Source organism: Cibotium barometz, chromosome 33 (genome assembly GCF_041138505.1).
Source record: "Cibotium barometz isolate CiBa-2024 chromosome 33, ASM4113850v1, whole genome shotgun sequence".
Classification (NCBI taxonomy): domain Eukaryota; kingdom Viridiplantae; phylum Streptophyta; class Polypodiopsida; order Cyatheales; family Cibotiaceae; genus Cibotium; species Cibotium barometz.
In genome coordinates, this window is record NC_141078.1 from 4,486,763 (window position 1) to 4,558,851 (window position 72,089).

At 42.9% G+C, this 72,089-nt stretch overlaps 1 protein-coding gene across 1 annotated transcript; it reads right to left on the reverse strand.

Moving 5' to 3' along the window:
* Nucleotides 1–6,901: 6,901 nt before the first annotated feature.
* Nucleotides 6,902–51,861, reverse strand: LOC147619211 (peroxisome biogenesis protein 3-1-like). The gene is made up of 7 exons (XM_086772844.1): nucleotides 51,604–51,861; nucleotides 50,216–50,389; nucleotides 49,875–50,074; nucleotides 49,636–49,766; nucleotides 8,047–8,174; nucleotides 7,702–7,953; nucleotides 6,902–7,615 (listed from the first exon to the last, which is right to left on the reverse strand). The coding sequence occupies exons 1-7, from the start codon at nucleotides 51,618–51,620 to the stop codon at nucleotides 7,372–7,374; spliced, it is 1,146 nt and encodes a 381-aa protein (XP_086628970.1). The 5' UTR covers nucleotides 51,621–51,861; the 3' UTR covers nucleotides 6,902–7,371.
* Nucleotides 51,862–72,089: the final 20,228 nt, after the last annotated feature.

Genomic DNA, 72,089 nt, shown 5'->3' on the forward strand with positions numbered 1-72,089 from the left:
AAAAAGGAATGAGAAGGGTACATTCGCTAGACACGTGGACTAATTTACAAATTCTAGGACATGATTGATGGAATCAAGTGATTTATGGAGAAAAGAGTACATTCCCTAGACATGTGGACTAATTTTATAAATTCTAGGACATGATGATTGATGAAATCAAAGGATTTATGGAGAAAATCAATGGTACATTACCTAGACATGTGGATTGATCGATAAATTCTATGATATGATTGATGGAATCAAGGGATTTATGAAAATAATCATAGAGTAAGATGTTTATCTTACAACTACAAAAATGATGTATTAATACTCATGCTAGTGGGATATTTTCATGAAAAGATTGATGTCTTTTGACTCCATTGTTTTTTAAAACTCTTTTTACTCAACCTTCAATTATTCCCTCTTTGATTAAAGTTCAAACTTGGTATTATAGCTAGGATGAGGTGTTGAGATACCGAGCTCAATTAGTGCAGATATGAACGATAGAATTGGATGGTAGCTCTGCACTTATGCTGCCACCACTGGCATGGTTTTTGGTGAGATTATGGTTGATATGCCACTAGTGGTTTACACGTTATATGATAGCCACTTTGGTTTACTAGAGTTATGGCATAGTTGTATGACAACTACTTTGGTTTACTCTAGTTATGCCAGAGCTCATATAGTCCACCGATTCATGCTATGGACCTTATATGTTTTAGTAGAAGAGTGCTTTCCCTTATAGTATGTACTCTTATCTTTATGGACATTGTGTGTTTTAAGGAGAACATTGTTTTTATAATTGGATGCATATGTGTAAAGTTCAAAAAGGGCCTTAGAGCATATGAAACTTGTATGGTGTATGGGTTTAAAGGTTAATTCATGTTCATCAAATTGCAAATGGTTAAAGAAAAATGTCTCACAAAGATAAAAAGGGACATAAAGGATATATTCCATAGATATGTGGATTAGTTGATAAATTCTAGGTCATGTGTAATGAAATCAAGGGATTTATAGAGAAAATCAAGGGTACATTCCCTATACATGTGGACTAGTTTATAAATTATAGGATATGATTGGGGATTTATGGGAAAAATCATAGAGGAAAACATAAATCTCAATGTTTATGTTACAACCATAAAAAAGATATATTAACATTCACGTTAGGGGGAGATTTTGATGAAGAGATTGATGTATTCTGAGTCCGTAGCTTTTTAAAGCTCTTTTTACTCATCCTTTAATTATCCACATGGCCCATGAGTTAGTGTTTCTTAAATCATCCTTAGATTCAAGTTTAAACTTGGTATCACAACTAGGATGAGGTGTAGATATAGATTATACACCTATAGATGAGGTGTTAAGATATCAATTAGTGTAGATATAGATTATACACCTAGATAAAAGCTGTACACTTACGTCACATAATACATGGGTATCCATGGGACAATATCCTTGGGACAATTGACAATCACCCTTCAACACATTAAATTGATAGGTGCTAATGGGGACAACCTACATCACCCTTAAACACATTAAAGTGATAGGTGCTAACGGGCACAACCTACATCACCCTTAAACACATTAAAGTGATAGGTGCTAACGGGCATAACCTACAATCACCCTTAAACACATTAAAGTGATAGGTGTTAATGGGGACTACATGGAAATATGGGGTTATTTCATTATTCTCATTGAGGGGATTGACATAGAATGGGAGTTCCAAGTTACTCCTGACCTTGAAAGAAATCATCTTGGGTGGCATATGGATAAGTAGTTCTCAGTACTCTTATCAATGCAAAATGTTACCTTAGAACATCGAGTAAGTATATTCACAATGCTCTTACGAAAGAGGAGCCTTTGCCTCAAATGAAACCTTCACCACCTAAACCTATGGAGCTTGAAACCTCAATACCTGAACTTGACCCTTAGGCTATTACAAACCTTCTAAGATTTTATGTAAACCTTTGGAAATATTAACGCAATTCAAGCCCAACTTTATCCATGGCAATTACTAGTAGCTTAAATCTACTGTGAGGGTGGCAATCCAATTTGGTTACCTCGCTAACCAAGGCAACACTAATAACATAAATCTCAAAATCCGAGAAATGCTCACAACGTAAATCTCAAAGGCCTAGAAAGCAGAATACTCATCCGACCTCTTTCACATTACAAACACAAAAGAGTCCAACAAAATTCTTTGAACTCATTAGTTATGGGTTCCCAAGAAATTATTGTAAGCATGGGGATTCTATCAAGGTAATGAAAATTTGTGGATCCCAAATAAATCCACAAGATCCCCTCAACTTACAAAAGGAGGAAACCTTGACAACACCTTCTTGTAGGTTCATAAAAAATGGGTGCCACTCATTGCGCACAAGGGTAGTAGCCATCAAGGAAAGAATAGTCTCGCTATTAGCTTCTATACCAAGAAGAAGCACACCCACGTCTCGAATGGTGTGGTTGGCCAAAGCAACACCAAGTAGACCATAAGAACCCTCTCCCAAAAACAGAGAAACCATAAAAACCTACTTGCACTATGAACAACAAGGTTATGCAACAGGTCAACTCATCAAATGCATCAACATCTACAAAGCTACAAGGAGAGCTTCAGAATCAACATTTATCACTACCACAACAAAGTCATTTGAATGCTTAATGGCACAACTTAAACTATTTGCCAACTCACTTTGGGAGTCACTAGAGATCCTTCAATAGACAAAAAATCCCCACCCGTTCACTAACTTCATCATTCACTACTTAGCCTCCTCTATTCCTTCTTCGAGAGGAACAATGATCACTGAATATTCATGCAACAATATAAGCATCAATAAAAATAACTTCTCAAATCACCCTAGAACAAAGTCTTGCAATTGACATCTAGAAGGGGGCAATGTTAACCCATTTTAGTGTTAACAATAGTCGCCACTATAATTCTACATAAAATAGAATTAAAAGTGTAAGCACAATAGGTTGGCCTTAATGACACCCATTCAAGCCTCCGTAAGCACAATAGAATGGCCTTAATGACACCCATTCAAGCCTCAGTAGGAACATATCTCTTCAATAATAATCTCCCTCCAGGTACATATTTTAATGGGGAAGCCATGGTGGGCAAAGCTTGGTCAATGGTATGACCCATCACCTATATTCCCCTTGAAAAAGTGTAAGCACAATGGGTGTCCTTAATGACACCCATTCAAGCCTCAGTAGGAACGGATCCCTTCAATAATAATCTCTTTAGCATAAATTTCCACAATTATCTTAAGAAGGTTAACATACTTTTTACTAACCTCGCAAGTCAAAATAATTCTTTCATGCCTCTCCAATGAATTTGACTTTAATAGCTACATCAAGAGTCTACTTAACTCACTTAATACACTTCATTATATATGTGCTAATAAAGAGCACACCGTATATATTTAGACATAAAAGATAAAAGCACATGGAATGAAGAATGCAGGGACAAGTCCACTTCAAGATTTGACAAAGTCTTGTCTAATAGAGAAGCTACATTTGCACCGCTTTAATGTATCAAATGATGAACTCACATTTATTCTCTCATTCTATTGATTGCGTTGACGTTCAGACCTCCAATCCCTTCTCCTCCATTGCTAACAAGCCTTCTTAGATTCACCGCTAACTTGAAATAATTGATGTAACCTACTTGTGATTGGCAAAAAAAAAATCACTTGCAAAAATCCCCACCCGTTCACTAACTTCATCATTCACTACTTAGCCTCCCCTATTCCTTCGAGAGGAACAATGATCACTGAATATTCATGCAACAATATAAGCATCAATAAAAATAACTTCTCAAATCACCCTAGAACAAAGTCTTCTACTCATGAGAACGTGCAATTGACATGTAGAAGGGGGCAATGTTAACCCATTTTAGTGTTAACAATAGTCGCCACTATAATTCTACATAAAATAGAATTAAAAGTGTAAGCACAATAGGTTGGCCTTAATGACACCCATTCAAGCCTCAGTAGAAACAGATCTCTTCAATAATAATCTCCCTCCAGGTACATATTTTAATGGGGAAGCCATGGTGGGCAAAGCTTGGTCAATGGTATGACCCATCACCTATATTCCCCTTGAAAAAGTGTAAGCACAATAGGTGTCCTTAATGACACCCATTCAAGCCTCAGTAGGAACGGATCCCTTCAATAATAATCTCTTTAGCATAAATTTCCACAATTATCTTAAGAAGGTTAACATATTTTTACTAACCTCGCAAGTCAAAATAATTCTTTCATGCCTCTCCAATGAATTTGACTTCAATAGCTACATCAAGAGTCTACTTAACTCAATACACTTCATTATATATGTGCTAATAAAGAGCACACCGTATATATTTATACATAAAAGATAAAAGCACATGGAATGAAGAATGCAGGGACAAGTCCACTTCAAGATTTGACAAAGTCTTGTCTAATAGAGAAGCTACATTTGCATCACTTTAATGTATCAAATGATGAACTCAGATTTATTCTATCATTCTGTTGATTGCGTTGACGTTCAGACCTCCAATCCCTTCTCCTCCATTGCTAATAAGCCTTCTTAGATTCACCGCTAACTTGAAATAATTAATGTAACCTACTTGTGATTGGCCAAAAAAAAAAATCACTTGCAAAAATCCCCACCCGTTCACTAACTTCATCATTCACTACTTAGCCTCCCCTATTCCTTCGAGAGGAACAATGATCACTGAATATTCATGCAACAATATAAGCATCAATAAAAATAACTTCTCAAATCACCCCCTAGAATAAAGTCTTCTACTCAATCACGAGGACGTGCAATCGACATCAAGAAAGGGGGAATGTTAACCCATTTCAGTGTTAACAATAGTCGCCACTATAATTCTACATAAAATAGACAAAGACATCAAAATCATGTATGATCAATCTATGAATCAATATAGTCACATCTACAACTTAGACAGGTGCTTGAAAATGGTTCAATGGAACATTTATGGCGATTCTCTCCAAAATGATGTGGCAACAAGATATAATAGATTCCCTTTAAATATATTTCATGTAAGAATTATGAGATTAAGTATTTTATAAGTAATAGGGTGACACTTATGGCCTTGTATATAAGTTATTTTCTCTTATAACACACCATACTCTCCCATTGTGCATTTGAGTCTTGCTCTTGCCAATTCTCTTCTCTAATGCATGCTAGTGAGTGTGTATGAGTGATTTGAGGTGAAAGGAGGAACAAGGATCCATAGTCCAAAGTGATGGTGTAATGCTCACGGGAGAGATAATGACGGAAATAGGTATACCCATTGAGATGTGGAGCTCTTGAAGCAGAGTATGCTTGAACTTGGCCATTGAAAAGATCCCCATAATGGTTGTAGCTTCCTAAGGTAATCTCTTGTGAATGTGTTTCTAGGGAGAGGCAGAAGTAGGCAATAACATTTTTGGCGCTAGGAGACACATAGAAAAATGATTCATGACTTACGATCGAAAGCTTACTGTAAAAAGAAAAGGTGCTCAATTTTTCATGCTCTATCTAACCATGATGTGACATCTATCCCTACTTAGGCATTTTGCTAGAGGGAAGACACCAAAAAAATGGGAGAGACCATGATGGAAACGGCTACACAAGAAGGTGTGGAGCTCTTGAAGCAGTGTGCTCGAACTCAGCCATTGAAAAGATCCCCATAATGATTGTAGCTTGCTAAGGTAATCTCTTGTGAATGTGTTTCTAGGAGTGACGAAAGCGGGCAATAACATTTAAGTGGTTAGAATGAGCATACAATTGAGCGTCTTTGCTTTTAAGTGCTCCTCTCTCTATGCTCTTGTTTGTAAGCTATAACCTTTTTGGTGCCTCCCAATCTATTTTCCCAAGTGAAAATACCTAGTGAGTATAGATTTGGCATCATGGTTAAAAAGAGCATGAAAATTTGAGCATCTTTGCCTTTTATATTAAGTATCTTTGCTTTTTAGAGCTCCTCAAAGTTATGTACTTTTTTTTATTTTGTTTTGTGTGCTTCCCAACCTATTTTCTTCAACGAAAATACCTAGGGGAGAAGAAAAGAGGGGGAGGGGGAAGGTGGGTGTGTGTTAGATTTGACATCATAAAAAGTTGAGCATCTTTGCTTTTTATAGCTTCTCAACTTGAGCTACTGTTTAAAATTTATGATCGTTTTTTTGATGTCTCCCAACCTATTTTCCTCAACGAAAATACATTATGGTTGGGAAGATTTCAACTTTGAGGTTAGTGTTTATTGGGTGTAAAGTGTATCAACTACATTGAGCATGGAAAAATGGTGGTTTTTGCATTGGTCAAGCTTCATTTTGAGCCTCTTCTTTCAGAGAAAACAAGCTCTCAAATAAGAGAAAACTGTTTTTTTCTCCTCTCTTCCCTAAGGCTAGGACGAAAAATCCTTAGATCCGAGGCTCTCACCAAACTAAACTATATTGGAAGGATATATAGCTCACCACAATAGCAGAATAGCCCATCTCCATTTGTAAATTAGCAACAAAGTAGCCCATAGAGCTAGTTTTTCAAGCATGCCAACACTTCACTTGAGTCAACAAAAATCTCCTCCTAGAAAGGCCATAGTTAAAGTGGCTTGAGTTTGTGGCTCACTAGATTCACAATGTTAGAAACAAACTTTTTTTCTAACCAGTGAAAAAAAGGGTGAACTGGTTTTTATTAGAAAAATGCATATTTATTACTTTTTTTTTTCAAATTAGCTGAAAATTTGAAAGAACAACATCAATACCCACACACACACACATGCATGCCAACCGGGAGCTAGTGCAATGGAAAAGTTAGAAATCGAGAGTCCTGAGATTAAACGGTTACTAAAATTTCAAAATTTTTCAATCTTTAAATGCAAGGCTAAGCAACATGGGTAAGAAGAGGCATGCTTCCTCTTTGTGAGTTCCAAAACCCTATATTCTGATGTCAGCTTGCCTGTCAATTCTAAATTAAATTGTAAAGCTCAGAGTCAATCCCAAATCACTCACAGTATCCAGGATGACACAGTAAAGTTGAAATAATCCATGGAATGCCACTACAAGAGAGATCAAATGTATTATGATCAGTCCAATTCACACTCTTAAGAAAAAAACTATCACATGGAATGCCACTACAAGAGAGATCAAATGTATTATGATCAGTCCAATTCACTCTCTTAAGAAAGAAAGGAGCCCTTCACGGCAGAGAGAGCTCATGCAAAGCCAATGGCTGATACTCTTCCACTGTGTGCCTTGAGAGCTTGCTTCAGCTACAACGTAAATCATAAGTGAGGTTTAAACTGGACACTTCTTCTAAAAGAAGTCACAAGAGAGGAGCTGTATAATGCTGAAGAGGGTTTGGTCCCTCTTTCAGATGAATATCAAACTGTATAGATGTAGCAACTTGCTGCTATCACCCAGAAGAGTAGACTGTGGCACAAAACGATTGCACCTCCTGTTGGTTGGTGATTAATTGAATGAACCTATTTTCATCGGGCTGCTCAAGCAGCGAGGCCCCAATGCCTGCTACCAAAGGAAGCAGCTTTGCAAGAGGCACTCTAGCTTCGTCCCCACCTTCATACTGGGATTCAAACTCCTCCATCGCCCCATCCAATACCGTGGCAAATGATGCTGCCAACACTTCTTTGAACTCTTGGCTGGAAAACAAAGGACATAAAACCACAAATTTCATGGAAGTACTGCTGTGCTTCTGCACAATGCAACACTATACAACAGCCTTTACCTGTCCAAGATATCTCTGGTTTCATCCAGTAATCGTTCCACCAGTTCTGCTTCATCATGTAAGCCCACATCTTCTTCACCATATTTAGCCATGTCACTGGCTGACAAAGCAGCCGCACGCTCATCAGGCAGCAGTTTTCTCTTTGGAACCATGTAAGCCACCCAGTTCACCTTGCTGCACTCTGAATTCCTACAAAAACTCTCGAAAATTGCTCGCAAATCTGCTACGCTACATGGCTCCTTCAGCGACTTGCTGCAAAATTTAGAGCCGAAAATCACACTAAAAGACCAAAATTTTTGGATTTTAACATTTGCACATATCCAAAACAAAGCAGCTGTCCTTTACCTTGCAAGAGCACTCACCACTGCTACCTTCGCATCTGATATGAGCATCTCTATACCTTCATTAGGTAGAAACTCAGCAAATGCAATATATTTCTGCTGACAAACCTTCGACAATGCCCTTCTTTGGTCCTGCAAACATGCTTTTATTCAAATCAGACCATAAAACTTCATATATATAGGACAAAGAAAGTCGACACAAGCATGAATGCATGCAGCTTGCTACTATTAAGAAACGTGTCATTGCAAGCAGCATAATGCAGCTTGCTACTATTAAGGGTGCATTCCACGTGATTATAGGGTTCCTTGGCAGAATAGCCTGTCTACTCGGAACTCTCCGGTGTAACCATTGTCATGCAATTGTCTGTAGCAAGACACTTGCCTTCGCCTTCTAGCTGCTCCTGCTGATGCCTGTGGACCTGATCCTTGGCTGGAAGTCATATGCCTAAATGAGGAAGTGGATGGGCCTAGTTATGGGGCTAAATGATCTCCTTCTGCTGGTTGGCCTGCTCGAACAGACAAACGGGCTGCCTGACCTGACCTGCCTCCTAGCCGCACTATCCAACATCCCCATATGGGCCTAAACCTGCCCGGAACAGTTGTAGCTTGCGTTCTGGTAAATCTAGGCCAATGTCTAATGCCTGGAGCTTGGTCTAATGAGCTGCAGACATCTGTACACACCCAACTCCCTATGGGTTACAAAACTATGCAGGGCACACGCACGGAAAACCACCTGGACATAACCAAGCCGACCGTGATGGCCAGTGGCTGACTTGTCCTGTAACATGCAGAAGCTTTGTAAGTACAAAGGGGGTGCACTGGGTCATCTTTATGTTCCAGACAGGATCTGGAGCTTCCCCCCGCCTGCGCATCTGACTCTACCCCCCATTCCTCCTTCGTGCTGGCCCTGCCTCCCTCCTGTGTTTTCGCCAGCCATTGTCCTCTAATCCCTTCTTGTGCCCCTCTGAGCCCTTTGTTGCCTGCCTTCGCTGCCTGCTGTGTGACCCGCGCCTCCAGCCCTCCTGCCTGCAACACATCTTTCCCCCCTTTTGCCTCTTGTGTGCCCTCGCCTCCTCCTCGCCTCTCTCTCCAACCCCCCGCCTTCGCCTTCATCCACTGCCTTCCTCGCCTCCCCCCCCCCCCCCCCCCCCCCCCCCCCCCCCCCCCCCCCCCCGCTTTCGTGCTCCTCTCCGCCTTCTTCCTTCACACCGCTATGCCCCTTGTGCTTCCTCCTCTTCTGCCTCATTGCTTCCCCTTTGTTGTCCACCAGTCCCACATCCTGCCCACCCTCATGTTCTTCGCCAGCCTGCTCCTGTTGTCCTGATCCTCCCGAGCCTTATTCTCTTCAGCCCCTTCGTCAGGTGTTTTCAGCTTTTGGGCAGTTTTTCTTTGGCACATGTTGGTGTCTTCTGGTCTTCTCACCTCCAGGAGGACTCCATGGCAGCCGCTCCGTCATCCCCGACCAAGGTCACCGTCCCTTGCCTTTCCTTTTCTGAAGTGGACCTCCAGCTCCTTGCTTCAATAGTCACCTCCTTTGAGGCCTCCATTCTGGGTAGAGCCACCCGGTGCGCAGACAGCTTGGGGATCTTTTGCAGGCTAGCCTCATCGGTGAGCTTGGCAAGATCACTGATATTCATCCTTTGGGGCGTGGATACTACCAGGTGGAGTTTGATTCGCCAACAGCATCAGATAGAGTCATGCAATTGAGCCCCATCACACTACGTACAGCCCATGCCTTCTTTGCAAGGTGGCATCATGGCTTCGACCCAGCATCCGACCCCCTGGCTGGCGTCTCAAGCTTTCCCGTCACAGTCTGCTTTCCTAGCCTTGGGAAGGAATATCTTCCACTCCTCCCGGTGATAGGTGGTGTTATTGGGAGAGTCATGGAATCCCCCCCCAGCTGCCGCCTCGGTTCTTGGTTGGACGACAGGGATTCCAATGCAGGAGAGGCACGAGTGGAAGGCCTCCGGTTCTAGGCAGAACCACCGTCGGACTTCCAGAGTAGAGTGACGCCGTCTGGCAAGCCGCACAAGGATGCGGTTTTGTCAAAGAACAGTTATGAACACTTATCACAACACCCCCCCCCCCAACAAAGTCCCACCGGGGAACTCAGATTACCTCGCCGTGATCTGCCTCCAAGTTTCTAGGTTCCCTCGGACCCATCAGAGTCCCCGGCAGCCCTGGCCTTGCACCCCCCCCCTCCGCCTCCCCCGACTTCTGCTCTAGCTTCCCCCCCTTCGGCTCCTTCCGTCCCTCCCCCCTCGCCTTCATTAGATCCTCCTCCCCCCGCCTCGCCAGAGCAGGCCGTGCTTGACCCGAAGAGGAGGCAGCAGGCTAGTTCAGTTCGCCGCTTGATCCACCATTTCTCAAATCCTGTAGCGTTGACCATCGCTGCCTCCCCATAGCGTGCTCTCCCTCCCAAGTCCCCCCCCCCTCCCCCCAGCGCCAAGTTTTGGGGAAGCCTGTAGATTACAGCTTCTTCCGATGCCTCCCTGGCTGTCGAGGGAGCGGGTATCTTCGAGGAGACGGTGACCCCCATCCGTATCTACATGGTTTTGCATCACTCTAGGCCCTCCACCCCAGAGAGTGGCACGATGATATTTTCCTTCCCTTTGAGTGCAACGCTGAGGACGGAATGGAGCATAGAGTCTGTGTATGCCGCCATCCACGCACAAGCAATAAAGCTTTCACACCATTTGCATGATCTGCTTATCACCGACGTGCTCACTCACTTCTGGCCATTGGCACGGATGGAGGTGGGTGGCTCTGGCCACAAGGACTCGGGAGGGGAATTGGTATCTTCCAGTCTGGAGGTGCTACTCTTTGTATTTCTCCACATTTCGGTGGCAGTACCTCTCCCGTCCTCCTACAAATACCTTCATTGTGACAGATAGAGCCCAGAGTATGCATATTCCAGGGCCAGGACAGAGTGGCTGTACATGGAGGCATGATTTGTGCCCACCTAGCAAGGCTTTGCCAATATTGATTACTCTCCATCCAAACCCATGCCCAAGACTCTTCAAGTGGAGGGCAGTTCTGATAGTTCCACCTCCCACTGCTCTTAGTTATGTGGATTGTCTCACGGAACATTCAGGGTTTGGGAGGACCGTAGTGTTTACAAAGGCGCGGGATCCTCAAAGAGGAGCTTCACAGAGCCCTAGTTGGCAAACCCATTGACATTCTCTTCCTCCAGGAGCATCATCTATTGGAGGGCCATACACACCGCTGCAGGAAGATTCTTCAAGGCAGGAGTCACGACTCACCTTTTGGTCCCATGCTTTTGACCCCTCCGGGACCCAAGGTGGGATATGCATTTCCGTCAGCAAGAACAGTTCTTACCCATAGTGATCAATTTAGGCACCATTGTCTGGGAGACTTCAGTGGGTGATTATCACAATTGGAGAGGACAATGGGCTTCATGAACCTCTATGCACCAAACGCCACAGCATGCAGAGTCTTTGCGCTTCTCGCGATCCGACAGGACGAGTGCACGCCCCAACCTTTCCAGATTAGACCGGTTTTATGTGGATGAGTGGGCTTGTGGACAAGGTGGCACGGTTGGTATTCTGGCAAGCACTACTTTCTCTGATCATGCACCCAACATTCTCTCCCTAGAAGACCCATGTAGGCAGGACATACATTTGAGCACCCAAATCCCAGACTGCCTCATTCAGGATTCCGAGATTTGCAACAAGATTGAGGAGATTTGGGAGAGTCTGGATTTCCATCCTAGTTCAGCCACAGTTGGACGCAGGCCTTGGAGAGATCAACAGGCTGTTACAGGAGACCGCACAAAGCAGACTGGCTGGCTTCAGAGAGCAAGAGAGAGTATCCGTCGGAGCCTTGCCTCCTTTCCGCGGCTCGGAAGAGTACCCCGCATAGCCCATGGATTGAGGCCCAGTTGGCTGCAGCCTGTAGAGAGCTTAGCTCCATTGAGGAGCGGAGAGTGGAGTACAGATACCATGCTAGAGTCTCCTTTTGGACCTAGGCGGGCGACATGGTCACCAGAGATTTCAAGCCCACACAAGCGAAGGGATGGTATCTGCAGGTTGTGAGGCCAGGATGGATCCGTAGTTGCGCCACTCCCAGTCTCTCCTCACGGGTGCCCCCCTATTCTCTCAAGTTCTCGATGTGCGTGAGCGGTCTGGTGGCACACGAGAGAGGTGGTCCCCCCCGCTCTCTAGACTTTCCTGTTGACATCCTTTACTTCAGAGGAGCTTGCAGAGGCTCTGATGGCAATCCCCAAGGGAAAATGCCCAAGAGAAGATGGGCTTCTGGTTTCCTTATTTCTTCCACATCGGGATCTCATGGAAGGCGGTTTCCATGCTGCCTTCAATGAGATTGTGACCACGGGCTCCATGCCGGAGAGGCTGTCAGAGGGATTGATTCATTTGATTCCCAAGGAGGCTGGTGACAAATTGGAGATTTAACAATGGAGGCCCATCACCCTCCTAGGGACCGCCTACAAAAATCCTAGCCAAAGCCATCAACTTGGCGATTGCAACCTTTCCTCCCCGATTTGATTCGTGGCACACGATCAGGTTTCGTCCGGGATTGTAGCATTCTGGACAACATCTTCACTTTTTGGGAGGCGACTGCTTTGGCCAGGTTGAGGCAGCAAGATCTTATAGTTCTCCTTTTGGATTTTGAGAAAGCCTATGACACAGTGGACTAGGGCTTTCTAGAGGGCACGATATACCAGATGGGATTTCCAAAGGAGTGGGCCAAGGTGTTTCTGGGCTCTATTCGGCTTCGTACAGCTAGGCTCTCATTCACGGAGCCAAAGGTGACACATTTCCGCTTTCTTGCTCAGGCGGGTAGGGTTGTCCACTAGCATCTTATCTATTCTTGTTTGTTGCAAGGGCTGTGTCTTCCCATCTCCACACAGGAAGAGTTGCTTGACTCGAGTTTTTGCCCATGACAGAGTAGCATACTTACCCGGAGAGGAGGGGAATCTCCAAAGATTCACTAAGATGATTGAGATCATTTGCCGTGCATCCGCAGCACAAATTAACCGGCACAAGTCGTGTGGATTCTGGGTTGGCTCATCACTTGCCCCCCCGACTTGCAGGCCAGTTGAGGCTTTTCAGTGGATTCTCGAGTGGCACTCCAATTCGTTACCTTGGATGCCAAGTGGTATCAATAACCCCGAACAACACCCCCCCCCCCCCCCCCCCCCCCCCGAAGTAGCAGCTTGCCCCTCTTCTTCTGAGCATTCGGAAGAAGCTGCTACACTGGAGTTCAGCCAGGCTTTCTGTCATGTGCATCATAGATGCCATGGACATTTTCAGGGCTAAATCCAGAAGAGGCAGCCAGATAAAGAGTATGAACTAGTTAGAATCACAAAATGGAGCACAGAGTGCTATTGGCAGTGTGGACTTGGAGCAAGGCTTGGAGAGCAAAGGAAAAGGCCTGTCGGCTGCACACAGATGATGTGAGATGAAGCCAAGAGCCTGTCGGCTGCACCAGAAGAGGTCAGCTGCAGCAGGCGTTTCAGTCTATGGTGTGGCGCAGCCCGACCAGCACCACATAGGGGAGTCCAAGCATCAGTCGGCCAGCTCCTCCAATTATCCAAGTGACTATAAATAGCAAGGATGCTCTTCATTAGTAACCATTCATTCCACTAGGGAGTGGATCAAGTTCTAGGACAGATTTTGGTGTGTTACCACCTTTTATGTAAGGCAGCCTATGGCTGTAGATTAGGGTACCTTTTTGTACCATATGAATATACTGAATTTCCAGCATTTCTCTCTCTCTCTACTCTCTCTCTATATCTGCGTTTTGCATCAGATGTTTTCCAAGAGTGTTTAGGGCTGAAAGAAGACTCCCAGAGCTTCCGCGTGTTACATTGGTATCAGAGCGTCAGGCTCAGCAAAGCTAAACACTGATTCAGTCCCAGATGATGATGTACAGGTCCAAGGTACAGGAAAGTACACGGATTCAAAGCCCAAGGCAAGGAACACAGATCGGGAAGAACTCCCAGGAGGTTTGTTGGTGGTGTTCCACAGTGCCAGAGGGGATGGCAGTCCTGTGAGCCAGATAGGTTCTCGGGCAACGGTCCCAAGGGAGGTTTATCCTCCAAGGGTGATGTGAGAGTGCCAGACTCATTTCTCAGGAAGGAAGACCAAGACGGTGTTCAGAGTCAGGGCAGGAATGGATTGTGGACTAGAGGAAAACAAATGCATAGATCTTCGTCAGAGACAGAGTGGTTTGGAGAACAAGCCGGGTTTTCAGAGAAAAAGGGTTGCCAGGGATGGATGATGACAGAGGGACTTCGGGAAAAGATTGGGATGATGACAGTCATCCAAGAGCAGGTTGGAATCCCGTCATCAAGTTTAGCAGAGGGGGATATCATGTGCATCATAGATGCCATGGACATTTTCAGGGCTAAATCCAGAAGAGGCAGCCAGATAAAGAGTATGAACCAGTTAGAATCACAAAATGGAGCACAGAGTGCTATTGGCAGTGTGGACTTGGAACAAGGCTTGGAGAGCAAAGGAAAAGGCCTGTCGGCTGCACACAGATGATGTGAGATGAAGCCAAGAGCCTGTCGGCTGCACCAGAAGAGGTCAGCTGCAGCAGGCGTTTCAGTCTATGGTGTGGCGCAGCCCGACCAGCACCACATAGGGGAGTCCAAGCATCAGTCGGCCAGCTCCTCCAATTATCCAAGTGACTATAAATAGCAAGGATACTCTTCATTAGTAACCATTCATTCCACTGGGGAGTGGATCAAGTTCTAGGACAGATTTTGGTGTGTTACCACCTTTTATGTAAGGCAGCCTATGGCTGTAGATTAGGGTACCTTTTTGTACCATATGAATATACTAAATTTCCAGCATTTCTCTCTCTCTCTCTCTACTCTCTCTCTATATATGCGTTTTGCATCGGATGTTTTCCAAGAGTGTTTAGGGCTGAAAGAAGACTCCCAGAGCTTCCGCGTGTTACATTGGTATCAGAGCGTCAGGCTCAGCAAAGCTAAACACTGATTCAGTCCCAGATGATGATGTATAGGTCCAAGGTACAGGAAAGTACACGGATTCAAAGCCCAAGGCAAGGAACACAGATCGGGAAGAACTCCCAGGAGGTTTGTTGGTGGTGTTCCACAGTGCCAGAGGGGATGGCAGTCCTATGAGCCAGATAGGTTCTCGGGCAACGGTCCCAAGGGAGGTTTATCCTCCAAGGGTGATGTGAAAGTGCCAGACTCATTTCTCAGGAAAGAAGACCAAGACGGTGTTCAGAGTCAGGGCAGGAATGGATTGTGGACTAGAGGAAAACAGATGCATAGATCTTCGTCAGAGACAGAGTGGTTTGGAGAACAGGCCGGGTTTTCAGAGAGAAAGGGTTGCCAGGGATGGATGATGACAGAGGGACTTCGGGAAAAGATTGGGATGATGACAGTCATCCAAGAGCAGGTTGGAATCCCGTCATCAAGTTTAGCAGAGGGGGATGTCATGTGCATCATAGATGCCATGGACATTTTCAGGGCTAAATCCAGAAGAGGCAGCCAGATAAAGAGTATGAACCAGTTAGAATCACAAAATGGAGCACAAAGTGCTATTGGCAGTGTGGACTTGGAACAAGGCTTGGAGAGCAAAGGAAAAGGCCTGTCGGCTGCACACAGATGATGTGAGATGAAGCCAAGAGCGTGTCGGGCTGCACCAGAAGAGGTCAGCTGCAGCAACAGGCGTTTCAGTCTATGGTGTGGCGCAGCCCGACCAACACCACATAGGGGAGTCCAAGCATCAGTCGGCCAGCTCCTCCAATTATCCAAGTGACTATAAATAGCAAGGATGCTCTTCATTAGTAACCATTCATTCCACTGGAGAGTGGATCAAGTTCTAGGACAGATTTTGGTGTGTTACCACCTTTTATGTAAGGCAGCCTATGGCTGTAGATTAGGGTACCTTTTTGTACCATATGAATATACTAAATTTCCAGCATTTCTCTCTCTCTCTACTCTCTCTCTATATCTGCGTTTTACATCAGATGTTTTCCAAGAGTGTTTAGGGCTGAAAGAAGACTCCCAGAGCTTCCGCGTGTTACATTGGTATCAGAGCGTCAGGCTCAGCAAAGCTAAACACTGATTCAGTCCCAGATGATGATGTACAGGTCCAAGGTACAGGAAAGTACACGGATTCAAAGCCCAAGGCAAGGAACACAGATCGGGAAGAACTCCCAGGAGGTTTGTTGGTGGTGTTCCACAGTGCCAGAGGGGATGGCAGTCCTGTGAGCCAGATAGGTTCTCGGGCAATGGTCCCAAGGGAGGTTTATCCTCCAAGGGTGATGTGAGAGTGCCAGACTCATTTCTCAGGAAAGAAGACCAAGACGGTGTTCAGAGTCAGGGCAGGAATGGATTGTGGACTAGAGGAAAACAGATGCATAGATCTTCGTCAGAGACAAAGTGGTTTGGAGAACAGGCCGGGTTTTCAGAGAAAAAGGGTTGCCAGGGATGGATGATGACAGAGGGACTTCGGGAAAAGATTGGGATGATGACAGTCATCCAAGAGCAGGTTGGAATCCCGTCATCAAGTTTAGCAGAGGGGGCTGTCATGTGCATCATAGATGCCATGGACATTTTCAGGGCTAAATCCAGAAGAGGCAGCCAGATAAAGAGTATGAACCAGTTGAAACCGGCCTCTGATAGAAAACCAGAGTGCGGTAGATTAGCAATCACCCGTCCACTTGTAGTCTAGATGATAAAACAAAGCACAGATTGGAGCTAGAGTGCCCAAATCTGAAAACACAGCGACACCTGTTGGCCCCAAAGCTTGGCGCCCCTTGGGGTATTTCTTTATTCAATTAAAATAATATGAATGGCTGAGTACAACACAAAGACCAGCCAAGAGTTTACACCTGTAAGTCCAATCTGACGGCCCACAAATCCTTCTCAGCACAGAGGATCTATGCACACAGATCTGTGTCTTCAAACAACACACTGTGCCTCCCTCTGATCAGCCAAGATCACTAAGCAGGCCAGCCATGGGCATACATCTGGCATAACTCAAGTGCATGATACATCTTCTCAGCTCAAACATACATGTGCTGTCCAATCTCTGTCTCAACCCTTGTCAATCTGCCATACCCCTCCTCTCACAAGGGGCCAAATAACACATATCTGCAACAGACATCAAGCAGTAGAAAGAGAGATAGATGAACAGAAACAGAGCTTACCAAGTTCAGCTCGTGAAACAACACTGGAGAAAGCAACAGCACCAATTTGTACTTGCAGGCACTTGTATTCACAACCCTGCTTCACACATGTGCTTGTTCTTGCCTGTATCCTCCTCCTGATGTTCACTCTTATGCTGTCCTTGAAAATACAGATCTGAAAATCAGCACTGTACCCGGGATACGTGCCAGGAGTTGTACTTGCATAAACAGCCTGCTGTCCACTCCTGTACCAACCTGAATCAGAGTATTCAGGTCTGTCCAGCCACCTGACAAGCGCCGCCTGCAGCTTCAGAACTCAGAAAAGCGTGCGTCAGCCCTGTCCGTACACTGTACGGCTGTCGTACAGGGCTGTACGGGCTGTGTACTTGCTGGTACAGCCTGTACTGGCCTGTGCGCAGAGAATTCCAGCAGCAGTTCCTGTGCGCAGCCAGCAACAGAGGAGAAAGAGAGAGAGTGCTTGCACAGTTCTGGCCGTACAGTGCTGTACAGCTGATCTACACTCAGAAAATCAGCAGCAGTACACAGCAAAACAGCAGCCGCCTCCCTTCTCCTGTGCTTTTCCACGCTAGAATACATGCGCATGAAGGAACTCCCACTTTTGCTACACGACTCCCAAAAAGGGAAGAGAGAGAGAGAGGAGAGAGAAACACTCCTCCCCAAATTAATCCCTAGGGCCCCAAACTTTAATAAGTTCCTAGGGCCACTAAGGCCTAGGGGCAAACTCCAATAAACATTAAAACTTAATGTTTCTAGTTCCCCCCTTCACACCTAGGGATGTCCACACATCTTAAACTCTGTCCGGGCACCCCCCATGTGAATCATAAAATATTCTGACTCTGCAACCACCATGCCCACACTTGTACTGTTCCATTTTCACAGGGCCATGACACCAGTTAGAATCACAAAATGGAGCACAGAGTGCTATTGGCAGTGTGGACTTGGAACAAGGCTTGGAGAGCAAAGGAAAAGGCCTGTCGGCTGCACACAGATGATGTGAGATGAAGCCAAGAGCCTGTCGGCTGCACCAGAAGAGGTCAGCTGCAGGCGTTTCAGTCTATGGTGTGGCGCAGCCCGACCAGCACATAGGGGAGTCCAAGCATCAGTCGGCCAGCTCCTCCAATTATCCAAGTGACTATAAATAGCAAGGATGCTCTTCATTAGTAACCATTCATTCCACTGGAGAGTGGATCAAGTTCTAGGACAGATTTTGGTGTGTTACCACCTTTTATGTAAGGCAGCCTATGGCTGTAGATTAGGGTACCTTTTTGTACCATATGAATATACTAAATTTCCAGCATTTCTCTCTCTCTCTCTACTCTCTCTCTATATCTGCGTTTTGCATCAGATGTTTTCCAAGAGTGTTTAGGGCTGAAAGAAGACTCCCAGAGCTTCCGCGTGTTACATTGGTATCAGAGCGTCAGGCTCAGCAAAGCTAAACACTGATTCAGTCCCAGATGATGATGTACAGGTCCAAGGTACAGGAAAGTACACGGATTCAAAGCCCAAGGCAAGGAACACAGATCGGGAAGAACTCCCAGGAGGTTTGTTGGTGGTGTTCCACAGTGCCAGAGGGGATGGCAGTCATGGGAGCCAGATAGGTTCTCGAGCAATGGTCCCAAGGGAGGTTTATCCTCCAAGGGTGATGTGAGAGTGCCAGACTCATTTCTTAGGAAAGAAGACCAAGACGGTGTTCAAAGTCAGGGCAGGAATGGATTGTGGACTAGAGGAAAACAGATGCATAGATCTTCGTCAGAGACAGAGTGGTTTGGAGAACAGGCCGGGTTTTCAGAGAAAAAGGGTTGCCAGGGATGAATGATGACAGAGGGACTTCGGGAAAAGATTGGGATGATGACAGTCATCCAAGAGCAGGTTGGAATCCCGTCATCAAGTTTAGCAGAGGGGGATGTCATGTGCATCATAGATGCCATAGACATTTTCAGGGCTAAATCCAGAAGAGGCAGTCAGATAAAGAGTATGAACCAGTTAGAATCACAAAATGGAGCACAGAGTGCTATTGGCAGTGTGGAGTTGGAGCAAGGCTTGGAGAGCAAAGGAAAAGGCCTGTCGGCTGCACACAGATGATGTGAGATGAAGCCAAGAGCCTGTCGGCTGCACCAGAAGAGGTCAGCTGCAGCAGGCGTTTCAGTCTATGGTGTGGCGCAGCCCGACCAGCACCACATAGGGGAGTCCAAGCATCAGTCGGCCAGCTCCTCCAATTATCCAAGTGACTATAAATAGCAAGGATGCTCTTCATTAGTAACCATTCATTCCACTAGGGAGTGGATCAAGTTCTAGGACAGATTTTGGTGTGTTACCACCTTTTATGTAAGGCAGCCTATGGCTGTAGATTAGGGTACCTTTTTGTACCATATGAATATACTGAATTTCCAGCATTTCTCTCTCTCTCTACTCTCTCTCTATATCTGCGTTTTGCATCAAATGTTTTCCAAGAGTGTTTAGGGCTGAAAGAAGACTCCCAGAGCTTCCGCGTGTTATACTTTCCTTAGCTGGCCTGGTCGTGGTGGCGAACTAGGTTCTCCTTGCCACCATGTGATACAACCCCTCTTGCTGGACCTTCTCCCGGGCTTGTATTGGTCAAGTTTAGCGGTTGATCCACAACTTTCTTTGGGCTAATAGTAGCGATGGGAGGCTTGCCCAGGCCAAGGTGGCCTAGAGAGTGATCAACAAGGGGGGCCTAAGCATCATTGACCCCTCTATTCAGAACCACACCCTTTTGGGCAAGTTGATAGTTCATGGACTACTTCCGGGTGGTGAGCCCTAGAAGGACTTCCTCCTTGCCAGGATCTCCGCCCGCACCCCAGTTTTTGGAGGTCCTTGGCCCCAGAGTAAAAGATGGATTTTCACAGAGATGCAAGCTCATGGCTTTAGCCCTACATTTGAGGATAGATTTGCAGCTAGCCTCCTACGTGCTTGGGATCACCTCAGGCCGGCCCTTCACTAGTCCTCTCCTGTTGCAACTGACGAGCACCTCCGCCAACCTTTGATATGGAACCCCCTAGTCCGTTTGCCCAATGGTCATATGTTGGGGGCCCATATGAACGTTTTGTAGGGAGCTTTGAGTATGGGTCTAGCTCGGTCACTTGAAAATTGGCTTATTTTCTGACAGCTGTCCCCTAAGGCCCAGGAGAGGAGCCTCACTGGGATATGGGGTAGGGACAGACTCAGCTTCGACATCGACTCTTCCACCCCCCCCAGAGTGGCTAACTCTGATCCCAGACCTGTCACCCCCGCAATCGTTGGGAGTGTTCATCAGACATGACATTCCGTTGGCCGTCCATGTCGTTGATGAGATCTCCATCTCACTCACCTTCACTATAGGCCCACATGGCAGACTTTGTCATAGCAGAGCCCATGTTGGAGGATTTTAGGGGATGCACCTTGCAGAGGGTGATTGGTTTCCATGTGCATGGGTCGCACATAGACCCACCGCCAGACAAGGTGGCCAGAGAGGGATTCTCGTGGTTATGGCTATGGGAGGGCCGCCCTCTCATGCGACTGCAGTGGGATCCGGTGGAGTGGGCATGGCACGATCCCTTTGATAGAGAGGAGGCTTCCAATACCCCTTTCTTTGATTACACCGCACGGCTAGGCCGCACAATTTAGATGCCCGCCATTGAGGGCACTCAAGCAGCAGCAAGGCACTGGCAGTCTCAAGGCTTCCCTCCTCTCAGATTTCTAGAAGAGGCTGTGGGATAGTTTTAGGCCGCGAAAGATCTCTCTTTTTCTGTGGCACTTGGCACACTGGAGCTTGGCGGTTGGCACTTGGCTGGCCCCATCGGAGGTAGGCTAGCAGTTCGTTCGAAGCGTGGCAACCTTCACGAGTCCCAACGACATTGCCTTTGGGATTGCCCGAAGGCTCAATAGGTTTGGCAGAGGATTCTCCACATTTTCACTACGGACTGGGCCCCCTCCCGCACAGTTACTTGGGGCACAGTTGCTTGGGCCACTGAGGTTAAGGCAACCATGGCATATGAGGAGGATGGCGGGGGCCTTGCCTCGCAGGTCTCTCATCTTCGTATCTCTGCAATTCCAGTTCCAGCTCCCTCCACTGATCATTGAACTCTTGTTTCCTACCAAAGATGGGAGATTTGCAACAGTATTGCAACGTGGCATATTTGGCAAGCTCGCTATAGCGAGACTATTGAGGGCACCCTCACCCCACCAGCGAAGTCAATCCGGAGCATCCAGCTTGATATCATTCATACCCTCCATGGACACTGGGGGAAGCTTTAGGATGGCTCCGACCACATGAGGAAGCGCCAAGAGGCCTGCCTCAGGATTCGACGTCATAGTCCCTTTGTTACTGATAATGGTGGTGAGACCACTTGGCATTATAGAGCACCTGTGTGCCCCCCCCCAACCCCCCCCCCCCCCCATGTATGAGGTAGCCTTCTCATCCTAGAGAATCCAGCTGAGGGAGAAGAGCATCCTTCCCCTTTTTTCAATTTTCTTGATTCTCGCTCCCCTCTATGGAGTTGAGTTTGTACTTAGCCATTATGGCTGTTTTGTTCGGTAACTAATATAAGGATCTTTTTCCCGGGGGAAAAAAAAAGTACAAAGGGGAGAACTAGGGCATTATCTTGCAAGAGAAGGGGAGAATACACACACACACACATATAGAGAGAGACAGATCTAAAAACGTCTACAAAAGACCCAAAGGGCCTATGAGACCATGAATAGTACAATAATACGATGCGAGAGAGAGAGAGAGAGAGTCATATTAACGTCTTCAAAAGACCCAAAGGGTATATGAGACCAAACTGATGTATATGCAATGCCCATGAAATCTCGTCATGGATGAAAAATGAAAAACCAACAGTAATCTAAAACTGAAAACTGAAAGCTAAGATCTCAGACTCAAAGATTATACAAGATGAAAAATCTACATCCTACTATGCCAAGTATAGGGTACAATAAGTGATGGGATATGGGAGAGCTGAATAAAAACAGTCAATTAACTCTATATGCCGGGGAAGGGCTTATCCACGATGTCCATCATGGGTGATGCAAGAAGGCTAGAGATGTCGATAGTCTGTTGTGAGGATGAGGCCACTCGATGGTGGGCCAGGATCTCCTGCATCTGGGGCTGATAAGCTGGGAGTGGCCGAGGTCCAATGGAACGAGGGCGTCTAGCTCTGTGGAGTGTGCATGCCCGATCCGATGTGACTCCCAAAGTTCGTTGTGAGGGGGCACTATGGTATAGGCTCTCGTATCCACTGTGGTGGGCTCTAGTGCCTCCCTATCCACCCCTATAGGAGGCTAGGAAAAACTGGTGATGGTAAGTTGACAAGAGTGGTGGAGCGTAGTATCCTTGACAACATTTTCACCTTCTAGGAGGCGACGGCCCGAGCTAGATTTCTCAGTGAGGACTTGGTCGTGATGCTTCTCGATTTTGAGAAGGCATACGATCGAGTCGATTGGAGTTTCTTAGAGGGCACGATGCTTCGCCTAGGCTTTGAGCCAGTTTGGATTCGAGGAGTGGCGGCTCTATATTCCACAGCTCGTAGCCAGGTGCTGATGGCAGGCAGACGGGGGCCGAGTTTTGAGTTGACCAGATCAGTCCGTCAGGGGTGTCCTCTCGCCCCGTTTCTTTTTCTCTTCTTTGCTGAGGCTATGAGCATGTATCTGACGGCAGAGGAGGTTGGTTTGAGAGGACTCCAGCTCCCGGTCCGGGGGGAGGACCTGCTCGATGCTAACTTTGCTGATGACACGGGTTTATTTTTGCATGGCCAGGAGGCCAATCTCCAAAGGGCAGAGCAGTCGCTTCAGGTTTTTTGTGCAGCTTCGGGAGCATTGATCAATTGGCGCAAGACAGTGGCCTTTTGGCTCAGTAGCACTCCCACTCCGGCATGGAGCCCAGGCCCGGGCTTTCAATGGATTCCTCCTGGCATAGCAGTGCGGTATTTGGGATGCCAGATTGGACTAGATTTGTCACCTGAGCAGCTGATTGCCCCGCTTCTTCTGAGCATTCGGAGGAAGCTTTTGTATTGGAGTACAGCTCGGCTATCCTTGGCTGGGAGGGTGGTGGTGGCGAATCAGGTGCTTTTAGCGAACATGTGGTACATCACGTCTTGCTGGATCTTCTCGAGCTCTTGCATCAGCCAAGTACAGAGGCTGATCAGGAACTTTCTTTGGTTTGGGCGGGACGGTCAGTTAGCCCGGGCTAAGGTCGCTTGGGCAGTTATTACACTTCCACTGGCCCAGGGGGGCTTGGGCATTATAGATCCAGTTGATCAGAGTAGAGCCTTATTGGGGAAGCTTATTGTTCGAGGGCTGCTTCCAGGCGCTGAGCCTTGGAAAGAGCTTCTTTTGTAGCGGCTGCAAGCTCGGGCTCCTCCAGCAGGGGGCACTTGGGCACCGGAGATACGATGAATCTTCATAGAGATGAGGAGGACAGGACTCAGTAGAGGATGGAAGGACAGATTTGCCTTGGGCATCCTGCGAGCTTGGGAGTTGCTGAGACCGGGACTCTCTCAGAGACCTCCTTCTTGTGATGAGGAGCGGGCCAGACAGCCGCTCATCTGGAGCCCAGCGCAGTGCAGGGTCATATGCTGGGTTCTCGGCCTCGTCTAGCCTGGGGACCATTGGCGGCAGGCCCAGCACATAGTTTTGGAGACTGGCAGGCCTTCTGTAGTCTCCCAGAGGAGATCCAGGTGGAGAGGCTGAGTCACTTCAGAGGGGGACTGATTATGAGGGATGACATTCAGGAGGCACTCACAGAGGAGTGGTTCACGCCTCTCGAGCCAGTGGCCCCACGGTGGATGGGAGCCTTTACACAGTTGGAGATTCTGATTGCTGTCAGAGCTTGCACTGAGGATGGTAGATGCCTCTACTATGAGATCCAGGATGAGGGCAGACTTTAGAGAGTGGAGGTGGAGTCGCCTTTGGTTGCAGGAGGGACTCACAGAGGAGTGGTTCACGCTTCTCGAGCCAGTGGCCCCACGGTGGATGGGAGCCTTTACACAGTTGGAGATCCTGATTGCTGTCAGAGCTTGCACTGAGGATGGTAGATGCCTCTACTATGAGATCCAGGATGAGGGCAGACTTCAGAGAGTGGAGGTGGAGTCGCCTTTGGTTGCAGAGAGTGCCTTTTTCAGAGCATACGGGTAGTGGCCGCCGCTTCTCAGAAGTGGCATATTGACCCAGACCCTGCAGATGTGGACTCTGATTGGCGCATATGGGCTTATGCAGCGCGCCCTTTGGCCCGGCTCCAGTGGGACCCTGGCAAGTACGAGTGGCATGATCCTTATGCATCCCCCTAGGCCACAGAGATCACCTTTTCCCAGTATACTGTTCGGTTGGGACGACATATTTTGACGGGGAGGAGGATGGTCTCTCCAGCTGCATCGGAGCATTGGCGGCTACAGGGACTCTCACAGGAGTTCCTGGAGGATTTTTGGACCAGGCTCTGGGCTAGTCGACAGGCACGCAGGATTTGGACTTTCCAGTGGCTGGTCGCCCACAGGGGCTCTGCAGTTGGCACCTGGCTTGTCTACAGCGTTCTTCTAGCGGCCTGCGTCCGATGCGGCCACCCTATGGAGACACAGAGACATTGCCTATGGGACTGTCCCCAGGCGCAGCAGATTTGGCTGCGAATGCTGCGCATTCTGGCCCCCCTCTCTCCAGAGGGTATGTATACGTGGGGTGCCGCTGCTTGGTCGACTTCGTCAGGGCCTGCTATGGGCTATGAGACGGAGCAGGACAGCCAGGCCATCAGATTCATTAGGGGCCAGCCTCGCCTGGTTCCTTCACCGGATTTCTCGTCCGCCGCCTGGACACAGGAGAGGGATCTACAATGGGAGCTCCTCAGCAGCCTCACCATATGGTTCACCTGGAGAGCCCGGTGTTTCAGGGCCTTTGAGGGGAGACTGGAGCCACCAACAGAGACTGTTCGGGGGATTTGGCAGGAGTTGATCCACACTCTACGAGGACAGTATGACCGCATCCGCGGGGCGACTCGGATGAGGCAATCTTGCAACGCCAGGCCTTCCACACCACTTGGCGCAGCTGCCCCTTCTATACCCTACACGCGGGCTCCCCCCGCTGGCACTACAGGCCACCTGTTTGGCTTTTCCCCCCTCCTATTGTATGATATTGCCCCTCAGTCTGTGTACTGATATTTGTATTTCTCTGCACCTAGGGAGAGTCTCCCTAGGTGCCTTGCTTGGATCTCTGCTCTGCTTTCTCATGAGCAGGAGGGGATCTTTTGTAGCCTTACGGGCGTTTTTATATAACTAATGAAAGGATCTTTTTTGGAAAAAAAAAATGCTACCAACTAGATGATAAATATGGATAAATGGTGGAATACTATTCCAGGTCTTATGCAAGGGTTTACATGCACATGGGATGAATGCTATGCAATGCAGAATGCTTTCTAATGCAAACCCTAAAGCTTCTACTAACTTCTACATGCATGAATGATTCTCTTCAAGTGGGTTAAGAGACTTGACTAACTAACTAACTGACACTCTAAGGCTGAGGAATGACCTACGTAGCTCGTGCCTGGCATATCCTAGATTGGGGCTTACAATGGGGCCACGACATACGACAATATCATATCCTAAAGGGTCCTACTACTGTACAATGATGCACTAATGATGAGCCATCTTGTCACCATGCACTATAGTGCAGAGTGCATGTGACATTCCCTCCTGCTTAGTTTGGCGGCAAGTTCATAGCTTCCAAGTAGTCCGCTAATAAAACTGAGGGTACTCTTGAAAGAATTCTTCATGGAGCCAAACTGCTGCGTGGGTACCTCGATCTCAGAACTTCATGTAGAACTGACGGAGTCGTCAACCGGAACCATGCTTCCAACAATGAAGAAGGATCTGCTCAGGCTCAATGTCTTCTGCTTCGTCAACCACGTCTGGCTACTGTTCATCTAAAACATCAAAAACTTCTGGTCCAACATAGCGTTTTAGCCAAGAAACATGTAAAACATCATGCATCGTTAACTGTTAGGCAACTTCAACTTCATGGAGACATCACTTAGCTTCTTAACTATAGGAAAAGGTCCAAAACTACGGAAAGAAAGTTTGCGACAATGTTTACCCACTTGTTTCAATCTCTGTTTTGTGATATGCAAATAGACCCTATCCCCTTCCTTGAAGTGGACATCTCGTCTAGACTTACTTGCTTGTCTGTGAACTGAATAATAGCCAGGCTCAGAAGTAAGGACCAAACTGTATTGAGTGCCAAACTTTGTGGAATCAACATGCTGATCTTTCATGCTATCCAAGTCTTTTCCAAAGATTTTGAGAATGATAGGCTCCTACATGGTCTGGATGTTGGTCTTTTTACTAAGAGCATCTGCCCACTGGGTTATGCTTACCAGGGATATACTTGATCATTTTTCCAAATTGTTGGAAGATCTGACTCCATCTGACTTGCCGATCACTCCACTGGGCACTTGGCATGGTCTGAAGCCACGTAAGTGCTTGGTGGTTTGTTTTGACTGTGAAAACCTGTCCATAAAGAAAACGCTTCCAATGTTTTGTGATCACACCCAAAAGCTCTCTATCATAAACCGAATATTTATGGATTTATTGTCCATGGACTTGGCCGACAGCACGTCGACCCCGACAGCACGTCGACCAATCCAGGAAGTGGTTGTAACTACTCCTAATTTCTCGGGATTCATATTGTAAATTCTCTATTATCCATGGACATGGGTGATGTAGCCATGGAATGTTTATGGTTAAGCTTCCCATGTATATGTATGCTAGTTGTATCTACAAGATCCTGGCTGCATAGAAGCATGTTAAGCATTTGATGGATCTTGGAGAACCGAATGCAATATATGTATGCTAGTTGTATCTACAAGATCCTGGCTGCATAGAAGCATGTTAAGCATTTAATGGATCTTGGAGAACCGAATGCAATACATAATACCATGGACACTTGATGGATGTCACATGCACTCTACACTGTGGTGCATGGTGACAAGATGGCTCATCATCAGTGCAACACTGTACAGCAGTAGAACCCTTTAGGATTTGATATTTGTCGTATGTCGTGACCCCACTGTAATCCTCAGTCCAGGATATGTAAGGCACAAGTTACGTAGGCAATTCCTCAGCCTTAGAGAGTCAGTCAGTCAATCAAAGCTCCTTAACGCACTTGGAGAGAATCATTCATGCATATAGAAGTCATAGAAGCCTTAGAGTTTGCATCAAGACATGTTTTGCATTTTGCATAGCATTCATCCCATATGCATATAGACCACCTAGACCATTGCAGAAGCCTCAGGATATCATCCAGCATTTTATTCTAATTATTTGGTATTTTTTCCATATTTTTCCAGCATTTAATACCATCATTATTCTATTTATTCCATTAGCAAGTCATGTAGCATCTTATGCTACAGTCGGCCAGCATTTATAGGCAGCTGACCAGCAGATTTGCTCATATAAATAGCCATCACTTGCATCTCATTCATTCATCTCAGCATTCAGCAGTTGGCTCATCATCGATTCAGCCTCCAGCAAGTAGATCTCATCATTCATCATCGTTTGGAGCAAGCGTTTCAGTCCTACAGCCCTAGGAGCATCATCGCTTGTACCATCAGCCTTCCATCAGCAAAACGCAGCACCACACTCAGCATTCGGCCATTTCAGAGCTTAGCGTTTTCAGCATATACACAGTTTTCAGCATTCATCCATTCATCGTTTTGCTACAGCCCTTCCAGTGAAGGTAAAACGCATTCATACAATCATTTTTAGCATTCATTCACAGCCTAGAATAGTCCCAATCAGCCCCATATCTCAGCCTCAGATTTGCAACCTTCCTACATTCCATTGGAAGAGTGCATAGGCTTGAGATTGGTCATCATTGGTGCTTCTACAGCCGTGTATAGTTCAGCCCGACTCTTGGTCTTTCAAAGATCTTGCGTTTGGCCTATCTACAGTCCAAAGTCAGTCCTTAGTCATTCTCTTCAAAGATAATAAAGCAAATACTCCTAGCAATAGGAGGGGGCCCTTCAGTGGATAATTTGGGACCCAATAGGGTGTACAGATCTACCTCTCTCTCCCTCATCTGAAGTGATAAAGTGGATTGCTAAAGACTCGTGAAACTCAGGATAAAGAAGGCGGTGTGAGACTTGTGTGACAGGATTCTTCATTACATATAATTCCGCTGCATGTTACAATGGATCTTGGAGAGCCAAATGCCATAGCTTTTGTAAATTTCAAGTACATATAAATAGATGGGGTTTCTTCCAAAATATGTGTTCAAATGCATACATTTGTATGCATGACTTATTTCTATTTGTGTGTATTGTTTTGTTTGCCTGGACAAAGTCTAGATTTTATTGCATGAGAAGCTTATGGATCTGGGGACACCTGGATTGCACGCATGGATTAGTATGTTGCATAATCCATTTTCAACTAATGTATTGATGGATTTGTACAAGAATAATTAATATTTTGAAGGGAGCCCACTCTTATGCGGGTTTTCTATCTCCATGCATGCATGACAGTTTAACTAAGTATGGTTGATAATCTTCTTCTCCATGATGAGAAACCCCCATGCATGCAACATGCATGGTCAGAAACCCCCATGCATGTGACATGCATAGTTAGAAACCCCATGCATGCGACATACATGGCCAGAAACCCCCATGTATGCGACATGCAAGCTTTTTCAGGAACCCCATGCATGCGACATGCATGGCCAGAAACCCCCATGTATGTGACATGCAGCTTTTTCAGCTACATGCATGCATCACGCAATGCTTTATCTTTTCATGCACCTAAAAATGTGCAATGCAAGTTTACTTTTCTTAAAAGTAAAGCATGCAAGCTCACTTTTCTCCAAAAGAGTCATGCAAGCTAGTTAACTCAAAAGAAAAGGATGCAAATTAAACTTTTCCTCCTCTTTTAGCTACACGAGTTGCTCTTTGAATTATAGCCATTCTTGTTGTTCCAAAAGTCTAGCTCAAACCTCTCCCTACCACATCTTTTTATGAGCAATCTCATCCACACATTCTCTTCTTGTAGGCGCCTCCTTCTAGGCTCTATAAATTCAGATTTTCAGCCTCATTTCAAGACACTTCTTGGCCTTTGTTTATTGCTCTATCTAATGCACTTATTATAGAGTATTTTTCCAGCCATACCATAGTGTTTTCTCCAAAACACTTAGAAACTGGCTGAATTCTGATTTTCAGAATTGAAAGTCTCCATTCAAGCAAGAAGAAGAAGAAGAAGACCATTTCTAAAGATTGAAGCAGTGGAAGAATCATCTTGACTGCAGTTGCTACGAGTTCTATGCGGGAGAACCCTTGGGAAGTACTAGGCATTCCCCTAAGGCTGACTTTCAACCACTACATGGTTGATCTCATTGAAGTTAAGCTACATTTGCAGAAATTGGGATTGCTGGGCACTCTTGGTGAGGGTGTTGGGCACCATGTTGCTAGCTTGTAGCTGGGCTACTTGTGGGTAAGTATAGTTTTTGTAAGTTGTTTTCATGTTCAATCATTTTGGAAGAAACGGTGGTGTATGGCTGGGCCAAGCCACCCGTTTTATGTACTTGTAAAATTCTTACTCCCTTAAGGCAATACATATCCTTCAAGGGGGAGCGGGGGGGACCAGCCCATCTTCTGGTCCCTAGTTCAGTATCATTTCTTTTCAGTACTCCCACATTGTATAATCCATTGTTATGGCTATGTATGTGGGATATGCCAATAATCAAAGGATGATAATCTTGTGATTTCAGTACTAAATTCTGTATAACCACGCACCCGTTTGTGACAATGGTCCAAGGCCTATATAAGACATCCATAGCTCATCGTTTCAATCATTCAGTCCAGCCAAGACTGGATCATAGATTTAGGCATAGAATAGGTTACACATCTTTTCATGAAGGCAGCCCATGGCTACAAGATCTGTAGTACCTTTTTTGTACTATAAGAATATACTGAATACTCAACTATCTCTCCGTCTCTTCTCTATCATCTGCTTGCGTTTTGCATGAGCATGTTCCACAATGGTGTTTAGGGCTGAAAGAAGACTCCCAAAGCTTCCGCATGTAACATTGGTATCAGAGCATCAAGCTCAGCAAGGCTAAACACTGATTCAGTCCCATATGAAGGTGCGCAGGTCCACGGTACAGGAACACAAGACATGGAAAAATTCCCAAGAAGTTGGTTGGTGGTGTTCCACAAAGCCCAAGGGAATGGCGGTCCTATGAGTTGGTGCCACTTGGGACACACCAAGAAAGGCTTTCAGGCAACGGTTCCAGGGGACGATGATCCTCCAAGGGGTGCAGTGAGAGCGCCAGACTCAATACTCAGGAAAGAAGACCAGTGAAAGTGTTCAGGGACAGGGCATGAATGGAAAGGGGACACGATGAAACAGATGCACAGATCTTCATCAGAGTTAAGAGTGAAACCGGGCCAGGTTTTTCAGTGAAAAGGTTGGAAAGTGGCTGGAGCATTGATTAACCCAAAAGGTAATACGAGAAACTCGTAATGGCCGTACCTAGTCCGAAAGGCGGTTCTTTCGACATGCCTTTCATGAATACATATCTGGTGATAGCCAGTACGTAAATCTATCTTCGTGAAATATCTCGCTCCTGCTAACCGGTCAATCAGGTCATCTGATCTAGGGAGAGGATAACGGTTCTTAATGGTCAGCTTGTTCAATCTCTTGTAATCTATACACATTCTCCAAGTATTGTCCTTCTTTCTTCTAAGCAACACAGGTTCTTGGACGGATCTGGCCCATCTCAAATAATCTTCGAGTTGTTTAGCTAACTCATCTTCCTCGGCTTGGCTCATCCTATAAGGTGGAATACTGACAGGATGAGCACCAGGGATCAAGTCAATACGATGATCTACTGCCCGTTCAGGTGGTAAACCCGATGGCAGTTCCTTATGAAATACATCTTGAAACGAATCAAGTATCTTCTGGAATTCTTTGCTTTTAAAACACACTTAATTTATTTACATCGATGGAAGGGATGAGAAAAGAAGAAAGTGGAATCAATTGCCAAAGATGGAAGGATGACAGGGGGACTCCGTGAATAGATAATGGGATGATGGCAATCATCCAAGAACACAGATTGGAATCTCGTCATCAAGTTTAGTAGAGGGGGATGTCATGTGCAAGACATGCACTGGTTAATCCTAAAGGGCAACAAGATAAAGAACTATCGTGGAGCTGGTGCATCTTGTATAAGCAGGGAACACTTTGCTAGAGGAGTCAGGAGGCTGTCGGCCAGTATATGGAGGTGATGCTTCTGTCGGCTGCAGCTTTTATGGATTTTTTGTCCATGGACCTGGCCGACAGCATGTCAACTAGTCCAGGAAGTGGTCCAAGGCCTATATAAGGCACCCATAGTTCATTGTTTTGATCATTCAGTCCAGCCAGGACTGGATCATAGATTTAGGCATAGAATACATTACACACCTTTTCATGAAGGCAGCCCATGGCTGCAGGATCTGTTACCTTTTTGTACTATAAGAATATACTAAATACTCAGCTATCTCTCTCTCTCTTCTCTATCATCTGCTTGCGTTTTGCATCAGCATGTTCCACGCTGGTCTTTAGGGATGAAAGAAGACTCCCAAAGCTTCCACATGTAACAGCTGGCATCGGTAATGACCTCGAAAGGTTCATCCCAAGATGCTAACTTCAAAACTACACATAGGCATGCAGACTTGTCCTTCTTTTGGACAAATAGGATGGGTGCAACAAACGGTGAGAAAGATGATCGGACGAATCCAGCTCGGAGGAGCTCAAATAACTGGTTTTCTAGCTCGCCCTCTAGAGTCTTGGAAAGATGATAGGGAAACTTTCTAGGAGGTTCTGCTCCAGGAACCAAATCGATATGATGGTCCTCAAAACGAGAGGGGGGGAGACTAGGTGGGAGATTGTCCCTAAGCTACAAGCATAACGTCATGGTGTCGAGACAGGAGGTCCCCCAACTGTGGGACTGGAGATGAAGATGAGATAGCCACTATCGATGAGGTAGAGACTATCTCAGCACGAACATAAATCAATGATCCTTCTACTCCCTTGCGAATAGCTCATTTGTGTGAGCACCGGGCTAGTCATAATTTATAAGTGAGTTTTGGTTGACTAAAACTTAATGAAGTGTGTACACACTCACTTATAAATTAGTGTTAACTCATAAGGCTAGGTGTATGACCAATACTTACCACCTATCACATGCCACATAACCATGTCCGGAGACAGTTTCACACGCACGGTTCACGGGCGGGCGTTCCCTTACACGAAACTACACATTGGTCAAGCAAGCATGAAAACAGCATGCAATTTTAATTGCAAGCAAGCACACAAAAATGCTATGCAATGCAGCATTGGTATGGACAATCCCCGTTCATGAGACTATACCAAAATAGACGTGCTCCAAGCAAGTATACGAGGTACCAGACCCAATGGAACACCAAACCACCAGGCATTTCCAGGCATGTACACAAAGGCACAAGTTCCAGGTGGACCAATTGGGTGGCCAAATGGTGACAATAGGCTCAGAAAAACCTTTACAGATAGTAAAAGTGTCTTGCCTCCAATCGAAAATAGACTCATACTGACGAAACCACTGGATTCCTAAGATCATGTCACACCCCAAAAGAGGCGAGACAATGAAATCTTGTTGGAATGAGGCCTTTTGAACTTGAAAGGGAAACTGTTGTGCCTTTGACAAATGTGGGTGCAGAGACCAGGTGTAAACCCGACCACATCCAAATGATAGAGCATTAATGTACAACTCATTTTGGTAGCCAACTGGGAAGAGATGGCGTCCTCAGAACTGCCCATATCAAATAGAACTACAAAACTAGCGGCCCTTGGCAAAGCCATAAGCTCGGATCGGGCTTTTCTGTGTAGCATCACTCTCACGCTCCTGTTTAGCATCAAATACCATGGATGGCATAGGATGCATAGAAGGTACACGCTGAACTGCGTTGGTGGTAGTAGGCGAACCTGGAGGAGCAGGAAATGCTGTGGCAACTGTGAAAGAAGGTGGCTTGGAGGCTTGCTCCGCTTGTCATTTCTGACAATCCTTCTTACCATGCCCAATGGTATAACAATAGAAATATCGGTTTTCTATGACTGGTACTTCCTTTGCTCCTCTGGAGGAAGATAGCCTCCAGTGATGCCTGCTTTAGCCTTTTCCTTTGTTTTGTGCTCGGAGTAGAGCTATGGTATATGTTGTTGGTGGAAGAGCATGGTCTCCTTCAAGGAAGATGTCTTCTTGCTGATGTGTACTCTCCTCTTAGACATTTTTCTAAAGTCGATAGTCGTACCGGAGTGAAGTTTGACCATCCAAGGATACTCTCACGCTAGGATGTGGTGTGTGTGGACAAGTTGAATCTGATACCAATGTAACATGTAGCGGAATTATGAGAAGATGTAGAATCCTGCCACACAAAAGTCTCACACCACCTTCTTTATCCTAAGTTTCGTGAGTCTTTAACAATCCACTTTATCACTTTACACTTTAAGAGATGAGAGAGAGAGAGAGAGATAGAGCTTTGTACACCTTATTGGGTCCCAAATTACCCACTAAAGAACCCCCTCCTATTGCTAGGAGTATTTTCTTTATTACTTTGAGGAGAATGACTGACTTTGGACTGTACATAAGCCAAACACAACACCTTCGGAAGACCAAGAGTTGGGCTGACTGTACACTGCTGTAGAAGCACAAATGATGTCCAATCTCAATGCCAATGCACTCTTCTAAGGGGCCGTAGGAAGGCTGCAAACTGTGCCTAACAAAGGCATCAACATCTCTTCTCAAGGTTGGCCAATAAAAGAAAGTCTCCACTGCTTTTACCGTGGCGTCAATACCTCTATGACCTGCATACGGTGGAGCATGACTTTCAATCATAACCTTGAGGCGCAATGGCCTGATAACACACAGTCTGCCATGCATCAATAAAAACCCATCTCTGAGAGTATAGTGCTCATGCCGCTGACCCTCAGACATCTGATCATACAACCTTTCAAAGTCCTCATCAGGAGCATACTGCTCTTTCATTTGATCAAGCTCATGATGATATGCAAGTGAAACTACTGAGACCTGTGGCTTGCGTGACAAAGCATCTGCCACTACATTCTTTTTGCCTTCCACATCCACAATCTGGAAGTGAAACATAGACAAAAAGTTTGCCCAACGCATATGCCTCTCTGAAAGCGTAGTTTGCGTGAGGAAATAACGCAAGGTCTGATGATCTGTCTGCACAGTGAAATCAGCCCCAAGCAAATAGTGTTTCCAGGTAGAAAGAGCATGAATTACAGCCAACACCTCTTTCTCATAAACCTGTAAATGCTTCTCGGCATCTTGCAATATTCTACTCTCATAGGCTATCACATGTCCTTCCTGCATGAGAATTGCCCCAATGCTACTTCCACATGCATCACACTGGACAACAAAAGCCTTTCGGAGGTCCGGTAACACCAAGACTGGATCCGAAGTAAGCTTTTCTTTGAGCTTTTTGAAAGCTGTAATTTCCCGATCAGCCCATCTAAACGGTGTTGCGTTCTTTGTTAAGGCATGAAGAGGCGAAGCAATTTCAGCAAAATACCGTATGTACCGCCTGTAATAGGAACACAATCCTAGAAAGCTGCGTACATCATGCACGGTCCTCAATTCTGGCCAATTAAGAATTGCTTCCACCTTCGCTGGATCCATATGGACTCCATGCTTAGACACAATATGCCCCAAGAAATGTATCTCTTGCAAAAAGAACTCACTGTTCTTGCCATTAATAACCAGCCTATGGTTCCTGAGTTCTGCAAACACAATGGCCAAATGCCTTCTATGCTCTTCCTCAGTTTGTGAATGCACAATCAGGCGGTCTATTTGGTGGAGTACTACCAGGAATTAGATCAATGGCATGATCTTCTGGCCTCTCCGGAGGAAGTTCCCCTGGCAATGACTCGGAAAAATAATCTTGGAACCCACATAAGAAATCAGTCCTGTCCTTATCTAACATAGACAAATTAGACTTAGACTCATCATCTTTTGCATCCTTTACATAAATCAAGTACGCGGAAAGATGCTTTTTTATTACTGATGAAATTGCCGAAGCTGATACAATAGGAACAGATTCCCCTTTAAGTTTTACATCCAAAACATGTTCTTTCCCTCCATGAGTCAGAGTGATCTTCCTATTGTATGTGTCCACCACCGCATGTACTCTGTGGCACCATGGCATACCCAACAAAACGTCACAGCCATCAAGTGGCATGATGAAAAACTCTTCGCAGTCCTTTTGGGACTTTCTCTTGGGACAATTAAAACATTTCCGAGCATCTCTCAAAGCCTGTCTCTCCTCAGAAGTTCTCTTGGGCATTGGCAACTTCTTATACCGCGTCTATGAAGATCCTTTAGCATCACGTGAAGTATGCCTAGATTTTTCAGCTTTCTTGCTCGAGTTCTTACTTCCTTTAAACCCAGATGATCCTCCAGTGAGTAACGCATTAGCTGTCATAGCATTCTCTATCATCTGTGACATGTTCGTTACTCGAGTCTTGATACAATAATCACGCACCTCTTTGGGCAGCCCACAACAATACTTCTCTACTGAAGACTTAACAGGGTTAGGGTTAGGGTTTACAGAAAGAAAACAGGCGTGGAAACCAATGTGGAGAGTGAACACGACTGCTGTAGATTTCTCAATGATGAAAAGTGAAGTACAAGCCACATGATAGTGACCCCTAAAGGATAAGTGTTCACATGACCGGCCATAAATGTGCCGGGTGGACCAAAACACTTATAAACTGCATATAAGTGAAACTGAACTAAACTGGGGGAAAAAACCTCCACTAACTGAAGTAAAAAGTGCCCCAGTAACCTACTGATGATCACTAGCACTCCTCTGGGTGCATACACAGCATAAAACCCAACAAACCCCCTTGGAGTGATATGTGATCACTGTACATCATCCACCAAAAGGAAACAAATTCAAAGCATTGCGGAATGCTTCAAATTTCGGACGTGGTAATGCCTTGGTGAAGATGTCTGCCACATTCTGATCTGTAGGACAGTAGATCAGACTGATATCTCCTGCCTGGAGTCTCTCCCGAACAAAATGATAGTGAATCTCAATGTGTTTCGTGCGAGCATGAAACACAGGATTCCTGGCCACAGCAATGGCACTCTGACTATCAGTATAGATAGGTGTAGGCTCCTCCACTGAAATATCCATATCAGTCATAAGACGACGCAGCCAAACACACTCAACAGTAGTAGTGTAGGCTGCTCTGTACTCTGCCTCACAAGATGAAGTGGCCACTGTGGTCTGTTTCTTGCTTAGCCAAGAAATGCATGAAGCGCCAAGGAAGAAACAATTCCCACTAGTGGAATGTCTGGTATCAAAATCACCAGCCCAATCTGAATCACTGTAAGCATGTAACTGCATGTCACCCCCCTCAGGATAAAGCAACCCAAGAGACAAGGTACCCTGCAAATAACGGAATACACGCTTCACAGCTTGCCAATGTGACAACCGTGGGCTGTGCATGAATCTGCTCAACTGAGAGACTGCATACTGAATATCTGGCCTTGTATTACACAAGTATATGAGGCACCCAACAGCCTGAGCATATGTAGTGGCATCAAAGGAAACACTGTCATCTTGTAGTGACAGTTTCATCCCAGGCTCCATAGGAGTACTAATAGGCTTGCAATCCTGAAATTTAAACTTCTCCAGAAGTTTAGCAACATAACGTGATTGCAACAACCCAATGCCTCTGTTATCCTGCACAAACTGTATGCCCAAATAGTAATGTACAAGGCCCAAGTCAGACATGTCAAATGTCTGTTGCAGTATCTCTTTAAATGCTGCAATTTTGTCATCATTTGATCCCATGAGCAAGAGATCATCCACATAAAGACTGATGACCAGCAGATCTGTCTCTTCTTTCTTCACATACAAAGTGGTCTCTGATGGACTGTTCACAAATCCCTGAGTGAGTAGAAAAGCATCTATTTTTGCATACCAAGCTCGTGGAGCTTGTTTCAAACCATACAAGGCCTTTTTCAGCCTGCATACTTTCCCTTCATGACCATGTTCTGCAAATCCCATGGGCTGAAATACATAAACTTCCTCCTCGAGGTCCCCATGTAGGAATGCAGTCTTTATGTCCAACTGATGAACAACCCAACCACGATGTGCAGCCAATGCAATGACACACCTAAGTGTCGACATACGGGATGTAGGAGCAAATGTCTCCTCATAATCAATGCCCTTCTTCTGTGCATAGCCCTTTGCAACTAGACGGGCTTTGTACCTGTCAATGGATCCATCTGCATGTCTTTTCAACTTGTAGACCCATTTAGTACCAATGGCTTTCTTGCCTTTGGGCAGATCAACCAAATCCCATGTTTGATTCTTTTTAATAGAATCAATCTCATCCTGCATGGCTTTGTTCCAATGCACATTATCTCGTGCATCCACAAATGAATCAGGCTCATCATCATCCTGTAAACTGGCTGCCATAACCAGATTCAAATCTATGATGTGTGCATGCTCATTGGTCCTTGTCTCCCTACGAGTACGACCAGCAAGAGGACCCTCTAAATGGCTGTCCTGTAATGTCCTCAAATACCATCTAGGTATATGTCTGACCTGTGGTGCCTGCTGTCCCATATTTGGTTCAGCTTCTGGCTCATTTGGCTGCTGAATTTCTGCACCACCTACATCATTTGCTGGCTGTCCAGTACCCTCATGAGTTGGATCACCAACTGTGGAATGAAACTCCATGGGTAGTAGACCTTCAAACACATCATTTTCAGCCTGATTTTCTGATTTTTCATCAAAAATCACATCCCGACTGATGAATATCTTCCTGGATAGTGGGTCATATAACCTGTAGCCCTTGCTCTCACGGCTATACCCAACAAAAATGCATTTTGTGGCTTTATCATCAAGCTTCCTCCTCAACTCTTTGGGTATGTGTGCATATGCGAGACACCCAAAGATACGAAAATGTGATACAGAAGGCTTGCGGCCATGCCAAGCCTCAAAAGGAGTAATAGAAACCAATGCCTTTGTGGGACATCGATTCAAAATATGACAAGCACACATTACTGCTTCCACCCAAAAGATATGTGGTAGTCTTTTTGCCTTTAGCATACATCTGGCCATCTCCATGAGTGACCGATTTTTCCTTTCTGCAACCCCATTCTGCTGTGGAGTGTAAGGAGTAGTATACTGATGTTTTATACCTCTACTCCCAAGAAAGGAATTCAGCACATGTGACATATATTCCCCCCCTCGGTCAGAACGGAGAGTCTTCACTTTGCATTCTGACTCTGTCTCAGCAAGTGCTACAAAGGCCAAAAATGCATCATATACCTGTGATTTCTGTGTCAAAGGATAGACCCAGCAAATACGAGAGAAGTCATCAATAAATGTTGCAAAATAAAAGCAACCACCTAATGACTTCGTCTGCATGGGACCACAAAGATCACTGTGTATAAGTTGCAATTTTGCAGTTGCTCTTAGAGCCTGATCACGTGGGAAGGAAAACCTATGCATTTTTCCCAAAATACATCCTTCACAAATGTGATCTGGAGGCTTCTCCATGAGAGGTAGATCTGTAAACATATTATGTCGCTGCATAAGCATAAGACTACCAAAATTTACATGCCCCATGCGAGCATGCCATAACTCCGCATCAACCATAGCTGGAGTAAGAGTGAATGCATGATAAGCAGACTGATCCACTGGCTGAAATGCATCCAACTCATAAAGTCCATGACATAATGTACCAGTAAGCATCAAGGTCAAGGCATTTGCTTTGTCTCTGACCATGCATTTATCATCATCAAAATGGACTTGCATTCCACAATGTGCTAAAGAAGAAATGGACAACAAATTCTTCTTTATCCCTGGTACATATAAGGCATCTGTAAGTCGGAGAATGGAGCCATCAATGGCTGTAAGCTGAATCTCCCCAATGCCACACACTGGATATGAAGCATTGTTGGCACACTGAACAGTTTTGCCAACAGGGGCAGAGCCAACATGACTAAACAAATCCCTGCGAGATGTGATATGCTTTGAGGCACCACTATCAAAATACCAAGTACATGCATGCTCTGTCAAACTGAGTGCCTGTGAAGACCAAGAGGCATCATAGCTGCATGTAAAAAAACAGTAATCCCTATCCTCAACAAAAGAAGCAGTCTCTGGAGGAGCTTTAGGAGCATCATTAACAGACATCCCAGCTTCCTTTGCCTTCTCTTTGGCAATCCTCTTCCTACAATCCGTGATGTAGTGACCTGGCTTCTTACAGTAATGACATTTGCCCTTCTTCTTGGGCTGTCCATCACCTTTCTTGGTATCCTGTGAAGAACCACCATCACCTGAATTTTGATTTGCACTCTTTGGCTGAGATTTCCCTTTCCCCTTTTGACCTGTAGTAAATGCTTGTTCAGCATTTGTGTTCATATTCATATTCTTCCTCATTTGCTCCTCTTGTAGTAAGAGAGCAACAAGTTCCTGATACTTGAGGGGTTCAACAGCATTCCTCATGCTGAGGTTCAAAGAGGTATGGAAAGCCAAGTAAGATCTTGGCAAAGAGTGCAAGATGGTGGACACAAGCTGTGTCTCAGGAATAATCTCATCCACATTGATGAGTTGCTCTCTCAAATCCTGCAGCTTGTTCAAGTGGCTAGACATATCATCTCCTTCATTCATTTTCTGATTTTCCAGCTCTCTTTTCAAAAATGAGATCCTAGCCTCATTACGAGCAGCATACATCTGCTCCAAAGTCACCCATGCATTCTGTGAAGAGCCAGCTGAACGAATATGAGGTATAATAGACCTCTGAACTGACAATGCAATGAGTGACAAAGCTTGTGCATCCCTGGCATCCCATGTCTTTTGAGCATTTGTTCTCTGAACAGGCAATGGCTGTCCTGGAGCCTGTACCTGTTGTCCTCGTCCACGAGCACCCCCTTGGGGAGGAGTCTCTGGAGCCAATGGACCTGGACGTGGTTCATCACCACTAACAAAATCCCACAGACCTTTTGCCACAAGCACATTTTTCAGCATAAAACTCCACAAGGAGTAGTTCGTGCCATCCAATTTGTCTTCCTTAGACAAATATGTGAATACATCACTTTGCTGTTGATTTGCCATTATGCTTTACGCACAATGTTGTACCTGTTTACCAAAAAACCCAATAGCAAAAACCCTGATAACAACTGTACTCCACTGAATACAGTTTACCCAAATCTGCCTGCACTCTCAATCCTCTGAATGTGCAGCTTAATGCACCAATGACTGAGTAGAGCAGCAAATGGCGTACACAATGCCAAAATGCCCCAAAAATGCCCAAATTTGCTGCACCCAAACTGTGCAAAAAATCTGTATAATTTCTTGCTAGAAAATCTGCCTGTTGTGCCTGTATATTTTTCACAAAGAAAAATAAGAATGCCCAAAACTCAAAACCTGTAATGCTTACCAGCTGAGATATGAGTTGATTGTTGTACTCTGCAGGTACTTTACAAAACCAGTCCTCTGTAAGCAAGCAGGTACAGTCCTCAAATACACAGCACTGAATGCTGCACTGAAAGTACACAGTGCACGTTTCTCTGTGCAGGTGACAAAAAAACGATGACTGTACAGAAGCTAGTCGAAGGCCTATACACAGCTGGTATATACGGGCAGGTACACGTCAGGTACAGTCGCCTGGTGCAGTCGCCAGGTATGTACAGTCGCCAGGTACAGTCGCCTGGTACGGATGCAAGTGTACGGGCAGCAAGTGATGGTGGCTGCGCTTGACTGGCTGCAGGTGTCGACTTGCAGACGAATACCAGCAGGCGGCGACTTGTAGTACTATTGGCGCTGAAGGCGTAGGCGCGCGGTGGCTAGTACACGAGTGTAAATGTAGGCGACGCCTGTTGTAGTACTTTATTGAAGGCGACGTGCGACTGGATGTACGGGCAGCTAGTGCGCAACGGCTGAAGCTGAAGGCGGCGCACAATGGGAGTACGGACAGCAGGCGCACAGCTGTACGGCGCTCAGAAGTACGGGCAGAAGGTACGGGTGCTGTACGGCAGCAGCAACAAAAAAAAAACTTGGATGTGTACGGGCAATGAACAAGGGCAAAGCTTCAATGGCTCTGATACCAATTGAAGACTTAACAGGGTTAGGGTTAGGGTTTACAGAAAGAAAACAGGCGTGGAAACCAATGTGGAGAGTGAACACGACTGCTGTAGATTTCTCAATGATGAAAAGTGAAGTACAAGCCACATGATAGTGACCCCTAAAGGATAAGTGTTCACATGACCGGCCATAAATGTGCCGGGTGGACCAAAACACTTATAAACTGCATATAAGTGAAACTGAACTAAACTGGGGGGAAAAAACCTCCACTAACTGAAGTAAAAAGTGCCCCAGTAACCTACTGATGATCACTAGCACTCCTCTGGGTGCATACACAGCATAAAACCCAACATCTACCTACTCAGACAATGGCACTGCACGGTAAGAAGTCACTGGGAGTAAAGCTTCCCAAAACTTCTTGTCATAATCTTCCAAATTTTCACACTTTGAAGCATCCAACTTGTGCCATGCAGTCATAACATCCACCTCAAATGTAGATGTGAGCCATACGAAAGAGAACACCTGTTTAAATTGCACCCAAGTAATTGGTGCTATGCCCTGCAGAAGAAGAGTAGACCACCATTGCAATGCATTGCCTTTGAGAAAAGTCGCAGCTTTTCTCACCTTTGAGGACTCCGTGTAATTACCCCCAGAAAAAGCATAAAAAGGTAAGTGCCTTTAATTTATCTGAATGTATCAAATTTCACAGCAGCTCCCCCTTCCTTATAATCCTTCGCCTTTCCCATAGGCCTTAGATTATCATATGGAAGTGGCTTCGCAAGATTGCTGCCCCCAACATTCATGCCCATCATAGGGTAACATTACCCATTCCCACACCTGGCATGCCATACATTCCAGCCATGTTTCCAAACATTCCATTATGCATACCGGGCTGCATGCCACCATACATATTTGCTTGCATTCCAGGTTGCATGCTCCCAAACATATTTCCTTGCATTCCGGACTGCATACCACCATACATATTCCCCTGCATACCAGGCTGAAAATTAGCTCCAAAAGTCCCTGGCATACCCATGCCTCCCTGAGGATAACCCCCAATCATGGATTGGAACACCGAGCCACCACCAAAATAACCTGGATGCATAGTCTGCTGAGGAATAGATGGTTGTCCAAAGAAGGAACTCTGAGAGTTAGCACCATAAGCATGCTGCATGTTCGGAAACTGTCCAAAAGATGGATCCTGTGGGAAGGCACCACTATGACCTTGAGGAAGGTTCTTAGAACGCACCTTCTTCTTCTTCTTTTCAGGCTCTGTACGGGATCTCATAAATTCAGCAAACTTCTCACTTTGTGTGAGCTGCATAAACACATCCATAACACCAGCCAAACGATTTTTAAACTGAGCATCATCTTCCTCTTTACCAAGCACATCTTCTGGCTGTGTTACATCCTCATATGCTCAACATCTGCAGCCTGTTCTCCTGCAAGAATATCCTCGGATTCATTTCTCTCAGGAGAGGTCTCTTGCTCTTCCTCTTCATGATAAAAGTACTCGTATCTTGTATCAGACATGTTGCTGAATTTTTCAACGATGACTTTCCTCGAGTCAACCACGAGCTCACCCCCTTAAGAAAGTTGATGATAGGTCCCGGCAACGGAACCTTGAAACCGGCCTCTGGTAGAAACCAAAGTGCGGTAGACTAGCAGTCACCCTTCCACTTGTAGTCCAGATATAAAAACAAATTTGATTGGAGCTAGAGTGCCCCAAATCTGAAATAAAACCGACACCTGTTGGCCCCAAAGCTTGGCGCCCCTTGCGGTATTTCTTTATTCAATTTCAAAAATATGTAAGGCTGAGTACAACAAAACCAGCCAAGAGAATACAACTGTATGTCCAATCTGGCAGCCCACAATACCTCTTAGCACAGAGGATTCACACACACAGATCTGTGTCTCAAAGCAACACTCTGTGCTTCCCTCTGATCAGCCAAGACCATTCAGCAGGACAGCCTTGAGCATACATCTGGCATATCTCATGCACATGATTCCACAACTCAACACAAACATACATTCACTGTCCAATCTCTGTTTCCACCCTTTTCAATCTGCCATACCCCTTCTCTCACAAGGGGCCAGATAGCACAACTCTGCAGCAGACATAAGCCAATGGAAAGAAAGACAGATAAACAAGTTCAGAGCTTACCAAGTCAGTGCGTGATTCTGCACCCGTGGAACAGTTCGTACCAGTCTGCACTTGACAACGACTGTCTGTACTCTTTCCCCTACAACCACTTGACTATTGCACCAACCAAGCTCTGGAATAGCTCTGCTTGCAACAGAAGATGCTGTACCTGTCCGTACAGGTCAGTAATTCAACACTGTACCTGTCCGTACGACTGTACCAGCAGTCCACGTGGTAGTTGTACCTGCCTGCGTTGCCTGAAACTGCTTGTTGTACCCGATTGTACCAGTTGGTACAATTCTGTACTTGCAACCAGTCGCCTGTCAGCAGTCGTACAACTGCCTGTACCTGCTATTCGTACGACTGTACCTACAGCACAGCCTCTGTCAGAACCCACAGCACCGCTTGTACTTGCTCAGCCTCTGTCAGCGCCGCCTGTACCAGCATAGCCTGCAGCAGCTGTACTGTACCCTGTACTTGCAGCAGTTCTGTACGGCCTGCAACAAGTGGACTGTACGGCCAACTTTGCACAGAAAACAGCGGCAAAAACAGCAGCCAAACAGTTCAGTCGACCAGCTTCCCTCCCACGCATGAGAACTTGCACGACTCTCCAAAAGCAAGAGAGAGAGAGATGAGAGAGGCGTGTAACTCCAAAAGTGGAGTTGCCTCCTCTCCAAACTTATCCTAGGGCCCCAACTTTAATAATCATTAAAGTTCCCTAGGGGCCACTAAAGCCTAGGGGCAACCTATGAATAAAACATTAAAAACATTAATGTTTTGGTTCCCCTTCACATCTGAAGTGTCCACACATCATTCTCATTTGTCCGGGCACCCCAAATGTGAATCTATTAATATTTTTGCTCAGCAACCACCATGTCCACACTTGTGCTGTTCCATTTTCACAGGGTCATGACAAACACACAGTGATGACTATTGAACCGTTTTGAGATGGGTCTAGAGCCACGGGATGGCCATGACTAGACTATGTAGGTCTACGGTCATAGTCGGGTTGCAATGGTATCAGAAGTTGAAGATTTCAGTGTTAGAAGGAGACCTGGACAATGGTGTCTGCAATAGATTTGGTGTGAACAAAAACCAACATGATTGACGAAGAGATTTAACCAATGGCGTGCATGTCTAGGAAGACCTAACATAGGAAGATGAGTTTTCGGATTCATCATATTTATCAGACAAATTTCAGTTGTACCAGTTCTATTAGCTGGGGACATGCCGTGTGCATTCCACACATGGTGCTACATGGACATACGTATCATCATTATGAGCAAGTTTTGGGTTAGTACTGTGCATTGTGCCGGTTGTGAGCCCTAGTTCAGGGACACTTGCGTAAATCTAGGCTGTTTTTTGTGCGTGAGCCCTAGTTTGTTACCCACTTGGAGTTGAGACATGTACAAATGTCTGCTACCTTATGGGGCCAAGTGCTGGGCAGTAGACATCGACCTAGATGCATCAGAAGACAAGATTTGGGTGTTTCAGGCACGTTTTGAACTGCCATGCCTCCACAAAAGGTATATTGAAGAGTTCCCAATAGACAGGTTGTCTCAACAAGGAACTGTTCAGAGCATCAAGATTCGCTATGGTCCACCTTTAGTGCATTTCGGGACCCAATTAGGTGTTTTGTGCACCTCTTTTGTGTGTGTGTGTGTGTGTGTGTGTGTGTGTGTGTGTGTGTGTCTCTCTCTCTCTCTCTCTCTCTCTCTCTCAAGTTAATGCATCGTAATTGCACAGTTAATTTAGTAATCTAAGGCTTCCGCATGTGGTAGTGGTGCCAGAGCGAAGATTTGTCTCAAAGTAGTCGAGCCTAAGGCAGCTCAGAGAAAAGGCCGGCTTAAAGGCATAGTTGCCTAAGGTGGTTGTATACTAAGGTTTGTTTAGAGGAAGGGTCTTCAAAGGACAAATGATAGCACAATGAGACCAATGTCCTTGCATCTCGCATGTGACATTTGCATGAGAGCAAATACTTTTTTGAGCCAACCATAGTTCAGGATACATGTCACGTCCAGAAGGAACAGTGGGGACAGTTCTGTCACAACCACAAAGAACACTGGGGGAAATGGTATCTCTTAGGAGAAAAGGTCTAGAGCTCAAGCTATCATGGAGATGTTTGCAGCCATGTGCAGAGAGGAAAAAATGGTTTCTAGCACTTGTGGGAGACTAGTCAACATTTCCAATTTGAATTTCTGAGATTTATACATATGTTGCAGATGGATGGAGATGCTACAAGATGTAGATGATGCAAATTTTGCCCCCAGTATTTGTGCGGCAGTTTGGTAAGGAGTATTTTTCAAGGAGTACCCAGCCTTGTTGATAGGTTACTTATCTGCAAGCGGCCTACTTTGAACCAGCTAGGCAAGAGGAAATGGTACTTGCACTTTGCAGTTGTTGGATATCAATGTTCCACCTTCGTTATGATTGAGTGGTGTAGGTATTGGCTAGCTTTACATTATAAGGCCCCCTTCATGAGAAGAAGCATGGATGCTAGACAGAGTCCAGTTCGGACACCGGGGTGAGACCATATGTGGCCGGATGGTTAAGGGATGTCTTAGGTAGGCTTGGCATCATGCCAAGTAGGCTAATGTAAGTGTGGGATGATATACGGACGGCACTATGGGTAGAAGGAGCTGTTCCTGGGACACACTGTCGTGGGTTTGTAGTCACCCAAATGACCTCAGAGGCTATCATCCCATGAGGACAGAGATTGCCTGGCTGTGGGTGTCACATGCACTCTGCACTATAGTGCATGGTGACAAGATGGCTCATCATCAGTGCATCATTGTACAGTAGTAGGACCCTTTAGGATATGATATTATCGTATGCCGTGGCCCCATTGTAAGCCCCAGTCTAGGATATGTCAGGCACAAGCTACGTAGGTCATTCCGCAGCCTTAGAGTGTCAGTCAGTTAGTTAAGCCCCTTAACCCCTTGAAGAAAATCATTCATGCATGTAGAAGTCAGTAGAAGCTTTAGGGTTTGCATTAGAAAGCATTGTGCATTGCATAGCATTCATCCCATGTGCATGTAAACCCTTAAATAAGCCTTAGAATATTATTCCACCATTTATCCATATTTATCATCTAGTTGGTAGAATTTATTGCTAAGTCGGCCAGCTTGTTAGCATATTATTCAGCATTATTATCATTATCATCATGAATAAGTTGGGTAGCTACAGTCGGCCAGCTTTTTAGCCAGCCGACTAGCCACCCACCTCCATATAAGTAACCATCGTTTTGCATCATTCCATCATTCAGCCATCATTGATTCAGCATTCAGCCATTGGATCATCATCGCTTGAAGCATAATGGCATTCAGCCAGCAGAAAACACATAATCATCATCAGCCCAAGGAAGAAGCGCTTCAGTCCCCCTTGCGTTTCTCAGCCCTATAGCAGATTTCAGCATCCATATCCATCATCGTTTTCTCCGTCCTCCTGGGTGAAGGTAAATGCAGCATATTCATTCATTCCCCTTGCATATTCACAGCCTAGAACAGTCCCAGTTGAGCCCATCTCTCAGCCAATGCATCGTATGTCAGAAGGTAAAGTTTGACCGTCAAAAGACACCAGGGTTACTACAGCCTTTACCTATTCCAGATAGACCTTGGGAGAGCATTGCCATGGATTTTATATTTGATCTTCTACGGACACAAATGGATAATGATGGCATTTGGACTATCATATGCAGGTTCAGTAAGCAGGCTCATTTCATTCCCGTGCGTAAGACGATCAAAGTGGATCATATGGTGAAGTTGTTCATGGCGAACATCTTCAAGTATCATGGCTTGATCATTAGTGACCGTGATCCACGGATGACGAGTTTGTTCTGGAGAGGGTTGTTTGACAACATGGGTACAACTCTAAAGTTTTCATCATCATTTCATCCACAAATAGATGGTCAGTCGGAAGAGGCTAACTCTACAGTGTTGGATCTTCTTAAATGTTATGTGTCAGAGCACAAGCAACAATGGGAAAAGTATCTTCCTTTGGTGGAGTTTGCATATAACAACACTATTCATACCTCGACAGGCAAGGCGCCTTTTGAGATTGTGGAAGGAGGGAAGAAGGTACCACCCATTTTGCACACAAAGGATAAGATCTTTGAGACTGATCAATAAATGAAGCTTATTGGAGAGTTAAGTTGGCACTCCAGAAAACTCAGCAGAAGCAAAAGAAAGCTGCAGACCGTCACAGACGTGCTTTAGAGTTTGTATTGGGTGATTTGGTTCTTTTGCGCTTTGAAAAGGCTAGACTCAAGAAGATGAAGGGTAAAGAGCGCTTATTCCCTAAGTTGAGCATGCGTTATTATGGGCCTTTTCAGGTATTGGAAAAGATTGGTGAGGTAGCCTATCGTTTGAAGCTACCAGATCACTGGAGGATTCACAATGCTTTTCACGTGAGTCTCCTTAGACCTTTCCGTGGGGATGTGCCTGAGGCTGTATCAGATGAGGCTCAGCCGGAAGTTGAGGAACTTGATGAGGTTCTTATTCCAGAGCAGATACTGGCACATAAGGAAAGAAAGGTACGAGGTAAAGTTTCCCGTCGCTATCTTGTGAAGTTCAAGAACTATTCACCGATGGCTGCGAAGTGGATGGAGGAAGGTGACTTAACAGATTCACCTCGGGTTTTGCAACTTTATCTCGATGCCTTTGAGTTAGAGCCGACTCTTGTTGTGGCTCATTCAGGTTCAGCATAGCATGGGTCTGGAGCATTGCCTGATGCTCAAGAGGGGAGTAGCACCTCCACTCCCTTGATACAGACAGGCTCACATGACATCTAGAGGTCGCTTGGTGCAGTTTTTATCTCATCCGAAGGTACTGATGGCTGACAATACATCTGTTTATGGGACTTCTATGATATATGTGTACTAGTCACATGGGATATTGTGGTTGAATCCTCTGTGCTAAGAGGTATTGTGGGCTGCCAGATTGGACATACAGGTGTATTCTCTTGGCTGGTTTTGTTGTACTCAGCCTTAACATATTTTTGAAATTGAATAAAAAAATACCACAAGGGGCGCCAAGCTTTGGGGCCAACAGGTGTCGGTTTTATTTCAGATTTGGGGCACTCTAGCTCCAATCAAATTTGTTTTTATATCTGGACTATAAGTGGAAGAGTGACTGCTAGTCTACCACACTTTGGTTTCTACCAGAGGCCGGTTTCAGTATTTGCCCCCTTACCTTATAGCCACTCTTCGCAGTTCTAACAACCATCTAAGCTCTCTGTGTGGGAGTGCATGGGTGTGGAACACATCCATCTTTGTATCCTTTGCTATTGCATGGCTGTGGAACGCATCCATCTTTGTATCCTTGCCTGTTGCAATATACTTTTCTTTTCTCTATCATTGTCTTTAACTCTACTTAAGCTGTGTTTCTGGAAAAAAAAAAACTGCATTTTGTGAGTGTTCTAGGCTTGCATCAAGAGTGTAGGTTAGCTTACATTTTCATGATCTTGGGTGTTATCTGCATTTGGTCATCTTTTGGATAGATTTACAGCCATGGTTGTGGCGTGTTACAGCTTGTGCTCTCAGAACGTAAAGATTAATTAGTAAAATATCAGATTTGCTTGTGTCTGAGTGCTGAAGTCTTTTTCTGTCATAATCTGTGTTAAAAACTTGCATGTAAGCCCAATCGTCTTAAATATGGTGCCTGTAGTTGGTGTCCATAAAGGTGCCACTCTGCAAATTTTCGGCCACGACTAGAGGCATTTAGGGAAAGCCTCAAGTCGGTCAAAAGTGTCTCCAGGTCTGTAAAAGGGCTCTTCCACCTCCCCATTTCAGAGTTCATCCATCTCTTCCATTGTGCATTGTGGCACAATGGAACAACCCAAACCCCCTTTGTTCTTCAGCATTACAGCCTCTATTTAAGAATTTCAATGGCCATTCTTCTCAAAATCACATAGGATAGATCTGCAAGCTATGTGTTGTATCTGCAGATGTTCAGCAGTTTCTCCATCTCTTTCATTGTGTAATCTTGAGCATCATTTCTGCATGTGGAATCTTGTATTTAGGTGTGAAGTTGGTTACACCACATAATTGTTTTTTATTACAAGCATTTGATAAAAACGTTCAGCTGGATGTTACAAAAATGTTATAGCCTGCCTTCTATAATATGTACAAAATCAATAGGGTTGTTGATTAAGAAGCAAAGGAAATTGTGAAGTACCGCTTGCTCTGATGTTGAGATATCTCGAGCTGTATCTAAGTAAACATGTCTTGCTAGTATGTTAAGTTGGACTCGTACAAAGAGAACTAGCATTGTAAGTGCCCACATGGAGCAAGCTGTACGGGTAAAACCTGCCCAACAAAATGAAAACAAAGCAACCAGTGTCAGTAATGTTCTAGACGCCCAAAGGTTGACAATCAAAACCAAGGACAAAACAAAGGCTTCAAACTGGCATGTACTTAATATTTTAAGCTCCTCCCACAGCTCGATCTTTTCTTGCCCAGTAAGAGCTTGGGCAGAATCTTTTCCCTGTGCTAACTTCTCTGTCAAGCCTGATAAATCAAGCTGACAAAAGAGCTGGCTTTTCAAATGTGGTAGGAGAGTCGGCAATGTAGTTGTGTCAGATATCCGTTGTATGCTCTGGAAATGGATTTGCAGTCTGCAATTTATAAGAACACATTAGAACACCAACCATCACAGAAAGCAGGATGACTCAGTTGCCTTCTGGCGGTTGTGTTTAATTGCAGACTCAGGACTACCCGACAAGACTTCAAAAGCGAAAAGATCACAATGAGCATACTGGGCTTCAATGCGTTGTTCAGCTTGACGTAGTAGAGATGTATGCATTTCACTCTTTTCTATTTCCAAAACAACCCTGATGTATTGAGCTTTGATTGTGCGATAGACAAAGTATCCTACTCCAACTGCACCAGCTGATAAAAGAAGTGTTCTTTTGTGACTTCTAACCCAGTCCCTGAAGCAAAACACATATTAAAGAAAGAAAATGAAGACATGCCTTCAACAAGAACAGTCACCAAGCAAAGAACTTAATGTGTACATGGTAGCGCAGCCCTGCAAATCTGCCCATAGCATCAGTATCTTACCTACCCTACCCCCGCACCAGCACTGTCCCACAAATAGAACTCGATGCTCCTAGATGTCTATTCCCAACAATCTTCCCTAAAGTACAGCTATGCCACTTGCATCAAAAGTAGAAGTGTGGAATGATGGCATGTAACTAAGCAGATCAAAGAGTTGCTAATAAAGAACTCTATATAACCTCTAGCAATGGCAATCTGATCTAAATCTAAATAGGTATTCCTATCGAAAGGGAAAACCCAACCTAGCATTGCAAAATTTGGATCCTGGTCTTCAAACAACACGATTGGTATGGTCACATCAATCTGTCAAGATCTAAAAGTAGCTCCTCTCAAGCCAAGCTCTACCCGTGAGCATAGAGTGCCCTTTGGGCCCTCCAAGATCCCACAACGTAAGCGGGCCTATGTGTTCCATGTGGACCATTGCAAAAATCTTGTATGTCTGAACGTCATCCCTTATCATCTATGAACAAGTCATTCCATATGTGGGTTGTCTTTGAGAAGGGAAGGTACAAAGCTTAACAGAGAATCCAGATTCTACTAACCATCACCCCAGTCGGGTTGATCGGGGGATCTAGAAGCTATCCCTTCCAATAAGAGTATCAAGGGGAGCATTCATCTGACCACGGGCTTGGTCATAAGTACAATAAATAACAGTACAAAGGGAGCATTACTCTGACCACAGGCTCGCTCATAAGTGCAATGCATAAGAGTACCAAGGGAGCATTCCTCTGATCAGGGGGCTTGCTCATAAGTGCAATGGATAAGGGTATCAAGGAAGCATTTCTCTGACCACGGGTGCAACGGACAAGAGTACCAAGGGTTCCTCCCACCGCGCGACCGAGTATCAAGGGAGCACTTCTCCAACCATGTGACTGCGGCTTGCTCATGGGTGTGCCCTATTGCAGTTGTGGATCAATGATGTCTTCTCTATGTCAAGGAAGAAGGGTCATTTGCCAGGCTAATTCGCTCTACTATCTCCCAACTGCCATCACTCTCAGATGATAGAGGAAGTTGCCACTCAATGTGCCTTATGCAGACTAGAAAGAAGAACAGTGGTACAATCTTTAAAACTTAAGAAGAAGGATACCTGATGGACATCATCATGTGTGATGGTTGGTGGGGATGATCAAGCTGTGCAAGCTTTCATTTTTGCACTGCGCATTGGCCCTCCCAAAGGGTAAGAAATTCTCCCTCTATCAAGCTTTGCTGCTGAGGCATCTTCATTGAGACGACGTACAAAGAATTGCTTTGCTTGCAAACAAGGCGGGTACCGACACACTCTTCTGAGAAGTTACAAATGGAATCACTTTGCGTCCAAAATTGGTGATTTAAACACACACACGCTGCTCTACGCACTGCTTGGTATAAATAAAAATCTCTCATTACAAAAAAAACAAAAAAAATAAAAACAAAAACAATTTGGAAATTCATATTTGGGCCGGCTATTTCGCTAGAATTTTAGAGTTTCACACCGTGTCCTGGGTCCATTGGAGGGTCTCACTAGAGGGCTAAGAATTTTTTTTAATAATAAAGCGGTTGAGAAAGACAATATTAATACTATAAATTATGCCCTTTTCTTTCAATATGTCAACTTGGTCCAATGAAGAGGAAGTATGTGTTTTCAAGCATTGGCTATCAATTTTGCCATCAACTTCTTCTGTCTCGATGATGGGTGGCATCTCACTAGTCCCTATTGTTATTATAGACCGACATCACGACCTTGTTCTCCCCATGATCTAGTGCTAGTTGCTCCTTTGGCAAGTCTAACAGCGTTGTCTACTTTCATGATCCATGGACAACCTAGAACCATAGTATTAAATAATGCCCGCCTTCTTCTTCATCACATAAATTTTTTTAGGGCCAAAATAGGCTTTTGATTTATCTTCATCCCTAGCTTTGCAAACAAGGTGTATGTCACTAACTACCTTGGGTCAACCATAATGTCGCTAAATTTATTTTCATTTGCATTCGCAAAACCCTTAGATGGCCCATCTTCTACACCACATGGCAATTAGATGCACTAGTTTTTCTCTACACTACTACCAAACAAATGGCACAATTTCTTTCTAATTTTGATATACATACCATGATGACTTAGGTGTGATGTTGGTGCAGAAAGTTCACACTTAAGTAATAAACAATGTGGTCCAATCATGTTGTTAGGCCCAAATTGGTAGGACCATTATTACCTAATGGAGGGAGCCCACAACATTAGGGCTAGGTGAAGGCACATATGGCATCCATGTATTTCAAGTGGCATTAATGGTGAGCAAGTTTGAAGATGACTAGAGTGTGTCAACTAATTTGAGTAAACATATTTACGTGGTACTTTGTGCATGGCATCAAGAGTACCTTCAATGCATTGTAAAAGCGTATTTGTTATGTTGTAAGGGCCCTTTGAGTTGTTCCTGCACTTTGTATGTTAAGCTAGTACCATGAATTATGAGGAAGCCAACTCATAAGGTCGAGTGTAAAAGCCTCAAAACTAGTTTGCAACAAAGTGGCCTACAGAGAAAGGCATATTCATGCAATTTCCATTTGTGCAATGGAGTGTAGTGTAGGCTTACTCTCTCTTACAACTCTACTCTAGTTTGCGTGTGTGTGTGTGTGGGCATGCTAATGTGTGGAGGCTCGGTAGGCATTCCTTCAAATAACTCATGTGTGTATTATTCTTCTCTTCTCTTTATGTGAGTGAAGCATTGCACATTGACAAGCACTTGTTTATGAGATCTAACTTATCTGCACCACACCAATCCACACAACACCCATTATGTGTCGACACTGCGATAACACTTGTGGGACTAGCAAGGAGGATTAGCACCATCAAACTCTCAAGTTTGGCAATATAATAAATTCCCAATGACCCTTACATTCAATGTAAAACATCTTTGGCACCTTGTTATGTCGAAGAGCGGTCCGTAATAAGCACCTAGACCAGAGTTCAAAAGTAGCAGGTGACCAGTAGGAGATCCAACCCACATGGCAGGAGGCTTATAAGTGGAGGCATAGTTATTATTAATTAAGGGTTATTAGCTAAGTATAGCATTGGAGCCAGTTATAAAGCCTAGTGATCTATATAAGCGTTCAATTGTTATTAACGATCGTCGAGCCTTTCTCCTTATTAAAACCCTAATATCTCTCTAGATAATTGTTATGCATCAACATGCATAAATCAGGCATAAACTCATCCACCCAACCACCCCCGAGCCGAAGGGATGCACACATGAAATATAATGAAATACATCATACCTTTACCTTAATGTCCCATACCATCAAGAGATATAACTCCAATCCAATAGCATGTAGCTATAGTGTGAAATGGTAGGTGAGTAGATATGATCCTCTACACAAGAGACCATAGCCTAAGCCTCCAAGCCTCCAAGCCCCCCTTGAGTGTGCCCGATATGAAAGACTGGATGAACTCTAACACGCGGAGGTAGTTTAAGTTCATACGCAACCGTGCCAATCTGATGTATAAATCGAAATGGACCACAATATCTAGGAGATGAATTCGAGCATTTTCCTATTGACAAAGTCTGAGAATCTTTAGGAACATTAAAATAAACCAACGCTCCTGGCTCAAAAGACCGAGATGAGCATCCCCTATCAGCATAAAACCGTGTCGTATCCTGAGCACTCCTGATATAATCCCGAGCTTCGGTCAGCATGTCATGCATATAACGCAAGAAAACCCTCAATGCATCAAGCTCGATGTCCTTAAGACCGACATCAATAGGTGCCATGGGTGGTTAATACCCATACATAAGCATGAACGGACTAAAACCAATAGCCGTATGTTTAAAATTGTTATAGGCAAATTCCATCATTGGAAGATATTTTTCCCAATTTGATGCTTTTCCAGAGACATGCACGAAGCATATCCTTTACAATCTGATTCATACGCTTTGTTTGCCCATCAGATTGCGGATGATCATAGGAATTCATACTCAAGTAATTTCCTTTACAATCTGATTCATACGCTTTGTTTGCCCATCAGATTGCGGATGATCATAGGAATTCATACTCAAAGTAATTTCCTCATTATAGGAAAACATGGCATTATAACAGCAGGAACTAGGAATTCATCGGCACCGCGACGTACCCACATCTGCACATGGAATAATCAACGTCTCGAGTTACCCATATCAACATAGAGAGCCATCAGCGTCTCGATGAGTCACATATGTCCATCCGTAAACCATCAGACTGACTGTATAAATCACCTAAAGTACGGAACTAGAGAAAGAAATGCCAACAAAGGAAAAATCCAAATTTCCTTAATCCAAACACAGCAAGATAAACTCGTTGAACTCTAAAGAAAAAGATTTCAACAAATGAATATGCCGACGAGATTACACTCATCAATACATGTAGGCTATAGATAAAAGAAGTTTATCTAGAGAATGCCCACACTATAACTTCTAGTGAATTTAGAAAATGAGATTGTCTTTGAATGTTGAGGTCAACATGCTAAGTGATGTAAGCAAAGCAACAATCTTGAGCCCAAATTATCCCATAAGATAATATATGTGAGGGATCACTAGCGTCCCATACCACCATGATACCACCCATACATACCTTAACAATTTGAAACTCCCTAGTATGTCGTCCAGGAAAATTTGAATAAAATCCCGTTTAAAAGGAATAAGATGGCCTTATCCAGACTTTCACATACTAAAACTTATCTCTATATACTTGAGACTACATCAAGGAATAACTCTTTTCGAGTACATCATTTAAAAAAGAAATTGAAAAATTTGCGCCTTTCTAATGATAACTACCCAATAAAAAATAAAGTTAGGGTAGAAAAATAACTCACCTATATACATAAGCAACTAGGTATCCGAGTTGGAATATGTACAAGAGTACAAGGAACATAGTCCAATGCTACCTTCAAAGCACATGAAATTATCCAAAAGATCAAAAGATCAAAAGATCCTTATAAAACATGGATAAAAGCATAAAGCTTCTCGAATCCATAAAAACCTTAGTTGATCATAAAAATCAATGCATGCCATCTAATGGACATTAATCATGCCAAAAGAAGCATTAAAATTGGTGGCCAACTCATCAATCCGGAGTATATGAACGTGATGTCGTTCAAGTAAAACTCCAAAGTAAGCAAGTGAAACACATGTGCGTAACACTCAATAAAAAACCCCTAGACACACGTGATCTAGGTAAAACATGATGAGTCCATATAAAACTTGGAAAACATCCAATAAAATCCACCAAAACAAACCGATCAACTAATCCATGATAGAATTTGTCTTAGGCTTAGGAAATTAAGCATAGACCACACTTAAAAAAGTGTAAAATAAATTATCATGGAAAAGTGTCAAAGGTGAAACACACTTTGAACGGAGATTCTAGCCATCATTGAAGAAATTAAGGAACATGTCCAAAAAGAATGGCTAAACAATGGTAAAAAATCGTGAAAACATCATTTAGAGTTAATCGAAACAAAAATAACTACTAATACGAGGTACAATCGTATTAATAATATGCGATTAACCCGCATCTATCTAATGTCAGCACGAGAAAATGTACTTCAACATTAAATAACCCTCGAAAATATTAAATTCTTGAGAAAAAGAATTATCATGATTTTTTCTAAATTTTTCCAAATTTTATAGGGCCTCAAAATACGATAATTTTGAATTCCACCAAACCTATCTTATGGCATTCCAAACCTATATTTTTCTAGAAATTTTTTAGCAATTTAGATTTACCAAAATACCATTGATATTTTAAAAATATCAATTTCTAAGATTTCTAAAAATAATTTCTAGAATATTCCTAATTTTTCCTGAGAATCCCATCGTTCACGAAATTTCCAATTCCTCCCGACAATTCTCAAATCCAATGAAAATTTATAATTTTAATGGATTTTTTAATTTTTGGGTCAAAAAATATATTTTTAAAGGAATTTGAATGGTCACGGGTGCCCGAATGGACACACCACATGCCAAACACCAACCCCACATTTTTCAAAAATTTAAAATAACCTTTGTCTAATTTTTCACTATTTTTTAAGAATTCTTTTTTAAAAAATTAATTTACCCCGAATGCATTTAGAATATGAACGGTCAAAAAATTTCGGAATCCCAACAGTTTTCCCAGAATACGAAAAGCCAAAAGTTTCAGGAAAATGAAAAGACAAAAAAAATCAGAATGTAAAAGGTCAAAAGTTTGCGGAATTCGAAAGGTCAAAAGATTTTCCGGAATTCGGAAAGCCAAAAGGTTTCGGGAAAGCGGAAAGCCAAAAGGTTTCCCCGAAGATGAAAAGCCAAAAGGCACCAAGAAAAAATTTTCAGAGATTTTTTTTGTTTCTCAGATTTCAAATTTTGTCTAATTTTTAGGCTTTTTCCAAGCTTTTTTTTGAAATAATTTCAAAAGTTTTTTTTATTGTAAATAACAAAAAAATTGATTTAAAAAAAATAAAAAAACAAACTTTAATAAGCTTAACTAAAAGCTTCTATTTTTTTTTAGGGGGGGGTGTTTTTTTCGAATCCATAAAAACCATAGTTGATCATAAAAATCAATGCATGCCATCTAATGGACATTAATCATGCCAAAAGAAGCATTAAAATTGGTGGCCAACTCATCAATCCGGAGTATATGAACGTGATGTCGTTCAAGTAAAACTCCAAAGTAAGCAAGTGAAACACATGTGCGTAATACTCAATAAAAAATCCCTAGACACAAGTGATCTAGGTAAAACATGATGAGTCCATATAAAACTTGGAAAACATCCAATAAAATCCACCAAAACAAACCGATCAACTAATCCATGATAGAATTTGTCTTAGGCTTAGGAAATTAAGCATAGATCACACTTAAAAAGTGTAAAATAAATTATCACGGAAAAGTGTCAAAGGTGAAACACACTTTGAACGGAGATTCTAGCCATCATTGAAGAAATTAAGGAACATGTGCAAAAAGAATGGCTAAACAATGGTAAAAAATCATGAAAACATCATTTAGAGTTAATCGAAACAAAAATAACTACTAATACGAGGTATAATCGTATTAATAATATGTGAATAACCCACATCTATCTAATGTCAGCACGAGAAAATGTGCTTCAATATTAAATAACCCTCGAAAATATTAAATTCTCGAGAAAAAGAATTATCATGATTTTTTCTAAATTTTCCAAAATATTATAGGGCCTCAAAATACGATAATTTTGAATTCCACCAAACCTATCTTATGGCATTCCAAACCTATATTTTTCTAGAAAATTTTTAGCAATTTAGATTTACCAAAATACCATTGATATTTTAAAAATATCAATTTCTAAGATTTCTAAAAATAATTTTCTAGAATATTCCTAATTTTTTTTGAGAATCCCATCGTTCACGAAATTTCCAATTCCTCCTGACAATTCTCAAATCCAATGAAAATTTACAATTTTAATGGATTTTTTTAATTTTTGGGTCAAAAATATTTTTTTAAAGGAATTTGAATGGTCACGGGTGCCCGAATGGACACACCACATGTCAAACACCAACCCCACATTTTTCAAAAATTTAAAATAACCTTTGTCTAATTTTTCACTAATTTTCAAGAATTTTTAAAAAAATTTAATTTACCTCGAATGCATTTAGAATATGAACGGTCAAAAAATTTCGGAATCCCAATAGTTTTCCCAGAATACGGAAAGCCAAAAGTTTCAGGAAAATGAAAAGACAAAAAAAATCAGAATGTAAAAGGTCAAAAGTTTGCGGAATTCGAAAGGTCAAAAGATTTTCCGGAATTCGGAAAGCCAAAAGGTTTCGGGAAAGCGGAAAGCCAAAAGGTTTCCCGGAAGATAAAAAGCCAAAAGGCACCAAGAAAAAATTTTCAGAGATTTTTTTTGTTTCTCAGATTTCAAATTTTGTCTAATTTTTAGGCTTTTTTCAAGCTTTTTTTTGAAATAATTTCAAAAGTTTTTTTTTGTAAATAACAAAAAAATTGATTTAAAAAAAATAAAAAAACAAACTTTAATAAGCTTAACTAAAAGCTTATATATTTTTTTTAAAGGGGGGGTGTTTTTTTCGCTGGTAGCTGCAACACAGCGCCTTCCCTTTCTTGGCTCCCCCACCTCCTGTGCGTAGAAAAATGAAGGAGAGGGAAATCTCTCCTCTCCATCTTCTCCACTCAATTCCCCCTCCTTCTCTCTTTGTTAACAAAGAGCTTAACTTTAATTAATCTTTTGATTAAAGTTTTTAATTAAACCTTTACTTAATCATAATTAAATATTAATTATGATTAATGTTTAATTTAAAAAATCCCTTTTAAAAGGAGTTCACACGGTGGGAGAGGAAAAAAGACAAGAAAAATCAGATTTGAGAGGCGGAGAGGGTCCCACGTACACGGGAGAGAATTTCATGCATCAACATGCTGCCCCCTACTGAATTTCAGCAGAAAATCGTCAGAAATTTGATCGCATACCCACGAAAAAACTCGCAAAATGTATTAAAAAACATTTTTAACCATAAAAATGCTCTAAAAAATTAGGAAAAAATTCCTAAAAATTCTAGAAATTCAGGGAATCCATTCTACCAAAAATATCCACAGTATGTGGTATTTTTATAAAAATTTTCATTAATGCTTATTTTAAACCACAAAAAAAAAAGAAAAAAATAGCATTAAACTCACGGAATTCTCCCGCAATGTCGATTCGTCCATTAAATAGTAGTAACACGCGTTCCAATCGCCATATCGACGATCCACGTGCAAATCATCAACACAAATCAACAAAATAACATTTTTATTAGTAAATATTAAAATTTACTTTTAAAAAAATACCAAAATTTGTAATAAAAAAGAAAAATCAACAACAATTAATTAGAGATTGCTGTGATACCACTGTTAAAACCCTAAGATCTCTCTAGATAATTGTTATGCATAAACATGCATAAATTAGGCATAAACTCATCCACCCAACCACCCCCGAGCCCAAGGGATGCACACATGAAATATAATGAAATACATCATACCTTTATCTTGATGTCCCATACCATCAAGAGGTATAACTCCAATCCAATAGCATGTAGCTATAGTGTGAAATGGTAGGTGAGTAGATATGATCCTCTACACAAGAGACCATAGCCTAAGCCTCCAAGCCCCAAGTCCCCCTTGAGTGTGCCCCATGCCCCTATTATATAGGAGGGCCCTCAAATGACTCTTGACTCTCCATTTCCCATGTGTGACCCTTGGATGCCTGACCCTAACCTTAACCTTTAACGTTAGTCCTAACCGATGCTCCACTAGAGCCTTTTCCCTTGCTCCCATGCTCACAAGCCTAATGTGGGTTAGCCTCCTAGTATATGCACACATAATGTGTATATAACACTCCTAGTGCATGGCCCATCGGGTGTGCTTACTGTGATGACACACTTATAGGGTGTGGCTTGGTGCTCATTGCGAGACAACACATGTAGGGTGTGGCTTGGCGGTATGGGATGCTAAGTCTTATTGCGGTGGAGCTTTATTAGGACCACCATCCCCTATATACAATAAAATACGTCTTCCCAAACTATGGTAATGATGTTTACATGTATCGACGGGTAGAGAGTCCCACCTGGGGGCATCATATGCAATGGCATGGTGTCCAACTAACTAATAGCATGCGTCTTGCATCTGCTAGAAAAAATCCTTACACACCAGGAAATGAATATGATTTCTCATGCATGTGTCCCTTCATGATTCTCACAAGTAAGAGGCAATTGGTAACTACATACATCACAAATAGCACACACCAACATCTTACTCCTTGATCATGAAGCAGATAGCGTCTACACCTTTGGACTAACTCCATCATTTCCTAGACTCTAATTTCTCGATATTCCCATTTTTTCCTAATTTTTTCAAAGAAGTTTTGGTTTTATTTGGAAATCACTTGCTTATTCTGGTCCACCTGCTTTCTAGTGGTGTATCCAATTTCTACTTCAACCATATCCAGAGGCACAGCCTATTCCTTAGGTCTATCCTATTGCCCTACCATTGGGGCTATGGAGCCGACGTGAACTCACACACCCATAATTGATATTGATGGTTCATTACTCACACACCTGACTAAAAACACTTCACGCATGCACTCCACAACATACATTTTTGAAAAACTAACATTTAACTTAAAGCTTTTATACATCAAAATGTAGTGAAAAATATACGTGTATTGAAAATCATACTCAAATTCTAGAATCCAATCCAGCTATTAAATAATGTCACATATATCCAAAATATCTCCTCGCACTATGCCTCTGCTCCTCAAATCAAGAAAAGGTACTCCAACTTATCATGCGCAATTTTTTACGGCCATACCATTCCTAAGGCACAAACACTCTAGGTCATGATCACACTAGAGTCTTGAGACTGCTGCATATGTCTAGCCCAAACCATGCTTAGCAATGACACTCAAGAGGTGTCTCTATCCTCACACCAAATGTGTTAGGAGCACACCCAAATCCGCCTGAGATGGGTCAAGGTCTCGAACAACCGTCTTCATGCCAGGACTCACCACTCGAATGACATACACTCGGCATTACATTAGCTTGTGTAGTACCTTCACAGCTCCAAAGCAAACAACATTTCAACAAAAAGTATCCAAACAAGTATGAAACATAAGCAACCATGCATTATGAAATGGGGTAAACCATGCATTATGCATGCATCGTGAAATGGGTAAACCATTTTATGATGCATGCATCACACATGATCAAGCAACCATTCATCATGAAATGGGGTAAATCATGCATCATGAAACGGGTAACCTGTTTCATGATGCATGCATCACACATGCATCGTGAAATTGGGTAAACCATCGGAACCTTCGATGCTCAGTATCAGTTCTCCATCGAATCTCCGAACACATTTTCATTCCAAAAATCTTGGTCCAAGCCTTCACAGTCCTTTGAATAACCAGTCATATTTTCAAGCTTTATTCTTTCCTTAAGCGTAAGATTTCTTGGGGTCATTCATTCTAACTCACTAGCAATTTATAGCCAAGATAACTCTCATTTTTCATTTCAACACTAGACATCTAAGGGTTAGGACTCTAATCCGTTCTAAAGTCTTTCTAGAGATATTGTATTTTTCACTAAATTTCCTAGATAAACTAAACTTCTAAGTTACTTGCTTATTGAAGTAGCCACTTGTTGGTGGCGAGGCATGAAAGAATTACATCAACTTTTGAGGCTAATATAGACATCTTCACTAAGGAATAGAGATCAATGTGTTGTGAAGACTCTAGTGTTCGTTTTGGAGAGGTTTGCAATGTGAAGATTCTAGGCGATGGGTTGTACCATTGACCAAGCTTTCGCCCACCATGGCCCCCCCATCCAGAGATGTACTTGGGAAGTTGTTGATTTGACAAGGCTTTAGTGCTAATGTCCTCCAGTGCATAAGTTTAGATATGTACTCATGAAGCAGCTGCCACATTAACTTAGCCAAAAGAATAGTAAGCTATAAGCTTAACAAAAATATATTAGATATTGAAGATCATTGGGAGTTTGTTGTGATTTTTTACCATTTTTAGGTAGGTTATTTGTGTGGCCCCTTGTGTTTTTGTCTTTTCATTCCCCCCCCCTTTTTTTTTGGTTACCACCTTACAAGCAACAAGTTCTTGTGGCTACTCTCATTTTTGAGAGAATAGGTCCTTATGTCTGCCGCCTAGCTTCTGTACTCATGCTTCTCATCCAGAGGGGTGAAAAGAGCATTGTGAGTTTATCCTTGATGTGCTAGTAAGTCTCCGTATGCAAGAAAAGTGATGAGCTATGGTGGATCAAATGCAAGAATCAAGATCATTAGCATGTAATTAAAATGATGATTAAGATGAGATTAGTGAGCAATTAAGCCAATAGGATAATGTAGGCATGGATACTCAAAAACCAGCAAAAAAACTCATTAGGCCAATGCCTCAATTTATACAAGTTTGTCCATGATCTGCTCCTCTGATTTATTCCTTGATTTGTGCCACCTCCCCTACATCTGGGAGGACACCTCATCCTTGATTCACTCCACCTCTTTTGCTTGATTCTCTCCACTCTTCACTTTTCCCAGAATATCTCCACACATCCTAGAACTTCTCATGCTACCCTTTATTCTCTCCCAGTAGATACCTCTCACCTTTTCACTGCTACTCACTCATTTACAGACTCTCTTTTATAGCCTCTTGCTAAGGGCTTGTTCCGGCACACACCCATTCATTTGTATATTTCAACAAAGTATAGCTTTTGGTTGGTTGCCATTGGTATTGATTGAACATGCAAGCTCTTGTGTATTTCTTGTATGTAGGAGAGGGGTTGAGTAGCTTGCTTGGTATTGCTTAGGCCTCCATTCTTATCAAACTTTAGGTGAAGTTCTTGGAATTGAAGTCGGTGGTGAGGCTTTTTTCACTTAGTTTGATTTTAGCAACCATAAGATGGGATTTCCATTATAATATCCTTGTTCTTGAAGCACGTGCACAGGCACCCATCTTTGATGAACGTTATGAATTGGTGGCACATGCTTTTGGTGCTGAGGTTTCTTTCTTTGTCCAAGCATAGTTGACTTCTTGTTGAGCTTGGGAATCCAAGCTTTGGTATTACCTTGGTAGTACCCTTGAGCTTGCAATAATCTTTTTGGTACCCACACTTGTTAAGTGGCTGGAGTTCTTTTAGAAACTTGCATAGACTTTTGTGGATAACGTTGCAAAGTACTTTTATTTTTCTTTGGCCTTTGAGTTTTGCTTTGAAGAGGCACCCAAATTGGATTGGCACCTTTGTAGTAGCCTTGAGCTACAAGTAGCTGTTTTTCCACCCACATTTTGATACCATTAAGATACCTTGATTTTGGCTATCGTGGTGGAGGTTTCTTTTTGGATGAAGTGGAATATTTATTATCCTTCTTCACATTGGTCGGTGCTGAGGCTGCAGGATTGAGACTCATGGGCTTTGTGTACGTGAGGCTTGAGTCTCTTATGGAGTGGTGGTGGCTACTGACAATGAGGCTTTTAAGCATGCAACTTTCTCCCTTGGTGAGTTTGGTCGATGAGTTGTCAAGGTTAAGGCTTTTCCTTTAAGTTTCTTTTTAGAGATAGATGGTTGCCCTTGGGGGACTTTTTCAGGAATAACTGTTGTGATTGCAAGGTTTTGGCATTGGACTTTGTTGGTGAGGATGGAGTTGAAGGTGCAGATGCTTTGTTTGAGTTGGTCATTGATGCAGATGGTAGGTCTTTGACTAGAGAGGCTTTCGAGGAAGCGGCTTGTAGCTTTTTGCGTTCAGCATCATAGAAATTCCTTAGGGTTGGATCCTCTTCCTTGTAGTATAGTATTGTTTGCTTTGTGTCGTTGATTATCATGATGACTCGATTACTAGTAAATCACAGTAGTGCTTGGGAAACAATAGTCCATTTATGTCCTAAGATCAAATCTTCTTCCAACACATACTCAAACGCAAAAAACTTGCAAGTAAGGGGGTTAGATTCTATATACATTGTTTGTTCAAAGTACCCCAAACATGGCATGTTCGTGTGAATGGAATTCTTTCAAGATGAGCCTTGAGTGTTAGTTGACCTAACAAATCCTATAACTCAAGGGTCATGAGATTGTGTTCTCGTTATGGATAAAGCTGTGCTTGGATTGTGTTGATTTTATTGTAAAGTTCAAATCCAACTATAACCCTTGGAATATTCTGAGTAAGATATGTTGGGAGTTCCAGCCCCCCTCCAAGGTCTCTTCCTCCTGTAGGAGAAATTTCACAATGCCTGTAGAGCAAGAGTGTTTAAGGTGACTGTTTGTATGGATTCGTCAATTGAATACCACGAGTCATGTGCCCAAGTTCCACCAAGGATGACATGGGATTCTGGGATTGCATGGAAGTCAAATTCCACAATTTGACCGATTGTTTGAGTAGCATAGTTGAAGCAACCTCGAACTTTATTGTTTTCTCCATTGGCACCTATCGCAAAAGATTTTCCTTTAGGGATGATTGTAGGTTGGCCCAATGATACCCAAGTGTCTATTGTCATAACGTTATGGCTTGCTCAAGGGCTAATCAATGCACGTTTGTGCCTAACCTTATTTCACAGGGAAATCTAACCATACCATGATAGACTCCTAAAGCGAAACTATGGAAATTTTAGTTTTTGTTTCAACTTCAGTTCTCGTTTCGGTTTCATATTCCCATTCACTATCATCCTCTTCTTGGCTCTCAGCTTTTTCAAGAGTGCCCAATGTGTACAATGGTACCTTGGGTCCACTGACCACTTTAACTGAGGTCTGTTTGGAAACTTGTGAATCCTTACAGGCCTGTTCTATGTAGCTCTTGAGATCTTGGTGTACAGCTCATGGTTAGCCTTTAAAGGTGCAAGGGATAAAGCTATGCTAGCCTCAACACGAGAGAAAAGCACGCCTCCAAATGAGGATTTGTGAGACTGCTTAAATTTTAGAAGGGATTCGTCAAATTCCTCACATGCTTTTTCAACTGCATCATTCATGCAATCTTTCTTTGAAGACTCTTCTTGGCTTGATGAGTTCATTTCTGTAGAGAGTACGTCTTCCTCTTGAAAGGGGAAGCGATACTCCTCCAGTTTTGTATTTTGGTTGTTTTTTAATGTTTGACACAATGAGGTACAATCACAACCGGTGATCCTGTTTAACACTTAACAATGCTAAGCATGCTCTCCTGTGAGTGATGAGCTTGCTTTTTGCTTTCCTCATATGTCATGTGATCACGATTTTGAATTTGGGGTGGTTTTGCGGGTTCTAATATCTTGATTGGATTATGAGGTGCAAGGAGTGACGAGTGAGAACTTGTTTTCTCCTCACTAAGTGATATACTAGAACTTGTTTCATCTTTTGAGTTCCTTGGATCATCAGATTTTCATTATGTTTGCCCATGAAACGAGAACGAACTTTCTTTTTTGTATCATGTGTTGCACATGTAGTTTTTGTGGTTTTAGGGGTAGCTTTTGAGGTGGATACATTCGCATCATGTATAGATTTTGGCTCTTTTGGGGTTAGGTCCTCCAAAGGCTCCTTTCCCTTTTCCTTTATTTCAACCTTAGTTTCAACAATTTATTGGCCCTTGTTTTTCTGGGGTTTAGAAGGTTTTTCATCCTCTTTTGGTTTCTTTTTGAAAGCATGCCCTTCTACCCATTTCAAAGTGTGTTCTTTTGCATTCTTTTTGACCGTTTCTCGTGCCTTGTCTTGCAAGTGTGTAAGCAAATTCAAGGGTACTGTGGACAATTGCCCGTTTTGCACACTCAAGATGTTAAGAGTTGTATTCCGTGAGACAGGTTGCATTGAAGCAACTCGCCTTGGGCAATCTTGGAATATGTGATCGATGCTACATTGTTCACATATGGGTTGCAAAGTGTCAGTGATTGTGGGCATGGAGGTATTCCAAGCTGTGCAATCTACCACTTTGTGCGGTCCACGACAATAGAAACATTGAAGTGTTTGTGTTTGGGGCATGGGAGGTTGAGGTTTTGAGGTAATTGTAGGTTAATAGGGACATTGGGGTGTGTCATGACCAAAGGTTTTGCAATGTATGCAGTATAGAAAGATAGGCCTAGGGTACGCACATTGGGGATTGGGATGGACGTAGTGATGGAAATGAACATAAGGCATTTTGCCCATCACTTTGAGAGGCATTAAGGATGTTTGGTTTTGAGGGAGCTCATCCTCTCTCTGACAGTTTGGTTCAAGGTTTTGAAGCAAGGCTATGTAGAACTTAGTGAATGACATTTTTGAGATCAACTATGAAGAAGTGGGTACGCAAAGCGAATCGACAGGTACTTCAATCATTCCTCACTCTTTGTTTCGTATGAAAGGATCTATTAATGGAAACGATCTCACTATTTTGCATGATGATGGTAGTACACATGATTTTATTTCAGAAAAGGCAGTTTGTAGGTTGCATTCTCTTGACTCTCCATTTCCCGTGTGACTCTTGGATGCCTGACCCTAACCTTAACCTTTAAGGTTAGTCCTAACCCATGCTCCACTAGAGCTTGTTCCCATGCTCCCACGCTCACAAGCCTAATGTGGGTTAGCCTCCTAGTATATGCACACATAATGTGCATATAACATACTTCCCCTCTCTCAAAACATAATTCAAGTACCTTATTAGGTTCATGAGGAACATAGGAGAATTCTTCGATTTCAACGAGTTCTTGGGGAGTAATTGGGTTATCCTCACCTCCCACTTTCCCTTTCAATCTATTGATATGAAAGACTGGATGAACTCTAACACGTGGAGGTAGTTTAAGTTCATACGCAACCGTGCCAATCTGATGTATAAATCGAAATGGACCACAATATCTAGGAGATGAATTCGAGCATTTTCCTATTGACAAAGTCTGAGAATCTTTAGGAACATTAAAATAAACCAATGCTCCTGGCTCAAAAGACCGAGATGAGCATCCCCTATCAGCATAAAACCGTGCCGTATCCTGAGCACTCCTGATATAATCCCGAGCTTCGGTCAGCATGTCATGCATATCACGCAAGAAATCCCTCAATGCATCAAGCTCGATGTCCTTAAGACCGACATCAATAGGTGCCATGGGTGGTTAATACCCATACATAAGCATGAACGGACTAAAACCAATAGCCGTATGTTTAAAATTGTTATAGGCAAATTCCATCATTGGAAGATATTTTTTCCAATTTGATGCTTTTCAAGAGACATGCACGAAGCATATCCTTTACAATCTGATTCATACGCTCTGTTTGCCCATCAGATTGTGGATGATCATAGGAATTCATACTCAAAGTAATTTCCTCGTTGTAAACCATTCGGAATAAAGTAGGAAAACATGGCATTATAATAGCAGGAACTAGGAATTCATCGGCACCGCGACGTACCCACATCTGCACATGGAATAATAGACGTCTCGAGTTACTCATATCAACATAGAGAGCCATCAGCGCCTCGATGAGTCACATATGTCCATCCGTAAACCATCAGACTGACTGTATAAATCACCTAAAGTACGGAACTAGAGAAAGAAATGCCAACAAAGGAAAAATCCAAATTTCCTTAATCCAAACACAACAAGATAAACTCGTTGAACTCTAAAGAAAAAGATTTCAACAAATGAATATGCCGACGAGATTACACTCATCAATACATGTAGGCTGCTAAGTGATGTAAGCAAAGCAACAATCATGAGCCCAAATTATCCCATAAGATAATATATGTGAGGGATCACTAGCGTCCCATACCACCATGATACCACCCATACATACCTTAACAATTTGAAACTCCCTAGTATGTCGTCCAAGAAAATTTGAATAAAATCCTGTATAAAAGGAATAAGATGGCCTTATCCAGACTTTCACATACTAAAACTTATCTCTATATACTTGAGACTACATCAAGGAATAACTCTTTTCGAGTACATCATTTAAAAAAGAAATTGAAAAATTTGCGCCTTTCTAATGATAACTACCCAATAAAAAATAAAGTTAGGGTAGAAAAATAACTCACCTATATACATAAGCAACTAGGTATCCGAGTTGGAATATGTACAAGAGTACAAGGAACATAGTCCAATGCTACCTTCAAAGCACATGAAATTATGCAAAAGATCAAAAGATCAAAAGATCCTTATAAAACATGGATAAAAGCATAAAGCTTCTCGAATCCATAAAAACCTTAGTTGATCATAAAAATCAATGCATGCCATCTAATGGACATTAATCATGCCAAAAGAAGCATTAAAATTGGTGGCCAACTCATCAATCCGGAGTATATGAACGTGATGTCGTTCAAGTAAAACTCCAAAGTAAGCAAGTGAAACACATGTGCGTAACACTCAATAAAAAACCCCTAGACACACGTGATCTAGGTAAAACATGATGATCCATATAAAACTTGGAAAACATCCAATAAAATCCACCAAAACAAACCGATCAACTAACCCATGATAGTATATATATGTATATATATATGTATGTATGTGTATATATATATACATATGTATATATATATATATATATATATATATATATATATATATATATATATGTATGTATGTATACACACACACACACACACACACACACACACATATATATATATATATACATATATATACATACATACATACATACATACATATATATATATATATATATGAACACAATGTTTTTTTATTGCATAAATTATCTTCATTTTGTCTTCTATCTTGTTTTTAAATTATCTTGTTAATTTAAATTAAATAAATGATAGTTGTAGAATGGCACAATGGATGGCCCGATCATATCTATCTAGTATATCGAGATTGTCCTAAGAAGATGATATGATAGCATTTGTGTTTGAATATCTTTTATCTTCACGAAATCAAAGTAGAAGGATCATTTTGATGCATAATTTTGAAAAGCTCTTCTTCTTGACATGACACAAATAGAGGCAGTAGTGGTGTGTTGTTAATAACTCTTGCTTGAACACCGTGTATGCTTATTAATTACCATCAGGCAGGAATGCTTAGAGAGAATATCTATGTAGCTCTGATTTGCTGTAGATTTGGGATAATAAATAGGCTCCTGTTATTTGCATTTGTGCCTAGATATCTACCTTGTAACTCATAGATACATTTTTAGAGCTATTAGCTTCTTTATTCCCAAAACCCAAAATTCTTACTTCTTTATTCCCAAAACCCAAATTCTTACTTCTCTTGATCTTACTAATCCGCAATTGGCATCATAGGGCCCGTTATACGAGAAATGGAGTACTAAGAGCTATTAGCTTCTTTATTCCCAAAACCCAAATTCTTACTTCTCTTGATCTTACTAATCGCAATTGGCATCATAGGGCCCGTTATACGAGAAATGGAGTACTAAACCCAAGATATATCTGAGGAAGCAGAAGACATTATTGTACAAAAATTCACAATATTAAATGTATAGCTGTGTCACGTGGTAATGGACTAGTATGAATTGATCACATTGATTGTGAGTATCAAGCTATTAGCATCGCTTTCTAGTATATGTCAAACAAGGATGGTTACGTATTATCTCAAGTTTAGAGATTATTACTTTTGACAACCTGACCAGGAACTCCTTATGTGGCCTCGTCTCACTGGGTTGATGTAGAGGAAAAGTTTATTATCAAGATTAGCTTAGATTTTCTCCTGTTTTATGCTTCCAACCTGAGTTTAGCCATGATCACTGAGAAACTCAATTCAGTCAAAGAATATAGGATTAGAGAACAAAGTCACTACTCTCATTTTATGCCTGCAACCTAAGTTTAACCATGATCACTAAGAAACTTGCTCTAGCTAAAGAATAGAGGAGCAGAGGACAAAGTCAGTACTCCCTAGGTGAATATTTGTCTATATTAAATCATCTGAGTTTATATCTTCCCAACATTTTAAAAAAAGTTTCTTTTAGTTAAGCTTATTAAAGTTTGTTTTTTTATTTTTTTTAAATCATTTTTTTGTTATTTACAAAAAAACACTTTTGAAATTATTTCAAAAAAAAGCTTGGAAAAAGCCTAAAAATTAGACAAAATTTGAAATCTGAGAAGCAAAAAAAATCTCTGAAAATTTTTTCTTGGTGCCTTTTGGCTTTTCATCTTCCGGGAAACCTTTTGGCTTTCTGCTTTCCCGAAACCTTTGGCTTTCCGAATTCTGGAAAATCTTTTGACCTTTCGAATTTCGCAAACTTTTGACCTTTCACATTCTGATTTTTTTGTCTTTTCATTTTCCTGAAACTTTTGGCTTTCCATATTCTGGGAAAACTATTGGGATTCCGAAATTTTTTGACCGTTCATATTCTAAATGCATTCGAGGTAAATTAATTTTTTTAAAAAATTATTGAAAATTAGTGAAAAATTAGACAAAGGTTATTTTAAATTTTTGAAAAATGTGGGGTTGGTGTTTGGCATGTGGTATGTCCATTCGGGCACTCGTGACCATTCAAATTCCTTAAAAATATATTTTTTGACCCAAAAATTAAAAAACTCCATTAAAATTGTAAATTTTCATTGGATTTGAGAATTGTCGGGAGGAATTAGAAATTTTGTGAACGATGGGATTCTCAGGAAAAATTAAGAATATTCTAGAAAATTATTTTTAAAAATCTTAGAAATTGATATTTTTAAAATATCAATGGTATTTTGGTAAATCTAAATTGCTAAAAATTTTCTAGAAAAATATAGGTTTGGAATGCCATAAGATAGGTTTGGTGGAATTCAAAATTATCGTATTTTGAGGCCCTATAAAATTTGGAAAAATTTGGAAAAAATCATGATAATTCTTTTTCTCGAGAATTTAATATTTTCGAGGGTTATTTAATGTTCGAGTACATTTTTGCAATCCCAGAATCCCATGTCATCCTTGGTGGAACTTGGGCACATGACTCGTGGTATTCAATTGAGGAATCCATACAAACAGTCACCTTAAACACTCTTGCTCTACAGGCATTGTGAAATTTCTCCTACAGGAGGAAGAGACCTTGGAGGGGCTGGAACTCCCAACATATCTTACTCAGAATATTCCAAGGGTTATAGTTGGATTTGAACTTTACAATAAAATCAACACAATCCAAGCACAGCTTTATCCATAACGAGAACACAGTCTCATGACCCTCGAGTTATAGGATTTGTTAGGTCAACCAACACTCAAGGCTCATCTTGAAAGAATTCCATTCACACGAACATGCCATGTTTGGGGTACTTTGAACAAACAATGTATATAGAATCTAACCCCCTTACTTGCAAGTTTTTTTGCGTTTGAGTATGTGTTGGAAGAAGATTTGATCTTAGGGCATAAATGGACTATTGTTTCCCAAGCACTACTGTGATTTACTAGTAATAGAGTCATCATGATAATCAACGACACAAAGCAAACAATACTATACTGCAAGGAAGAGGATCCAACCCTAAGGGATTTCTATGATGCTGAACGCAAAAAGCTACAAGCCTCTTCCTCGAAAGCCTCTCTAGTCAAAGACCTACCATCTGCATCAATGACCAACTCAAACAAAGCATCTGCACCTTTAACTCCATCCTCACCAACAAAGTCCAATGCCAAAACCTTGCAATCACAACAGCTATTCTTGAAAAAGTCCCCCAAGGGCAACCATCTATCTCTAAAAAGAAACTTAAAGGAAAAGCCTTAACCTTGACAACTCATCGACCAAACTCACCAAGGGAGAAAGTTGCATGCTTAAAAGCCTCATTATCAGTAGCCACCACTCCATAAGAGACTCAAGCCTCACGTACACAAAGCCCACGAGTCTCAATCCTGCAGCCTCAGCACCGACCAATGTGAAGAAGGATAATAAATATTCCACTTCATCCAAAAAGAAACCTCCACCACGATAGCCAAAATCAAGGTATCTTAATGGTATCAAAATGTGGGTGGAAAAACAGCTACTTGTAGCTCAAGGCTACTACAAAGGTGCCAATCCAATCTGGGTGCCTCTTCAAAGCAAAACTCAAAGGCCAAAGAAAAATAAAAGTACTTCGCAACGTTATCCACAAAAGTCTATGCAAGTTTCTAAAAGAAATCCAATTTGTAGGGAATGGTTGGAGTATCAAACCATCTCCGAATTGCAATTTGAAGTTATAGGGATGTGTATCAGATACCTA

Excerpts from the sequence above, each read along its gene's own strand:
- LOC147619211 (XM_086772844.1), bottom strand. Across the intron at positions 49,767-49,874 it reads GGAGGAGCTTAAAATATTAA|GTTTTACCCGTACAGCTTGC; the intron begins GTACATGCCAGT and ends TTTGTTGGGCAG. Across the intron at positions 7,616-7,701 it reads ACCAGAGATATCTTGGACAG|CCAAGAGTTCAAAGAAGTGT; the intron begins GTAAAGGCTGTT and ends TTTGTTTTCCAG.